The following is a 72,089-nucleotide window of genomic DNA, read 5'->3' on the forward strand; positions in this document are numbered from 1 at the left end:
CGGTACTATCTGGAAGATATATTCCTCAAACCGTCGTACAAGAGGTGATGCTTGTACTTCAAGAATCTCTCAAAACCTATCTGTTCATAAAGCCTATATATAAAGTCTTAATATAGTATTCCACAATATGTTGTGCTATTCTAATATTATTGTGTTTTTTATTGACATTGTTATTTGCCGTTATTTTAGGAAGATTACAGCCTTTAATCTCCTCAAAAGAAATGTGCATATAAACCATGAACAATTTAATTATAGCTGTATTTATAAAATGCTTACTAATGACTATTAATTTTAGGAGAAGGCTATATAAAGCAGCAACTGTTGATGTTGAGGCCTAAGATATTTCTTAAGCAGTAATGATGAAAAAACAACAACAACAACAACAACACAAAATTACTTATTTTTTTTTTCTGCTGGTGATTAAAGAGATGTTAACTCTGAGATGTTTCTCTCTCTCGCTCTCTCTCTCTCTCTCTCAATAATTTATTAGTGTTTTGTAATGATTTTATTGACCTATAATTCTGGTGATTAAAGAGATGATTCAGTCTCCCTCCCTATCTCTGTCTCTCTCTCTCTCTCTCTCTCTCTCTGACACGTAGCCCATCCCCTCTCCCACACATTCACACAAACTCAGCACACACAAACACACACACACACACACACACACACACACACATACTGGTTTCCATGTTTGATGGGGACCAACTTTTTAATCATCACATGTGGGGACCACCCTTTCTAAAGGGTTTTGAGGTTTGAAAAAAATTAGGGACACTAACCATAGCTCTCTTAGCCTATACACAACTTCAGACAACTGAATTAATGAAGTAATGTCTTGACCATGCTTAATGGGGACTTCTGAAATATCGGGTGAACATGACTTACAGGGACCAAATTAGCATATTTTATGCATATCATTTGCATAATACACACACATTCCCATGATTTGAGGGGACCTTGCGCACACACTAATACGCACATTCCCATGATTTGAGGGGACCTTGCGCACACACTAATACGCACATTCCCATGATTTGAGGGGACCTTGCGCACACACTAATACGCACATTCCCATGATTTGAGGGGACCTTGCGCACACACTAATACGCACATTCCCATGATTTGAGGGGACCTTGCGCACACACTAATACGCACATTCCCATGATTTGAGGGGACCTTGCGCTCACACTAATACGCACATTCCCATGATTTGAGGGGACCTTGCAACAACAAATATTACAAATGACAAATAAAAGGCATTTTACTGCATTTGATATTTTGTTCTTAAAATGGGTTTAATCCACAAAGTAAAATTTAAATGTTTATTAGTAGTACAAAAGTTAAAATTTTGAAATTTCACTTTATTTTATGTGGATCTATACTGTAGTGAGTCCTGCAAACGGTTCTAGTGATGCAAAGCTTCATTCTCGCACAAAAGCCCAGTTTCACAGACAGATTACCAGGAATAGGCCTTACTTAAATTAGGGTATAGACAGAGGTGGGTAGAGTACCCAAAAACTGTACTCAAGTAAAAGTCAAAGTACTAGTCTTGAATAGTTACTTGAGTAAGAGTATCGGATAAAAAATCTACTCAAGTGGTTAGTTACTAGTTACTTTGGGTCATATATACTGAGCCTATTTTTATTAAGATATATAGATAAAATGTATGTAATGTATGTGTGTCTGTGTATAAATGTATATATTTCATCAGCCTTTACTCCAATTTATGTAATTTATTATAAAACCCTGTCTGTTTACTTAAGTAACAGATATGTGTGTCATGGCATAACATATTTTTAATACGCCTGACTTTATATTAAATGTGAATTTAACATTAAAAGTTAATGTGATATAAATATTGCTACTAATCTTTCATTGTTCAGAAAGAGAGCAAATAACATTTACATTATTAAAGATCATTTTCACTGACAGTCTAGATTTCAATCACTCTCAGAAACTCCCATTAAAATCACTGAAACTGTTAACACGGTGAAATCAATATCTTAATTATAGATTCATACACACATCTGCACTTTGTTGTTTCTGATGAGAGAATTCTCCAGAAAGCGGTCTACAATCAGTGAGCGTGTGAAGGAAGCACCGACATTTCAGCGATGACTCATCTGAACACCTCTGATTGGCCATTGCATTCAAAAGCTCAACAGAATCGTGTGTGATTGGTTAATGTGCAGCGCTGTAAAAATGCGTCTATCTCTGGCTCAGCACCAGCAAGCGATCACAGATCTGAATTTAGCAGCTGATGATATGACTTGCTGAACGTACTCGCACCGGTGTGATTGTATTACAATGAATAAAATCTTAATCAGCTATTTTTTGTCTTTTGGAAGCTGCATTCAACTTGACTCCCCTCTGTCATAAGCCATACACGTACAACAAACTAATGTCACAGTGGTATCTTGTACTGTAATCGAATGTGGCCCAAGTTATTACCTGTTAAACAGTAGACAGCACACGCGGTGTTCATCTAATAAGGATCTCCATCGCAAGCAAATAATAGCTTTTGCAGATTTGCTTTCAATTCAGTGCAGTTCCATAGCCACGTTTTCAACGCTGCTGATCTTAAACGTTACAACTCTGAGTGAACTGCTTCAGACGCTCAGCGCGTGCGGCAGGGAACTGAACGACTCATTCAAACTGATTCATGAACCAATTCACTCGTTTGCCAACTGGTTTGAGCAAGCCTTTGAACAGAATTGACTCAAAAGAATGAATCATTCACGAATGGGCATCACTCATTTCCCAGAGAAAAGTAGACTGCGCGTTTGGAATAAACTGAAGCATTTACAACATTTATTGCATTAAGATAAAGTAACGAGAGGAGCGTCACCCACAGTAACAGAAGTAAAAGCACAGATTTTTCCCAAAAAAATTTACTCAAGCAAGAGTATAAAGTCTTTAAATATACTCCAAAAAGTATTAGTTACCCCCAAAAATTACTCAAGTAAATGTAACGAAGTAAATGTAACTCGTTACTACCCACCTCTGGGTATAGAAACAGCTTCTATTAAAATGCCTTAGAAAAAAACATTACTGGTTTGCATTTTGAGACAAAACAATGGCACTGACATGTTTTACAAATCCTTCAGTGCAAGTTATCTTCAGTTAGGACGACTCTAAGTTGCATTTTGCACATGTAAATACAAAGGATTTAGCATAGTGAATGATTGCCTGTATATGTTCCAACTCATATCATACCCACAAGTCAAACATTTAAACCTTTCCACTTCGAACTATTCTTTCTTTATATTATTTTAAAGTAGTGTTTAGCCCCAGCCAACCACCCCACATCAGCTACTACTCACTGGATACTTATCAATACAATAAACCTACTACTACTTGAACTTCAAGACAATAATTCAGATTAAAATGACTGAATTCAACTTTTATTTAGTTAAATTTCACATAACTCTAAGTCAAACCTCAAAACCTCAAAAGTCCTGTTATACTAAATGTAAAAAAAAATATATATATATAAACTCTCACCATGCTTCCTTTCACAAACATGGATTTCAACTTTTGTTAGACCAATGCTTTCAGCATGTGGCCTTGCACTGGTTTAACGGTTTAAGTTATTTTGTTTCTTTAAGTGCTGCTGTGGCTTTAACTTTAACAAAACTTGCCATGCCAGATAGTTGCATCTTTACAGTATTATCTGCACTGCAATTTCTTTTTGAAAGCTGTAATGCGATTATAAACATAAAATTTTACTGTCTTCCAATCGCGGTTCCTCAGAGCTTGTGGTTCAGCTTTCAAACATTTCTCACAGTCACTCTTTGCTGGTACAGTGCCAGATATGATGAATGACTTCAGGTGCCTTTCCACCGCCTGCACCTCTGCCTGCTGCCAGGGAGCTTTCGTCTGGCTACTTTTACCTTAAAGTGATCAGAAAATAAGAAATGATTAAGAGTGTATGCTGGAATTCAAAACTAAAGTTCTGAATCCTGAATTCATTCAAGGATTCGATCTCTCTCTAAACCCTCCTTTATCGAAGCTCGACTCTGTTCTGATTGGTCAGATGTCCCAGTCTGTTGTCGGTTCTAACGTTGTTTGAGAGTAGGTAAAATTACACATTCGCACACAGCCAATGAAAACCAGAGGCTGGGCTTTTGTTACAAACCTGTGTAGGTTCATGCAGGAAGCAAGTCTGGAATTACGCAGGACTCGTTTCTTCCTTTTGGGAGACTAATTTAATTTGTCCTGAACTTTGACCTTTTTACATTTGATCTTTTATATTACACACTACATAAAAAGGTCATACCTGAGTAAGCATAAAAGGGGTACTTTAACTAGAATTAGGTCAGAAATTTGTGATATAACCCGGTGTCTGTAGTCATTTTTTGAATTGTCGAGAGAGAGATTGATATTCTTGCCAGATACGGTGCATTTATGAATTTCAGAAGGATCTATGACCCTCTCTAGAGACAATATGCAATGCATTTTTTTTTTTTTATTTTTTTTTTTTTTACTTAAGTAGATTTACTTAATTTCCAAATGTGTTACATTTACTTGAAAAATGATTGTGCAAAAACTTGCCAAATAAAAATTAAGTAAATTTACCTCTTGTTTTTTTTCAGCGTAGGGTAACTGGTGGCTTTTAAATGACAGAGGCATGAATTTAGAATTTCTCAGGGATAAAATGACAAACAGATATAAGCTTAGTGATTAAAATGAGCATTCTTTTTTACCATGTGGCTGCTACTGCAACGTTTAGACAATTCTAGTTGAATTTAATCCTACAGAAAACAACAGACGTACCAAAGAGAAATGTGTAAAGAGTTCACCTTTGCAAGGTGGTCTCATAGCACTGGCTCCTGAAGACATCGGCACTTCTGATGATGGTTTGCCTCTCTTGTGTGACATATTCCTCTCGGTAGCAGGAAGTGCCACCTCGGCTGAAGCTTTGATGGAAAATAATCAAAGTTCAACATTTTCAGAAAGAGAAGTAATATATATATATATATATATATATATATATATATAAAATAAATAGTAGTAAATGTGCTATAAAATTCTGACAATGCACAAGTGATGGGTGTTATTGTCCAACTCATGATTTTAATCATGATTATACAGTAGATACCGTAAGTGAAATTAACGCTAAAGTGTGCAGTTGTTTTAATCATTGCAAGTATAGCTGAACTACAATCTACATCATGTCTTTTCAAGAAACATTTTAGAAAAAATAAGCTCAAACTCTTTAAACAGAGTACTTCGTTTTATTTTAGTCAAAAAGGAATCATGTCACAATTCGTTTTGTGCCTCGACCCACCCAACAGAAGAGAGTGGATCAGCTAGCTTTACATAATAAATGTAACTTTCTCTTATGAACCCTTAATTTTATAGTATTAAGTTCCTCAAAAACAAAAAGTTTACAATAAAACATGTTGATAATAAAATAGATAAATTTATATTCATACTTAATCATATGTAATAAAATGATAATGTTGAAGAATAGCTTTTGACAGTAGTTTTGACAAAAAATAAATACTTGTTTAGTGTACTGAATCATCTTCTGCGCTGGAACAATGTGTTTGCCCATCAGTTTTTCACAAGTCACTTGACTGATAACAATCAATAACTACAAAATGTAATGGTGTATTTTGACAGTAATACAAACCGTCAACAGTAGATGAACAGTGTCCCTCTTGTATGCTCCTGTCTTCCTCATCACAGTCATTAACTTGTTCTTCCTCATCACAGTCAACTACTTTTTCTGTGGAAGTACAAAATACAGCTTTACTATGGAGCCAGAAGAGTCTCAATAAAGATAAATGCACACAATACAGTCACATATGCACACATAGGATTCATACATGCACACACATAATTCATAAATACACACACAGGATACACAAATGCACACAAAATTCACAAATGCACACACAAAATTTAAAAAGCACAGAAGATTCACAAATGCATACAAAATTCAGAAATGCACACAAAATTCAGAAATACACACACAATTTAGAAATGCAAACAACATTTACAAATGCACTCAAGATTCACAAATGCACAGGACAAGATTCAGAAATGTATTTCTGATGCACACACACATATATCTTGATTTACAAACTGCTTGCGGTCTGTGAACTTCACTGCATTTTTTTAAACAGGGAATGATCTGCAACCAATCAGATATCTCCCTTGTTTTAGCCAATCACAAGAATGCACCCCACGTGGGGGATTGTTTACTTATAAGCCAATCAGCGAACGACTCACTTTCCTCACGCAGCGAACAACTCACTTACCTCACACAGCCGGCGACTCACTTTGCGCAGCCAGCGACCCACTTTGCGCAGCGAACGACTCACTATCCTCATGAGTCACGCAGCGAACGACTCACTTTCCTCACCCAGCGAGCGACTCACTTTCCTCAGCGAACGATTCACTTTCCTCACGAGTCACGCAGCGAACGACTCACTTTCCTCACCCAGCGAGCGACTCACTTTCCTCAGCGAACGATTCACTTTCCTCAAGCAGCGAAGTTGAGCGAACGATTCACTTTCCTCACGCGGCGATCAACTCACTTTCCTAAGCGAACGACAGCCGGAGACCCACTTTTCGCAGCCAGAGAGCCACTTTCCTCTCGCAGCGGACCACTGACTCTCTCTTCATGTAGGGACTGAATATTATAATTAAAGTGACTTCTATATTGCATCCAAAAGAATATTTAGATATATTTAAATATTCAAAAAGGTTTAAACATTTTTTTTTTTTTACTTTCATTAAAATATTTCAATAAAATGAAATAATTGCCTATTGCAAATTTATGAATCCATGGTTAACTTTTTTTCTGCAGTCACTGGGCTATATGTATTGAGACATTTTTAAATTTATATTTAGTAAAAAAATAATAAAAAATAAACCTGAATTGTAATCTAAACATCTGTATTTTCATACAATTTAATACAATTGCTGTGTGAACACGTTCATGTGATTGGCTTATAAGTAAACAATCCCCCACATTCTTGTGATTGGCTAAAAGAAGGGAGACATCTGATTGGTTGCTGATCATTCCCTGTTTAAAAAAAAGCATTTGTGTGTTGAGCCAAGTCAGGGGAGTCTCAAAATTCACACACAAATGCAGTGAAGTTCACAGACCGCAAGCAGTTTGTGAATCAAGATATATGTGTGTGTGCATCAGAAATACATTTCTGAATCTTGTCCTGTGCATTTGTGAATCTTGTCCTGTGCATTTGTGAATCTTGAGTGCATTTGTAAATGTTGTTTGCATTTCTGAATTGTGTGTGTATTTCTGATTTTTGTGTGCATTTCTGAATTTTGTATGCATTTGTGAATCTTCTGTGCTTTTTAAATTTTGTGTGTGCATTTGTGAATTTTGTGCGCATTTGTGCATCTTGTGTGTGTATTTATGAATCATGTGTGTGCATCTATGAATCCTGTGTGTGCATATGTGAATGTAGTGTGTGCATTTATCTTTATTGAGACTCTTCTGGCTCCATACTTTACAGTGGTATATAATGGTTTGCAAACTTGGTATAGGAATAGATGGTTAAAAAAAAATCTATTAAATTAACAAACCATCAGGATCTATCCCAATTTCATCCAAGTTCTTGCCATGGAACTCAGCTAATCTTCCTTGCTCAAGAGCCATTAAAACTTTGCTGATCTTGGCTAGTTGCAGGGTCTTCTCAGGGAGTCGATAGAACTCACGATGGATTCTGATGTCGTGCCCGAGAAAGTTTGCCAGCTGGTCCATCTCGGTGTCGGTCATGTTCAGCACTGTTGAAAGGGTCGCGGCATGCTTACGCAGCCTGGTAGATGTCAGTGCCTTGGGACACTTTGCACCACAAGCCTTTGCAAAGCCACGGAGGCAGTCTGACCCTCGGAAATGTGTCATGGCTTCTGGTCTAGCAAACATATAGGCATTGTCTTTTAAAACCCCACACGCCTCTCTCTGCTTAACAAGGAGTTCTAAGGAACACAGCATTTTTGGAGTCAGAAGGACTGGAACTGGCCGACCACGCTTTCCCCTGGTGATAACCCTTGTGAAGTGTCTGCAGAGTTTCTTCTCCACTTCGGAGAGAGCCCAGTCCACATCCTCATGTGGATCAGAAGTGTCTCTTGATAAAAACACAGACAAAGGCATGCTCGCCACCTCTCCTTCTCTCCGCCGATTAAAGAGAATCATCTGAGCTAGACACACCTTGGCCAGCTCCATCCAGGCTTTAGTAGATGGACTTTCAGAGAGCAGGTTGAACCACTCATCTTGCACTTGACTGAGAAAAGTATGCAGTTTTGTACATCTTCAGTAAAGGGCATGAGCGTGGGCACATTCCACTTTGCTTCCCTGATATTCCTCAATGCTGTAGCAGAAATCATCTCGTTCCACTTATTCGCATGGACTTCTTGAAACTCACTGGCATTCTTCACAAGCTGTTTGTCATTGGAGATTAAGCCCTGAGCTTTCAAGAGTTTGCATACTTTAACCAGGGAATTCCCAAGCTTGTTAGCAAGAGATGGAATCAAGAATTTGTCGGTTTCACTGTCATACCCACATGTATACTTAACAGCTTTGACGGTCTCCATGTACTTCTTTGGATTTACACAATCTTCCAGTGTTTTTAAGGAGGTGACTTTCCTGGCATTGTGAATCAATCTTCCCAGTTCTCGCATCTTCTCCCGCACACATTGTTTATTCTTATCTGATAGCCCACCTTTGTTCAACAAGTGCTGCCCAATATCAGTAATTACTCTGTCATTTTTTATTATATCTGTGATTGGGTCAGGATTCATGGCACTGATTACTCCCCACAGTTGTTTGGTCATGTTTGAAGGCACAGGCCCTGTGTAGGTACACATGGACTGAACACGGTTTTTTCCTGGTTTGGGAGGGTCTGATTGTGGTTGAAGTCTACAAGTACGCATGTGTCTCCACAGGACCTTTCTTGTAAAAAGTCCTTGACAGTATGCACAATGCATGCAATCTTCTCCCTGCACTTCTTTACGTGGTCGTTTAAATGGCACTAGTTCCCCCTTTCCTGACTCCATAACAGCTGCATTGTGAGCATAGTTTCCTCTGTTGCGAATATAATCAAGCTGGTTTTTCCTCTCCTTTGAACCCTTTGGAAAGCTTAGAGCTCTAGCCACATCAGACTTATTTTCATGTGAACTTTCTAGATGCCTTGCCATCTTAGCATAGGGTTTACTGCAGTACAAGCAGTAATGTCTCTTGTTGTACACTCTAGCACCATCTCTTTTTTGGTATGCACTAACAACTATTCCGTCTGTTGTGTTCTGACTTGAACTGGGTTCTTCTCCTGTTCCAGATGCTTCAGACGCAACATTGTGCATTTTGTCTGACGTTGTGGTGTCACAATCAGGGCAACTCACTGAGCCAGACTGATCAATATCCAGTTCATCAAGAAGCCGACGTTTTGCCTGGTTTAGTGTAAGGCTAACATCACTGTCACTTTCAGAAGTGGTATCTGGAACATAATCATCGGAACTCTCTGGTGTAGAATCAAAGAGCTCATCAGAATCTTCAAGATTTGTATCTTTCATCTAAAAATAAAATAAAGAAAGAAATGGGTAGAACTGCTGCAATTAATTGATCATTTGATTTTGACAATAGTAGCCAATTTAATGTGTCTCTGTTAATCTGTTGAGGGTTTTTTTTTTCCTCAATTTTGCAAGTCACATGTGATGATTTGCTGCTTCTTACCATGTTATAATAAAGTTCTCAGTGCAAAAGTTATGAACAGTTGTTCTGACAAAAAAAAAAAAAAAAAAAAAAACTGATCATTTTGGTCTTAAAGTAAAATAAAATTGAATAATTATCTGATACTTTGCAGTCAATATCACATGAGAATATATTAATATTACATAAATTACTGATGAGGAGAATGATCTTAGGAATGAGAAAAAAAAAAAAAAGACATCACGTCTCTTGTTGTGACTTAAACTTACTATGACACTTTTAGTCCGTCTCAGTTTTGGCACAAAAATCTCATTTTCACTGTGGTTCTGGGTTGCAATCTGTAAACAAAGTATAAACAATATTTGACATTTCTATTGCATTTGAAATATGAAAATAAAAAAGTTGACCAGAGATCAAGAGTGAAAAATATCCCTGTCCAACATCCTCTGTCTGCGCTCACACACACATATTGAATAAAACGGGCCTCATGGGGACCTTTCACACACAACGTTTATTGTTCCTCATGGGGACCAGATTCATCTAATCTCACACAACATCTCAACTCCCCAAATATTCCACTACCTCTAACCTACTGGACACATGTTGATAAAATGTTGAGGGAACTAGTTTACGGCAGATAAGCATCAAAATATGCCCCAAAAACATGGAAAAAACTGACAGTAGACATGACTTTCCATTGATAAATGTGACCGTACCTGTTGAGGAGACCTGGTTTGACCAAAAGCATCATCCATTGGAGTCTGTGACTGGAGAGAAGAATCATCCATTGGAGTCTGTGACTGGAGAGAAGCATCATCCACTGGAGTCTGTGACTGGAGAGAAGCATCATCCACTGGAGTCTGTGACTGGAGAGAAGCATCATCCACTGGAGTCTGTGACTGGAGAGAAGCATCAGAGTCACCTGCTGCTCTGCTATTAGCAGCAATGCTGCTCTCCTGCAAGAGACAACACCAATAATGAGAAGATTTCACAACATGGAAACATGGGGGTGGGGGGGTAACATTTTACCCATTAGGCCAGGCATACAACCCCCACATTTAACCACTAAATTGGTCTAAGAACATAAGACCCTATTATTCAATGTACTTAAAAAAATAAAATAAAAAAACACCGACCCTCAAGTCATAATGGTTACAAATTATTTTCATATTTCTAATAGATTCAAATTCTAATTTCTTCAACAGCCAAAAATTAGTTATTTCTGCAACTTACTTGGGTTCTCCATGGGCAGTCGTCTCCCCCATAATCATATGTGATTTCTTCTCCTTCTTTAATGTCTTTCAGCGCAAATAAACACAGGTGTGCCTTTCCATTCACATCGATTTTCTTCATCTTACAATTTGGATGTTGGTGGTCATCGTTAACTAACCGCCCAAACGATCCATCTTCCCTAGATGCATCAATGCTTAAATTTGAGAGAAAAAAAAGGGAAAAGGATAAAAACAAGTGTTATAATGCATCAACACAAATCAGTGTCTTAGGCTGCATTTACACTGCATGGTTCAATTGACCCAATTCCAGTTTTCTTCATCCCATGTGGCACAGATCAGATAAGAGTCACCAGCGTTTAAGAAGGAAAATGAAGAGCATGGATTCAGATATTATCAGATCAGTTTCAGGCCTAATTCAGGACTAATTACCCCTTAGCCAACTGTTAACTGGTCAAACTAGTTTCATAAGACAATGAATGTACTATTGAAATTGAAACTGTAACTGTTTTTTTTTTTTTAGATTGTCACCAAATGCCGTTTAAAATGCACACACTGGATAAGTGTCACTCTTAAAAAAAAAAAAATCTAAGCACGTTGTCAAAAAAAGGATACATTCACAAAATCAGAATTGGTCATGAAGACCTGTAGTGTAAATGTGGCCTTATTTTAGCAAAACGAATATAGCTTTGGTGCAATGTGACTTCTTACCACCATGTTTTCCCTCTCCACTTAAACTCGAACATAAAAACAGCACAGGATGGGTGGTAGAGTTTTCTTCTCCTCTCCAGCTCTGCATAATTGATCAACTCACCCCTGTACTCCACAATAAAATCTCCTTTGCAAAAGGAACCTTTTGCAAATAATCCACGTCCTGCAGATACAGCAAAAACATTTTCACCAAAAAAATTAATTAATAAATCTTGCAGAGAAAAAGGGTGATAATTGTGCACACAGAACACATTAATAGTAGCTTATTTGAAATATTCTGCAACCTGGTTCCTAATTAACATAGATTTTCTATTCCATACTCACAAGGTTATGGTTCCATATTTCGTAATTATTAAGTGATAAATCAGTCATACCAGACACCACCTTACCTTTCACCGCATTGATGTAGTTCACCTCTAATTTAGTTTTGTCAGACTTCGTGACAACATGATGCATGGCATCCTTAAGAGGGCTGATTCGTGGTGGCATTTCAATCTGGAAATATATATATATATATATATATATATATATATATATATATATATATATATATATATATATATATATATATATAAAAAAAAAAATATATAAGTATAAAAAAGTATTTTAAAAAATTACACCGATTATGGAGAGATATGCAGAATTAAACTAAGGTGTTTATTAAGCAGATTTTATCTTTATTGTCATGCAACACTGTATTGTACTTACGTAATGCAACAGTTCATTACAATGTTACAGTTATCAATGTGACAAATCAAAACTGAAGGTTACATAAATCTAGGACAATGTTAGCGTTTAGGGCCTCAACTCACTACATTAATTTAGGCCCTAATCTCTCACAAAATGACAATCTGTTCCTATATAATCCCAGGCCTTGAAAACTGCTGATTTGGACTACTCTTATGGACGACCTCTCCATACAAACCCTGGTTTAGTTTAACTACTGTCATTACTACATCGAAGATTAACCTTAATCATTTGTTCATTTAAAGCTAACGTTACATACCTTTTTTATTTTGCTTCATTTCTCTCACGAGCCCAGTTAATTATATGATTAATATATAATTATAATTATATATTAATAATATGACATAAAAAGAGGTTTTTGTTATACTAAAAACTTTTTTTTTTATGGAGTAACATCTAAACAGTTTTATTTTATTTTTATTTTTTTTGTAAAAAACCATAGTTAATTTTTGTAATGCTAAATAACCCCTCCAGAACGCGATTTTAGCCCGTGACCAAACAAGAAATGTAACATTTCTTTAATATAAAAAAAGTAATAATTCCCCTTCCAGAACTAAAGCAAAACAGACAGAAAGCAACTTAATATGCAAAGAATCGCTACATTAGCAATCAGGCAGGCTGAAGATTTGATAAAGATTTTCAGTCAAAAATGATTCTTAAATTGTATGATTATGCGATCGCTAATTGAAAAACAGAGAAATATCACAGGCCATACATAGGCCTCAACAGTTAATAAGCACCACTGCTAGCTAGCTAGCGACTTTAGATCTAATTAACCTAATTGGTTTTAAATGTGCTTACCTTTTATTTAACTTTTTGCTCTGCACAACTTCAGAATCTCCTGCAAACAATCTCCTCGAGTCGGTATCTCCTGTAAAGTCTTCTTATCGTCTGTCCGTGTGAAGTGTCCACTTAATACGCATATTTTCATATTGCTGCTGATATCGTTCCTAATGAGGACGAGGAAGTGGGCGGGGCCTACCATATATAGATAACGTGTGTGAAGAAGCGCGCGCAGTACCGCTGAGAAATGTTTGGGGGCGCAGCTGAGCACTCCCTTCACACTCACACATTCACGGATAAACGTGTGCTATGGGCCATCGCTGAAACTCCGCCCATCACCTTCAAAACAGCTCCTCTAATCATTTATATGGCTTTCCCTTATGGGGACCTGACTTTTGGTCCCCACAACGCAAGAGGTCCCCATGACGTGACTGTGTAGACTCATGTCCCCACAACGATGAATACCAGAACACACACACACACACATTACCCACAGTGACAGAGGGACAGAGTGACATCAGATGTATGATAGTTTTTTTTTAATTTTCTATCATCCATGTGTTGTATAGTCATGAAACTATGCATATTTCCTCAGAATGACTTGTCTTCTATGTGTACATTTTGTTGAAGTGTTTAGAAGCTGCACTTAAAAAAATAAAAGACATTTACTGGTTACTTTTTACTGTTATTTCAAAAAATCACCATGACAAAACCATTCAAGCTATCCAAAATTCATTCGCACCTGTACTGTAAGATCAATTCTTTAAACAGTGGTAAAAGAGGATGTGGTGCTGGACCTTCAAGAGTCACTCCAAACTTATCTGTCCATAAAGCCTATAAAGAATTATTCTTAATACACAGTATTTCTAATTATTCTAATTAAATGAGGGTCATTTTATCAGTAAAATTCATATTATTTTTCTTTGAAAGATTTCTATAAATGATTTAAATCATATTCGTTTCTACAATAATTATTTTAAAGTAATCCTACAGCTCCATCTGGTGGCCATTATTGTTACTAAGAGTTGCAAGCTTGATTTATATGTTATGATAGTTTTAATTTTATGGTGGCTCCTGGACATGATAAAGCTATGAAACTTACTGTGCTTCTTTCAAATGATGACTTCTACGTATGTAAAAAAAATTTCAATAGTTGGAATGAAGAATGTTAAAGATATAGTAAAATAACTATTGTATTTTTTAATGTTACTTTAATAAATCGGTATGGCCACACCATTTAAGATATCCTAAACACATTCGCAATTTAACATCTTCAGTATATTAGCATCATGTTGAAAAAGTTTGGTGTGAACTACTTGTGTCTTCTTGGAGGAGTATGATTCATTTACAGGCTGATTTGATCATAAATCCACAATCAAATTTCTGAGTTCTGTATCAATCTGTGTTGTTGTTTGTTTATTTTCTTTTTTTTATTTTTCATAGGAAGATAACTGACCCTTTACTCTCCTTTTTAATAAATGTGCTTATAAACCAAGATCAAGCTATTTATAGCTGTATTTATAAGCTGCTTATTAATGACTATTTAAGTTGGGACAAGGCTTTATAAAGCATGAACTGACTATTTACTAATGAGTGCAGTTATTATAAAGTGTTACCAATGCATTTACTAATGTTAACAAATTAGACATTATTTTACAGTGTTATAAAATCCTTTAATGACTTATAAGCATTTGTGAAAGTTCTGCTTGCATTACAGCTTAGTCTTCATCTGTGAGCTGAACAGTTTTACTGTTACATTTACAGATTATGTAAATTACGATAAATGTCATGTCACAGGATGGAATAGGTCAGTATCAAATGAGTTTGAAATTATTATTTGTAGCACAAATAAGTATTTTTAGAATTTTGTTTTTAATTCCTGAAACTGTCAGAAAAGGATAAGGCCTAAGAGATTTCTTAAGCTGTAATGAAAACAGCAATGTTAGCAACAGCAACAAAAAATAACAATTTAAAATACTTTTTTTTTTCTGGTGATTAAAGAGATATTTAAGTCTCTCTCTCTCTCTCTCTCTTTCTCTCTCTCATTGTGTCTGCCACTCAGCTCATGCCCATCCCCCACTCACAGACACACACACACACACACACACACACTCAGTCAGCACACATACATTCCTCAAACAGAGGGACAGAGTGAGTTGAGATGTCTGACAGTTTTTTAATTTTCTTTTAATCATACAGTGTTGTAAAGTCATGAAACTATGCATATGTCCTCAGAATGATTTGATCTCTGTATGATTTTTTTTTAAAGTGTTTGGAAGCTGCAATTTAAAAATACAAGACAATTAATGATTCCCTTTTTACTGTCATTTCAAAAAATCACCACGACAAAACCGTTCAAGCTAACCAAAATCCGTTCGCAATTTAAGTTCCTCAATGGTTTTTCAACATGTAGACAAAGTTTGGTGAGTATAGTGAACATTTCCTGTGAGGAGTATGCATTAAATCAGAGCTCAATTTAAATATTCAAATCAAAATAGCCGACTTCCTGTTGGTCGTAGCTGATGACTGTGAATTAGAAAGTTGTCCGTCTTGAAAAGAACAATTTATGGACCAAGTTTGGTGTCTGTAGCTAAAACTAACCCCCCCACTTTTGACAAAAGGTGGCGCTATAGAGTGCCTCCTTCACACCCTTTTAAAAGCTTTTGCCATTGTCTAGCTATCACTAATACTGATATGTGTTTTGAGTTTCATGTAAATCTGAGCTTGTTGTCTGCCTCAAATTCACCATAACAGAACATTCAAGTTTGACACGTTGCCATGGCAACACTATATCAGATATCAATATCCCCACAACAGATTTACATCGGCCGTGTTTTGTCATTATTCTGATGAAGTTTTAAGTAAATAGAGTAAAAATAAGATGCTGAATTCAAAGCATTTGGAAAATGACACACTTCCTGCTGCCAGTTGGTGGCGCTATAATGTTGACTCTTAATAGTCACATATATACGATCGGTATCATACAACGTATGTATGTGGATGTTATTAGACATTTCCTGTTTCTCATTTCTCGCCATAATTTCCATGCCTCGCCACGGGCAAACCGTTCGAGATATCAAAAATCCCCTCACAATTTTTCATCCCCAATGTCTTGAGATCATGTTCACCGAGTTTGGTGGCAATCAAGTAAAAAACCTATGACAAGTATATCAAATTCCAGAGCATGCTTTTGATAAACAGCCCTGAATAGCTGACTTCCTGTTGGGCGGAGCCTATGATATAGAGTGCGAAAGTTGTTCAGCTCAATGAGATCTATAAGTGTACTGAGTTTCATATAAATACATGAAAGTGTGTGTGAGCTATGGTTCAAGATTTCTGACTGTGTTCCAGGGGGCACTGTAGAGCCCCTGTGCCACGCCCGGGTCCCAGTCTCTGCGACGTCCTGATGGCCGCAGGTTCCAATGTGTGTGCCAATTTTCAAGAGTTTTTGAGCATGTTAAGGCCCCCAAAACACCCCGGAAGGTTTAATAAAAAATAAAAATAATAAATATAGCTGCAAGCAACGATGTCGGGCTCAAGCCATCAGTGCAACGCCACCCCGGTGGCATCGGGAAAACTGTGCCCAGCGGGCATAAGCATTTACAGTAACCCTCTGACAATCAAGTTTTAAGGAATGCGGCAGTTAAAGGGTTAATCCGACCAATCTAGACTTTGAAATCACATACACAGAACAATTTATATAACTTTAGTAACACATTATTTTTATATTTAAAAAAAATGTATAAGGTGTGCATTATAGCTGACACCTATATGAACACATTACAATTGTTTTGTGATTGCAAGTCTTTCTTCTCAAATGCTATTGAGCTTCAAATTTGCATTTGAGCCCATGTGAAAAAGTAGCAAATTTACATATGACTTACAGTTTGTTGTAATAAATATCAAACATTCAAATTAATTGTGCATTATAGCTGTCACCTAGATGAACAATTACAGTTGTTTTTGTAAGTAATTCTCTTCAAATGCTACTGACGTTAGAAAAGTGTATAACAATATCACATGTAACTTTAGAGACCGTCCCTAAATTTGAGACTCTTGAATGTCCACTGTCAAGACAGCTTTATGCCTTTTTTTTTTTTTTTTTTTTTAGTTTTCTTTTCTCTGTGTCGGATTGCTGATGTCCTATACCCAGGCATAGATGTCCATCCATCAATTACGAACATTCAGCCGCAAACATGAGGTGTGAGCGGTCGCGAGCGCGGATGGGAGAATGGCGCATGTTTTTTTTTTTTCTTTTTTTTTTTTTTTTTTTTAAAGCAACTGGGATAATGCCCCCTCTGGGAGTTGGTGCCCTACGGAGACTGCATACTCTGCATATAGGGAGTGGTGGTACTATCTGGAAGATATATTCCTCAAACCATCGTACAAGAGGAGGTGATGCTAATCCTTCAAGAATCGCTCAAAAGCTATTTAAGTGTACAGTTTCATTTTATTGCATCTTGAAATAAATATTTCTGAATTCTGAATCAAACTGGGTTGGGTTTATTTATTTATTTTATGAGACAACTGAGACTTTAATCTCCTTTGTAATATATGTGCTTTTAATTAAACCAAGAACAATTTATTTATAGATGTATTACTGCTTAATAATGACTATTATTAAGGGAAAAGGATTTATAATCATGAACTATTTACTAATGCTTAGCTAATGAGTGCAGTTATTATAAAGTGTTACCAATGCATTTACTAATGTTAACAAATTAGACATTATTTTACAGTGTTACCAAATCCTTAAATAATTTATTAGTGTTTTGTAATGATTTTAATTACCTATAAGCATTTGTGAAATAGTTTTGCTTGCATTGCAGCTTTATCTGTCAGTTGAAGAGTTTTACTGTTACATCCATGAGATTAATAAATGTCATGTCACAGAATGTCATAGGTCAGTATCAAATGAGTTTGAAATTATTATTTGCAGCACAAATAAGGATTATTAGGATGTTTTTAAATCCCTAAAACTGTCAGAAAAGGATAAGGCCTAAGAGATTTCTTAACCTGTAATGAAAGGAAAAAAACGCCACCATTAGCAACAACAAAAACAATAACAATTTAAAATACAGATTTTTTTTCCTGATTATTAAAGGGATGATTAGGTCTCTCTCTCTCTCTCTCTCTCTCTCTCTCTGCCAGACAGCCCCTCCCTACAGTCCACATACACTGTCAATCACCAAAAATTCACAGTCACCAACCCCCTCACACTCCCCCTCCCTCTCCCCCTCCCTTTCCTCACACAGACAGAGTGGCCAGAGTGAGATCATGTCAGTTGAGAAGTCTGACAGTTTTCACATTTTCTTTTATCCATACAGTGTTGTAAAGTCGTGAAACTATGCATATTTCCTCAGAATGATTTGATCTCTGTATGAACAAATGCTTTGAAGTGTTTGGAAGCTGCAATTTAAACATACAAGACAATTAATGTTTCCCTTTTTACTGTCATTTCAAAAAATCACCACGACAAAACAGTTCAAGCTAACCAAAATCTGTTCGCAATTTAAGTTCCTCAATGTTTTTTCTTCATGTAGAAAAAGTTTGGTGTGTATAGTGTACTTCCCCTGTGAGGAGCATTCATTAATTCACAAAATAATCTTCCCAAAAATCCATATTCAAATCAAAATAGTGGACTTCCTGTTGGTTGTAGCTTATGACTGTGAATTAGAAAGTTGTCCGTCTTGATAAGAACAATTTATGTACCAAGTTTGGTGTCTGTAGCTAAAACTAAATAAAATGCATTATTATTATTACTATTATTAGCTGTACACTTGATAAAAAATGTTCAATATAAACTTATGCAATTGTGTGTGTGTGTGTGTATATATATATATATATATATATATATATATATATATATATATATATATATATATATATATATATATATATAAAAATTCAAGTGTACAGTTTTCTTTTATTGCATCTTGAAATAAATATTTATGAGTTCTGTGTTTGTTTATTTTATTTATTTTATTTTTTATTTTACATTTTTTTAGGAAGATTACAGCCTTTAATCTCCTCAAAATAAATGTGCATATAAACCATGAACAATTAAATTATAGCTGTATTTATAAAATGCTTACTAAAATATTAATTTTGGGAGAAGGCTATATAAAGCATGAACTGACTATTTACTAATGCTTAGCTAAGAATTGCAGCTATTATGAAGTGTTACCAATGCATTTACTAATGTTAACAATTGAGCCGTTATTTTAAAGTGTTACCAAATCCTTAAATAATTTAAAAGTGTTTTGTTATGATTTCATTAACCTATAAGCATTTGTGAAATAGTTCTGCTTGCATTACAGCTTAGTCTTCATCTGTGAGCTGAACAGTTTTACTGATACATCCTTGAGATTATGTAAATTCAAATAAATGTCATGTCACAGGGTGTCAGAGGTCAGTATCAAATGAGTTTGAAATTATTATTTGCAGCACAAATAAGGTTTTTTAGGATTTTTTTTAATCCCTGAAACTGTCAGAAAAGGATAAGGCCTAAGATATTTCTTAAGCTGTTTTTTTTTTTTTCTGGTGATTAAAGAGATGTTTAAGTCTCTCTCTCTCTCTCTCTCTCTCTCTCTCTCTCTCTCTCTCTCTCTGTCTGTCTGCCACTCAGCTCACACCCCTCCCCCACTCACACTCACACACACACACAGTCAGCACTCATACATTCCTCAAACAGAGTGACAGAGTGAGATCAGATGTCTGACAGTTTTTTAATTTTCTTTTAATCATACAGCGCTGTAAAGTCATGAAACTATGCATATTTCCTCAGAATCACTGGTTTTCTAAATGAAAAATGTTTTTTAAAGGTTTGGAAGCTGCAATTTAAAAATAGAAGACGATTAATGTTTCACTTTTTACTGTCATTTCAAACAATCACCACGACAAAACCGTTCAAGCTAACCAAAATCTGTTCGCAATTTAAGTTCCTCGATGTTTTTTCTTCATGTAGACAAAGTTTTGTGTGTATAGTGTACTTCCCCTGTGAGGAGTATTCAATAATTTTACAACTGTTAAATCCCCAAAATTCACATTCAAATCAAAATAGCCGATTTCCTGTTGATCGTAGCTTATGACTGTGAATTAGAAAGTTGTCCGTCTTGATAAGAACAATTTATGTACCAAGTTTGGTGTCTGTAGCTAAAACTAACCCCCCCACTTTTGACAAAAGGTGGCGCTATAGAGTGCCTCTTCCACGCCCTTTTCAAAGCTTTTGCCATGGTTTAGCTTTCTTTAATACTGATATCTGTTTCGAGTTTCATGTAAATCTGAGCTTGTTGTCTGCCTAAAAATCATCAGAACAGAACATTCAAGTTTGACACGTTGCCATGGCAACACTATATTAGATATCAATATCCCCACAACAGATTTTCTTCGGCCGTGTTTTGTCATTATTCTGATGAAGTTTGAAGCAAATCGAGTAAAAATAAGATGCTGAATTCAAAGAGTTTTGAAAATGATTCACTTCCTGCTGCCAGTTGGTGGCGCTATAACTTTGACTCCTAATAGTCACATATATACGATCGGTATCATACAACGAACAAACAAATTAAGTTTGATCAAATTCAGGAAATGTATGTGGATGTTATTAGACATTTCCTGTTTCTCATTTCTCGCCATAATTTCAACGCCTCGCCACGGGCAAACCGTTCGAGATATCAAAAATCTCTTCGCAATTTAGCATCCCCAATGTCTTGAGATCGTGTTCACCGAGTTTTGTGGTGAACGGGTGGAGTTCCTCAGAGGAGTATATCAAATTCCAGAGCATGTGTTTTTCATAAAACCCTAAATAGCCAACTTCCTGTTGGGCGGAGCTTATGACATGCAGTGTGAAAGTTGTTTGGTTTGATGAGTTATATATATGTACCAAGTTTCATATGTATACGTGCAAGTATGCATGATATATGGCCCTCAGTACTACAGGGGGCGCTGTAGAGCCCCTGTGCCACGCCCGTGTATCAGACTCTGCCCGGCCCTAATGGCCGCAGGTTCCAAGGTGTGTGCCAATTTTCAAGAGTTTTTGAGTATGTTAAGGACCCCAAAAGCCCCCGAAACCTTGGAAAAAAATTAGAAGAATAAAGAAAAAATATAGCTGCAAGCAGCGATGGCGGGCTCAAGCCACCAATGCCATCGCCACCCCGGTGGCATCAGGTAAACTGTGCCCAGCGGGCACATGCATTCACAATATCCCTCTGGCAGTGAGGAAGAGAAAAACTCCTTATATTCATGTGTGCAGAATTATTAGGCATGTTTTCTTTTACAGATGAAATGCGCTAAAAAAGAGTTTTAACTCAAACTGTTTTAACTCAAAGTCGAAAATTATGAAATACCCATGAGAAATATCAAACACAAATGCAATACAGAAATGGATAAGTTAGGACTTGACCATTGTACAAAAATGCTGACTAGGTCATGAGGTCAGAAAAGAAGAAGAAAAAAAAACAGGTCAAGAAGAACTGACAAAAATAATTGCAAAATAATTAGGAATTAATGTGAAGATTAATTTTTAGTCAATTCTGCAAGACAGACTTTCAGGAAAGGAGGTGGAATAAAAATGAGCTCCTAAATCTTAATCCCGGATTCTGGAAGATATCTTCCTCAAACCATCGGACAAGAGGAGGTGGTGCTGGTCCTTCACAAGTCACTCTAATCTGTTCATAAAGCCTATATATAAAGTCTTAATATATAGTATTTCACAATACTTCATGGTATTCTAATTAAATCATTTTTTGGAATCTTAGATCTCTCAGAACCTGACACATTGTAATTCTGAGACTCCAGGAAAGTGGCAGTTCTGTAAAATGTTGGCGCTGGAGACTAAATGCTCCCTGATAGTTTCACACCTAATTCACTTAACACACACACACACACACATTACCCACAGTGACAGAGGGACAGAGTTACATCAGATGTTTGATAGTTTTTTAATTTTCTATCATCCATATAGTGTTGTATAGTCATGAAACTATGCATATTTCCTCAGAATGACTTGTCTTCTATGTGTACATTTTTTTGAAGTGTTTAGAAGCTGCACTTTAAAAAAATAAAAGACATTTACTGGTTACTTTTTTACTGTTATTTCAATAAATCACCACGACAAAACCATTCAAGCTATCCAAAATTCATTCGCACCTGTTCTGTAAGATAAATTCTTTAAACAGTGGTAAAAGAGGATGTGGTGCTGATCCTTCAAGAGTCACTCAAAACTTATCTGTCCATAAAGCCTATAAAGAATTATTCTTAATATACAGTTCACAATACTTCAGCTTGTTATTCTAATTAAGTGAGGGTCATTTTATCAGTAAATACATAAAATTCATATTATTTTTCTTTGAAAGATTTCTATAAATGATTTAAATCATACTCGTTTCTACAATAATTATTTAAAAGAAATCCTATAGCTCCATCTGGTGGCCATTATTGGTACTAAGAATTGCAAGCTTGATTTATAAGTTATGATAGTTTTAATTTTATGCTGGCTCTTGAAAATGATAAAGCTATGAAACTTACTGTGCTTCCTCCTTCAAATGATGACTTCTACATATATAAAAAATTATGAAGAGTTGAAATGAAAAATGTTAAAGATATCGTAAAATAACTATTGCATTTTTTTATGTTACTTTAATAAATCGCTATGGCCACACCATTTAAGGTATCCTAAACCCATTCGCAATTTAACATCTTCAGTATATTAGCATCATGTTGAAAAAGTTTGGTGTGAACTACTTATGTCTTCTCGGAGGAGTATGAATTCATTTTTACATGCTGATTTTATCATAAATCCACAATAAAATTTCTGAGTTCTGTATCAATCTGTGTTGTTTGTTTATTTTTATTTTTTTTATTTTTCATAGGAAGATAACTGACCCTTTACTCTCCTTTTTAATAAATGTGCTTATAAACCAAGAACAAGCTATTTATAGCTGTATTTATAAACTGCTTACTACTGACTATTAATATTGGGACAAGGCTTTATAAAGCATAAACTGACTATTTACTAATGAGTGCAGTTATTATAAAGTGTCACCAATGCATTTACTAATGTTAACAAATTAGACATTATTTTACAGTGTTATTAAATCCTTTAATGACTTATAAGCATTTGTGAAAGAAGCTTAGTCTTGATCTGTGAACTGAACAGTTTTACTGTTACATCCATGAGATTTTAAAAATGTAGATACATGTCATGTCACAGGATGGAATAGGTCAGTATCAAATGAGTTGAAATTATTATTTGCAGCACAAATAAGTATTTTTAGAATTTTGTTTTTAATTCCTGAAACTGTCAGAAAAGGATAAGGCCTAAGAGATTTCTTAAGCTGTAATGAAAACAGCAATGTTAGCAACAGCAACAAAAAATAACAATTTAAAATACATTTTTTTTCTGGTGATTAAAGAGATGATTAAGTCTCTCTCTCTCTCTTTCTCTCTCTCATTGTGTCTGCCACTCAGCTCATGCCCATCCCCCACTCACACACACACACTCACACACACACATGCACTCAGTCAGCACACATACATTGCTCAAACAGAGGGACAGAGTGAGTTAAGAAGTCTGACAGTTTTTTAATTTTCTTTTAATCATACAGTGTTGTAAAGTCATGAAACTATGCATATGTCCTCAGAATGATTTGATCTCTGTATGAATTTTTTTTAAAGTGTTTGGAAGCTGCAATTTAAAAATACAAGACAATTAATGATTCCCTTTTTACTGTCATTTCAAAAAATCACCACGACAAAACGGTTCAAGCTAACCAAAATCCGTTCGCAATTTAAGTTCCTCAATGTTTTTTCAACATGTAGACAAAGTTTGGTGAGTATAGTGAACATTTCCTCTGAGGAGAATGCATTAAATCAGAGCTCAATTTAAATATTCAAATCAAAATAGCCGACTTCCTGTTGGTCGTAGCTGATGACTGTGAATTAGAAAGTTGTCCGTCTTGATAAGAACAATTTATGTACCAAGTTTGGTGTCTGTAGCTAAAACTAACCCCCCCACTTTTGACAAAAGGTGGCGCTATAGAGTGCCTCTTCCACGCCCTCTTATGAACTTTTGCCAGTGTCTAGCTGTCACTAATACTGATATGTGTTTTGAGTTTCATGTAAATCTGAGGTTGTTGTCTGCCTCAAACTCATCATAACAGAACATTCAAGTTTGACACGTTGCCATGGCAACTCCATATTAGATATCAATATCCCCACAACAGATTTACATTGGCCGTGTTTTGTCATTATTCTGATGAAGTTTTAAGTAAATCGAGTAAAAATAAGATGCTGAATTCAAAACATTTTGTAAATGACTCACTTCCTGCTGCCATTTGGTGGCGCTATAACGTTGACTCTTAATAGTCACATATATACGATCGGTATCATACAACGAACAAACCAATGAAGTTTGATCAAATTCAGGAAATGTATGTGGATGTTATTAGACATTTCCTGTTTCTCATTTCTCGCCATAATTTACACGCCTCGCTACGGGCAAACCGTTCGAGATATCAAAAATCCCCTCGCAATTTTTCATCCCCAATGTCTTGAGATCATGTTCGCCGAGTTTCGTGGTGAACGGGTTGAAAACCTCAGAGGAGTATTTCAAATTCCAGAGCATGCTTTTTTTAAACAGCCCTGAATAGCTGACTTCCTGTTGGGCGGAGCCTATGACATAAAGTGTGAAAGTTGTTCGGCTCAATGAGATCTATAAGTGTACCGAGTTTCATATAAATACATGCAAGTCTGTGTGAGCTATGGTTCAAGATTTCTGAAGGTGTTCCAGGGGGCGCTGTAGAGCCCCTGTGCCACGCCCGGGTCCCAGTCTCTGTGGCGTCCTGATGGCCGCAGATTCCAATGTGTGTGCCCATTTTCAAGAGTTTTTGAGCATGTTAAGGCCCCTAAAAACCCCCGGAAGGTTTAATAAAAAATAAAAAAAATAATAAGAATAATCCTTAGAAGAACAATAGGGCTCTTCGCCCCTTCGGGCTTGAGCCCTAAATATAGCTGCAAGCAGCGATGTCGGGCTCAAGCCATCAGTGCAACGCCACCCCGGTGGCATCAGGATAACTGTGCCCAGCGGGCATAAGCATTTACAGTAACCCTCTGACAACAAGTTTTAAGGGATGCGGCAGTTAAAGGGTTAATCCGACCAATCTAGACTTTGAAATCACATACACAGAACAATATATATAACTTTAGTAACACTTTATTTTAATATTAATAAAAAATGTATAAGGTGTGCATTGTAGCTGACACCTATATGAACACATTACAATTGTTTTATGACTGCAAGTCTTTCTTCTCAAATGCTATTGAGCTTCAAATTTGCATTTGAGCCCATGTGAAAAAGTAGCATAATTTACATATGACTTACAGTTTGTTGTAATAAATATCAAACATTCAATTTAATTGTGCATTATAGCTGTCACCTAGATGAACAATTACAGTTGTTTTTATGACTGTAAGTCATTCTCTTCAAATGCTACTGACGTTAGAAAATTATTTAACAATAGCACATGTAACTTTAGAGACCGGCCCTAAATTTGAGACTCTAGAAACTCCAATGTCAAGACAACTTTATGCCTGTTTTATTTTCTTTAGTTTTCTTTTCTCTGTTCCGGATTGCTGATGTCCTATACCCAGGCATAGATGTCCATCCATCAATTACGAACATTCAGCCGCAAACATGAGGTGTGAGCGGTCGCGAGCGCGGATGGGAGAATGGCGCATGTTTTTTTTTTGTTTTTTTTGAGCAACTGGGATGGTGCCCCCTCTGGGAGTTGGTGCCCTAAGAAGACTGCATACTATGCATATAGGGAGCAGCGGTACAATCTCGAAGATATATTCCTCAAACCATCTTACAAGAGGAGGTGATGCTAATCCTTCAAGAATCGCATAAAAGCTATTCAAGTGTACAGTTTCCTTTTATTGCATCTTGAAATAAATATTTCTGAATTCTGAATCAAACTGGGTTGTGTTTATTTATTTATTTTATAAGACAACTGAGACTTTAATCTCCTTTGTAATATATGTGCTTTTAAACCAAGAACAATTTATTTATGGATGTATTACTGCTTAATAATGACTATTATTAAGGGAAAAGGCTTTATAATCATGAACTATTTACTAATGCTTAGCTAATGAGTGCAATTATTATAAAGTGTTACCATTGCATATACTAATGTTAACAAATTAGACATTATTTTACAGTGTTACCAAATCCTTAAATAATGTGTTAGTGTTTTGTAATGATTTTAATGACCTATAAGCATTTGTGAAATAGTTTTGCTTGCATTGCAGCTTTATCTGTCAGTTGAAGAGTTTTACTGTTACATCCATGAGATTAATAAATGTCATGTCACGTCACAGGTTGTCATAGGTCAGTATCAGTGGTGGACGAAGTACACAAATCAAGTACTTGAGTAAAAGTACAGATACATATGGTAAAATATTACTCCAGTAAAAGTAAAAGTACTCCTTTTTCAATTTTACTCAAGTGAAAGTACAAAAGTACTAAATTTTTTATGTACTTAAGTAAAAAAGTACTGCAAGATAGATGTTTGCAATTTTATATAGGCTACTTAATTTAATTTTATATTAGCACATTTTTTTTATAATCCTACTGCTCAAAATACCTTGGATTTTTTCCAAAATAACCACTATATGGAGTCGAGATATATTTTTGTTGTTGATATGGACTACGCTGATGAGAGTAATGCTCACTCTGAAGCTTACACTGTGATGTACCTGAGAGAAAACAGAGATGACCATCTGATTTTCACCAGTAAGAAAAAAGTATTTTAAAGTTAGTTGTTTTACAGAACATCAAAGTTACAGTACAGACCAAAAGTTTGGACACACCTTCTCATTCAAAGAGTTTTCTTTATTTTCATGACTATGATAATTGTAGAGTCACACTGAAGGCATCAAGGGCTATTTGAGCAAGAAGGAGACTGATGGGGTGCTGCGCCAGATGACCTGGCCTCCACAGTCACCGGACCTGAACACAATCGAGATGGTTTAGGGGTGAGCTGGACCCCAGACAGAAGGCAAAAGGGCCAACAAGTGCTAAGCATCTCTCGGGGAACTCCTTCAAGACTGTTGGAAGACCATTTCAGGTGACTACCTCTTGAAGCTCATCAAGAGAATGCCAAGAGTGTGCAAAGCAGTAATCAAAGCAAAAGGTGGCTACTTTGAAGAACCTACAATATGACATATTTTCAGTTGTTTCACACTTTTTTGTTATTTATATAATTCTGCATGTGTTAATTCATAGTTTTGATGCCTTCAGCGTGAATCTACTATTTTCATAGTCATGAAAATAAAGAAAACTCTGTGAATGAGAAGGTGTGTCCAAACTTTTGGTCTGTACTGTATATATGACATGATAATAAGGCCTGAAAAGTTAAGAAGAACATTTTAAGGAAAAAAATAATAAAACAAATTTCATAATGATTTTTTCCTTCTCAAATCTTGTCTGTGGTTTAAAAACACCCCTAGCCAAACGGGGTGCATCTCTTCCCACTGATAATTACTGTAGTTACCATGTTCTGAACATCACATCCTTTCTTTTCTAACCAGATGTAATCTATATATATATATATATATATATATATATATATATATATATATATATATATATATATATATATATATATATATATATATATATGTGTGTGTGTGTGTGTGTGTGTGGCTGAATAAAAATATTTGGACATTATAAAAATTACATCAATTTAGCACTAACAAGCTTGTTAGCTAGACAGTTAGCCTCAGCTAACAATATTTCCTTATTTTCAGTACGATGAACATTCATGTCTGTCTACTCGTCTAGTTAATCCAAACATATGTATAACGTTACTGTCGATAAACAATATAAAAACCGTCGTAACATAGGACATTTTAATAAAACTGTTAACATTAGGAAGCGGTGAATTTGAACGTGCATGAGTTATTGTATTTAATCTGTGTTATTTTATGGGGGTTTTTTTTGTTGTTGTTTTTTTTTTTACGTACAATTGATGTGTCTGCATCGTCTGCACTCGAGCATTTCAGTGGGCTCAAATAGATCACTCTTTACAACGGATTTAGTTCCCAAACAACTGACAGTTTTGACCTAAATATGATTTTCAGTTACAATAATTAATCCAAAATTTCGACATAACTTACTTTTAGCAACATCAGACGCACGCGCGCTCACAAGATCTCCCGGTTCTTACTTCTGGAGACTCGCACTAAACGGTTCATTTGAATCAGTGAGTGGTCGACTCCAGAACAGCTGCAATCGGATCATTCTAATTCGTAAACGAATCGTTTGGTGCGATTCGCGATCCGATTTAAAAGTTTATTTTGAAAAGACTCATGATGACGTTCATGATGAATCAGAAACCGCTTCTGCGTGTCGGAGCACGTGATATATTATAGGGAGTAACGATATGTTTTATGAAATGTAGTGAAGTAAAAAGTACGATTTTATGCTTTGGAATGTAGTGAAGTAAAAGTAAAAGTTGCTCAAAATAAAACTACTCCAGTAAAGTACAGATACTTGAAAAATTTACTTAAGTACAGTAACGAAGTAAAGCTACTCCGTTCCCAGATAGCACAGGTACGTCGCGGGGACGTCTGTGCGATGTATGCTTTTGCATCTGGGAGACGTCGTTTTTAGGGCGTTTGCTCATCTGGAAGACGTCGCATAGACGTCTTTTTCCGATGTTCCAGCGATCTCCGGTAGACGTATTACAGACGTTTAATATTTGAATGTTACGTCTATTAGACATCTGATTTACATAGCATAGACGTCGTTCTTAATTGTACGATTTTATACGTTCCTTCATATTTCCTTTTATTGATCACAGCTTTAGTTACACTGATTATGCATGCGTCTTCACATATGAGAAAAGTATAATAACTAACCCCAAGTATTTTCCACTCAGAATGAAAGAACACAACATGCTGTTGAATGATTTGTATCCTTTTATTAACAGTGAATGAAAATAAGCAGTCGTTTATGTTATTATTATTATTATTATTATTTTAATCCTGAACCAACCAAACAAACAACAAAAAATCAAGTTGACTAACAAGGCATTCTCCCTGGGGCCAAGCGGAGATAATCCTTAATGTGTTTTTCAGCCTCTGCTTCAGTTGGCGACGGAAGCACGGGATTCTTCATAGCTGCTCCTGCATGTTAAAAGGTAAAACTTAAATAAGTTTAACAAATAAAACTTTTTTCACTTATTGTTTAATTAAATCCTCAAAATATGTTTTTTTTTTTTTTTTTAAACTGGGCTCTTATGAATTTAGACAATGATAAGCAAACTATAAAAAATGATTGCAACATCCGTCCTTCCCTAAAGCTATAATGTCTGTATCAGTATCAATTAAATTATTCATTATTCTATTAGTCATGTAAGATAAATGCATGCCGATCCAAACAAATCCATTTAAGAATTATGCATTAACTGCGCAAAATAATGTAAAATAAGACATTTATTTAGTCTTATGTCTGTTTAATTGTTCATATGATCCCGATGCGAGTTACTAGCTGAGAATGATTAGCCTGCCTTAATATTATCTAATTAATATAGATAATTGATGTGCAATTAATGTTTGTCTACTGTTTTTAATGCCACTCAGCGTGATGTAGGCTAATATAACATACAAGTAGAACGTTTCATGTCTGTGCTTTCTATTTGATTGGTCACTGTTCATTTCCAGTGGTGCTGAAATTCTGCTTCAGTCATAAAAACTTTAAACTGGTACCGGTTTCAGGTTCTTTTAGAGTGACTCCCAGATTAGTGGAGACACAGCCTGAGTTGAATATTAATAATTTTATATCAAGTCTACTTCGAAAACTGGGCTGGTCAGATTCAAGGAATCGACTCTTTTGGAGTCGACTCCTCATCAGTACTGCGCATGTGCTTACAAATCATCACATCGACGCGCACGTGGAAGTGATCGCCGCGGGAAAACTGAGGTACGTATCTAGATTCATTGTCATTAATATGTGTGGTGTATGTTTGATTTTATATAAAGCAAATTAAACAGATAAGTATTAGCTTAATATTGACGAATAGTTGTTTCTGTGGTTTAGTCAAGTGGCGGTAACAGCTGATTTTGTGGTTCATCAACAGTTCTTCGTCACTTAGCCTAACTGTTAATCGTAAAACAAAAGTTAACATTTCTAAAACGCTCTTGTGAGTATGAAACCGCGTTTTACACTGTTAAAACGGCATGTATCTGCTGGTAGGAACATGCATAATATATATTATGTTTTGTAGGCCTAATAATCTGTATGAAAAGCTCACGAGGGGTAATCGTGCTTTAACGAACAACGTATGATTTTAATAATGCATTGATGCATGCATTGATTCATGCTGAAATTAACATTAAGATTAATAAATTATGTAGAAGTATTGTTAATTCTTAGTTCATGTTAACTAATGTTAACTAATGAACCTTAATTTAAAGTGTTCCCCGTACACTGTGCATTGGAAAACATTTTGGACGTAATTTACCTATTAGGAGTGCTCCTATGTTTGTTTTCCTGATCCCTCGCTTTTCTCCCCTACCACACCAGTTTAGTTGTTTGGCTACAGGACCAAACACCTTGGAGCATATTCTCCATATTGTTTTCTTCAGTGTGTGTCCTCCACTGATGGATAACCTGTTCACCTTAAAAATAAAAACACATTTCAAAACATTATAGACAATGCCCAAACATTATGGTCCTGTTTCACAGACCGAGCTGAGTAGTTACTCACAAATTGTAATCTGTTACTGATTCCAAATTACATTAGAAAATTGTAGTTAGCAATGAAATCCATTACATTACACGTTTTAAATAATGTAATCAGATGAGTTTGGTCAAAAGTAATCTAAAAGTAGTCTATCAAATTTAAATAGGATATTTAAAGTACCATATGACATAAAAATACAAAGAGTAAGTAAATATATTTTAATTGTTGTTATTTATAGCATGAAATGCATTAAATAATATATTATGTCAAGTTTTCTCAAACTGGTGTTTGTGAATGAACCTTAGGAGGCTTGTGAGTTCAATTAATGAGAAGCTAATAATTATTTAAATCACAAAAAGATTTTAAATTAAAATAAAGCATTTTAAAAAAAAAGTTTAATTTGTTTACCTGCATGTCATGTGAGCATAACCGGTGTCGCAGAACCAAAGAACATAGAAATGTGACAATTATTAAAAATATATATATTTTAAAATCTCATGAGTACTTTTAAATAAATATATTAGGTGATCAGACGACAATTTTTTTTTTGTAAAAATCAATGTGTTGATGCAGATGCTATGTTCTTAAACATTAATAATCGAATGTATAATAATCTATTACTATATTGTAAATATTTAATCATGTAATCCATAAAAAGTAACTGTAGTCTGATTATGAGTTTTATAAAATGTAATTTTATATAATTACAAGTTCTTTATTTACTAGAATCTGTTTACGTAATCCAGATTGCATGTAATCAGTTACTACTGAGCTCAGAACAGGGATTAGTTTAAATCAGGACTATAGGTCCTAGTTTTGCTTTTATAAAAATGCTGCATGTGTGCATCTTGAGATGAAACAATGGCACTGACATATTGTACGAAATGTTATTGCAAGTTATTTTGAGTTAAGACAGCTCACACATGCATTTTAGTCTGGGACTAGCCTTAAGCCTGGTCTGTGAAACCGGGTATATAATAGATATTATTTACTTCATTGCAACTGTTAAACCTTCAAATGTCAATGATTTTTACCATCTTTTGCATCATTGCTTTCTCTGATAATTTTCTTTCCAGTTTGTCTAGTTCCTCCATGGTTGTGAGAGGAAAGACCTCATCCTCGCTGTCCACCACTGGAGCACTGGAACGGTTGTTTGCTGCCAGGGACTGGACCACTGAAGTCAGATGGTTGATCTTCATGTCCAGTTCATTAAGTGCCTCCAGAATTGTCCTCTCAACAGCTGCAACACAGTAAGTTTATCTGGGAGAGTATTTTAATTGAACTATAAGATGTATAATTTTACAAATTTAGCACTTCAATTTAACGTACGTGTACATTGATTAGTGATGCAGCTCCATCGTCTCACACCAGAAGCACCTGCAAGCACATAAAGCTCTTAAATGTGATTAAACTAACACGTCATGAAAAATTGAGTTTCTGAAGATATGGCTACATGCTTAAAGCCTTAGGCTGATGATACACATACTTTTTGAGCAACGATGCTGTCAACAGGCAAAAAAAATAATAATTACAAATGACTTACTATTTGTTCTTGGCTGGTGAGTACTTGAGGATCTTTGTTCAGAGATTGTGTTCACTGATGGATTGTACAGAAAATGTTATGTTAATAAACCTAGTGTTATTAATTTGCAGTGTATGTGTTTACTGCATGTGTTTATGAATGTTCTTTTACCTTGAAAGTTAGATGGGTGTTCATCCCAAGCATCTTCTTGCTCATTTTCATTGGACAAGCTCACTGGAACAGCTGGAGTTAAGAAAGGTGAAGTTGGTAAGTTGTATTTGCTACATTGACAGTGCATGACACTGATACAATATGGGCTAGATTTACTAACAGCTTGCACCAGCACAAACCTTCTTTTGGTGTTAAAATAGTACTGTCAGGATTTACTAAAGAGGCGCAGTAAAGTATTAGTGCTGAAAAAGATGTGGACAGTTGTTTTTGCGTTTAACCTTGAATATGCATTTGTAGTAGTTTTCCTTTGAGACACAAAATTTATGGGAGGTGAGTATTAAGATGAATAACGCAATGATTTAATAACATTTGTGCTCTTCAAATTATTTGTATTTGCTATATTTGTAATGCCCAAAAAAGGCACTTCTTAAAGCAGGTGGTAATTTGCGCTGCACTTGGTAGATTGCACTAGTTATTGTGGGAATGATCTGGCTTCGTCTGTTCTGTAAAGTTTGCATTGTCAGTAAATCGCACGCATAATTTTCCCTCCCATCGGCAAATTTATGGAATTGTGCTCTAATGCTAATTTGGCCTGTTTAGTAAATCTGGCTCAAGGGCTCCTAAAGGGGTCATATAATGTGATTTCTATTTTTCCTTTTCTTCAGTGTGTTATGTAGGTATTTGTACATGTATAAGATCTACAGAGTTACAAAGCTTAAAGTCTCCCACTAAAGGATTTATTCTATCTAAAAGATAAGGCTGATCCAGACCGTGCTAAATGGCTCATTCAAACACGCCCCTACACATCTACGTCAAGATGTGGAAATATTTGCGTAATGCCGCCCAAATGTTCACTCAAAAAAAAAGGTGTGGTTTCAGGAACCGCAGTTAGTGTTAAAGCAGTCATGTCAGGGAGACGCTTTGTGTTTCTAAGCAAAAGCACTTTATGTGGCCTTCCGAAAGTATATGCAATGAGGAATCATTGTTAAGATTTATTTATAACAGAACAGCCCAGATGTTCAAATTTGTACAACACATTTAATGGATGACAGTTTTGTGAACCTAGGAGAGTACAAGGCTGGCTGTGCGCTATTTCAAAAAAAAAAAAAAAAAAGGTAAATTCCGACTTTGCTATGACAATCTTTGCAACGATTGTATAGTAAAATGCGCTACACAAATAAACTTGAATTGAATCTGGTGCTTCTTCTGAATCAGCTACTTTAAGTATGTTTTCTTAATAGTTTAAGTGTTTGCTATTGACTGTTCAAATGCAGAGTTTTGCGCAGCGTAGAGTAACATGTTGTGTGATTACGTGTGTGTGTGAGGGTAACATCACAGCAGAGTAAACAGACTGTCAGAAATCATAGCACATAAGCTGTCTTAACCGTGGCTTGTGTACTGCATCATCACTGTGTCTGTCACGTGACTCTGTTGCCCTTTCGGGCTTGAACTGATGGTAAAACGAAGGACATTATTAACAGTCTTGATATTTACTTTGAAAGATGAAGCTTGCAATTATGGAAAGGGGCGTTGCATTTCCGACGAGTGCTTGCGATGTTCGGCCAATAACAATGCATTGGGTCAGTTGGCCATTCAGAGCAGCCTGTGCTTGACGGAAGGAGGGACTTTGTTGAAAATGACGTTTTTGAGAGAGGCGGGACATAGAGGAACTACAATAATGTACAGTATTTGAAAAATGTTTTCATGTCAACATATTCTGTTACACCAAATATACAAAATAATGGTCTTTAAAATAGCATATGACCCCTTTTAGTGATACCCTAGTAATGACTGAAATTGACTTTTTTTTATTTTTTTTACTTTGCATTCTTCCTTGTTGTGTGGTTGATAGTCTTTGGTCTTGATAGAGTCTTAAGGCAGAGAATTTGTTCTCTAATTAGAAAAAGTGAAAAAAACTGTATTAGGTTGTGTTAGGCCATGACTCATTTGCAATTGTGTTTTTGATAGAGGTGCTCCGATCACGATCGGCCGATCGTTATGCGTATCTCGTCAGTAAAGCCGGTTTTCTAATCAGCGGTTAATTCCATCAGGTGCGTGATTTCACATAGAGCAGCTGTTACTACACAGAGCCGTTGTTAATAGAGAAGATGCACCAAAAAACGCTGAAAATGAAGTGGATTTGCGCATCTTCTCTATTAACAACGGCTCTGTGTAGTAACAGCTGCTCTATGTGAAATCACGCACCTGATGGAATTAACCGCTGATTAGAAAACCGGCTTTACTGACGAGATGCGCATTAACGATCGGCCGATCGTGATCGGAGCACCCCTAGTTTTTGATTTCCTCCATATACTAACTAATGTTTTTTACCTTGAGTGATAGATGGGTGTTCTTCCCAAGTTTCCAGCTGGCGGTCTGAATGAGAGAAGCTCATTAACGTTACAAAAGGTACTCATTCTGCTGCTTCAACTGAATTGTGCTCTCTATTTCTTTGTATTTTAGCTTATTTAGCTTTACATTTTTTGCTTTAAACAAGCACATTTTCTATAGTAAACCTAGATGAAATCCTACAGTATTTACCAAAAGTGAGTCATACAACTTACGCTGTGTTCTTTCTTGCTTGGAACTTGAAGGTCTCAGCAAAGAAAATGCATTCTCTGACAGATTGTACATAACATGCTGAATTACCTTATGTGTGTACAGTAATTGTCCTTTTTGTTTTCTTTTACCAAATACTAATTGTTTTTTTGTTTTTTTTACCTTGAATGTCAGGTGAGTGTCCACCCCAATGATCTTGTGGCTCATCTGCCTGGGAGAAGCTCACGGGAACATCTGGAGCTGACAATGATGGAACTGGTAAATTTAAATAATTTTACATGACATTCATTTTAATGGCTGGTTTTTATTCATTAAAGGAATAAAAATATGATCAGAAAATCAACTTGAATAATAAGTTTACAAACTGCATGTCATCTATTTATTCAGCAATCGGAAACTTGACCCACCCTGTTATGGAGTCAGGCTTTTGAGTTGTCATAAATGCTGTGAATTTACAGCTTTTACATTGTGTTTACAGTACTCATGTAGAGCCTGTTACCTTGACAGCTGGGGAAAGTCTCAAAACGGGCCTGCTCTGGCTTCTCCATGGCCCTTTGGTGGTGATTAACAAATGCTGTTGAAAGAATTGGTATGTAGATGTTATGTCTGCCTCACAAAACAAGATTTTGTACTACACAAAGCCTTACTAAAGCTTGAGATTGCTATCACTTCTAATTGGCAACCAAATGTTTATTATTAAATCATCATTAGTATGTAAATCCTCAAGTTATGAATGTAATGATAGTAGTTCTGTCCAAACTGTTAAAATGGCAACAGAATTGGGTGAAGCTGAAAAAGAAAAGTGATGTAAACCAACAAATCACGAGAGCCTGTGCTATACATAGATCTTACCATGGCTAAGGAACATTCTTGAGCATGGAACAAAACATCCACAAATATCAGTTTTCTCAATTTAAAACTCACAATTGCTGAAAGAGTTCACTGCTTTGCTTGTTGTAAGCAGAGGTCGTACAACAGGACCTGAAAAAGAATAGCACTCAGCAGTCACACACTATTATGCCTTAGTCATTTAACTGTTTTATTGTATTTTTACCTTTTGTCTTGATGTATTTTAGAGGTGCTGGAGGTTTTGGTGCAGGCGGGACTTTTGGTGCGGGCTGGATTTTTGGTGTAGGTGGATTTTTGTCTCTATTCATTTTAACTTTTTTGTTGGGGGTTTCATGAAGCTCATCATCTGATGAGAATGTTTTCTTTCTAAGAGCAAAATCAGGGAATTAGATTATTTTACAAAAATGGATTCTATAGGTAATAAACTAGCATGTTTGTCAATTTAAACAAATTTTAAGCAACAAATACAGTGTAATTTCCTTTTCCAATTCAAACTCCAAAAAGGGTGCATACTACTTTCTGTGGTCTATATACAGGTTTTCTGACACCGTACAATAACCCAGGAAGGTTAGGAAAAGGCCAAAATATATATAAAAAAGCTCTTCTTACGTGAATGTGGCAAAAAAATTGGCAAAATTGACCCTTTGCAGAAAGTTTGATTGACATGCAGGCTGACCAATCATATCGCAAAATCTGTGATTTTAGTCCGACAATTAAACCAGACCGGAGATAAATGACCGGATTAACGTTGGTGGACTAAAATAATTTTAGTATAGACTTTGTTAAATAGGGGTGCACGATATATATCAGCCGATGATTAATGCACATCTCTTCAGTAAAGCTGGTTCTCTAATCAGCGGTAAATTTCATCAGTAGTGTGATTTCACATAGAGCAGCTATTACTACACAGAGCCATGGTTCACAGACAAGCTGCGCAAATCCAAGTTCATTATATGCTAGGATTTGCACAGCATGTCTGTGATCAACGGCTCTGTGTAGTAACAGCTGCTCTATGTGAAATCACGCACCTGATGGAATTACAATATTTATGTTTGTTCGCATTTGTTTCTTTGTGTGTGCTGTTGCGCTTATAGTTTTGATTTCTCCATGAGTCAGACAGGCTGTACGAGCCTCAACTTATGTGACCTTAATCAGAGTTTACACTAAAAGTAATACAATCAGAGTCATTCTCGCCAAAGTTTCCGTGCTGCCCTATTTATTGTTTATTCAAATTTTAATGAGGTTAATTGTCCTGTCGGTCAAGTACAATTCTTTCACTTGCCCCTTCACAAAATCCACTTGTCCCGGACAAGCTGAAAAGCGTTAATGTCGAGCCTTGCATTAGAAACTGAACATGGCTGGTTACTAATTGTGAGTGAAAAGGTAGGGCTGAATTCAAGATTATAAGTAAATAACTTAAATTTATCTATGTTACTCACATAAACTTTCTATAGTTTCAGAAGACTGAATATTACTGTTTGTTGAAATTACTTTTCAATGTATCTTTTTAAAGTGAAATATGTATTTTTACAACTTACTTGTGAATTCTTTTTATAGAATTTTCAGATTCTGAGATGTCAGAAGTGTAGCATGCCCTTTTCCATTTTTTGGAAATGTTGTCAAATGATGCTGAAATGATCAAAGTATGTGAACTTAATTCATGAAAACATTAAGCTGTGGAATATCATGTATTAGTAATTTTGTCATCTGTTTTAATGTTTATTTAAAGTGTATTTTAACTTGCTTACCCGACTCATGTAGAATTCTGGCCTGATGCTTGGTCCAACCCTTATCTGGCTGTGGTGCCTCCATCAACCTGACGCTCTTTAGTAACCGGTCCAAGTCTTTGTATGGAGGCCACCATGAGTGGCCATCTGAGTACCAGGACTTTGCTACAGGACCGGTACTCCCTTCTCCGACGAACTCCACTATCAGGTACATGTTCTTTTTGTTGTTGTTTTATTTTAGCTGGAACAACCTAAAGCCCCATAAAGTGTAACGATTCTTATTACATTTCAGTTGTTCATATTCATGATTCAGTTACCCAAAATAAAAGTAGCAAGTCCAAAAAAAATAAAAAAATAAAAAATTAGTGTGTGTGTAAAAGAGGGACTGAAACAAAATTACGGTCATAAGGAACTAAGAAAGCTTTCGCCTCAATGTTCTCAAACTTGCAGAAATGTGTTGGTCCTGAGATGCCATGAACTAGATGAATACCAAGTTCTGAGGATGGAAGTGGATAATCAAAAAAAGGTTCATGATTGTTGAAGGTAGTGTAGGCCACGTAAATGTCATCCTTCGCTGAAATTATATTTTGCAGCTTTGCAACTTTCCCATCAATGTAAACATAACTGTTGGCCTGGTCCAGTTTAAGAGTGTAAGAGCAGGTTTTTATTTCTTTGTACTGTGAAGATCCATGAAAACATTCAGGTAGAGGGCCAGCTGTGTGTTGTTTTCTGAGCATTGGTGGGTTGTTTTTCTCCTTTTTTTTGCTGCAGCTTTGCATTTCTGAGAACCTTCTCACAATCTGACTCAGAGGACATGTAGGTTTCCGCAGGAGTCTTTTCAGCTTGTTAAGGTGATCCTCATACTGGAAAGCACTGAAGTTGTCGAGGACACCATGGTGTTTTGCATCTTCTGCAAGATGTACAAGACAGTGGACGTTGTAGGACAGGAATTTGGGGCCGTATAGCTGTCCAAAGTGTGCGACAAAAAGTCGCAGAATATCATTGGCATAGTCGATGTGATCACCAATTAGGCTGTTATTGCACAAGATGAAGATTCCCACAAAAAACAGCAGGAAGTTTTTGTATACATCCGTGCTGAGTAGGTCTTTCAACATAACAGGGCCTGTGTACAATAAAAACTGTCTAAACTCGGTCGCCTTCCAACGATCTATTTCCCTCACTGCCCTTGGTTTGCGCGCAAATTCCATAGGTACATTTTTTTTGGCACCAACCAACCTTTCTGTCAGCACAGTGGCTTGAAATCCTGACAGCCTGCAAGTTAGAGGACCCAGTCGAAGCCACAAGTGGAGAAGCCGCCTCATGACACCAAGGCACACAAGGTGCATGTAATCAAGGGGGAATCCAGAGACCATATCCAAGGATGTTTCTTCTAGTGGTGAGATGCCATGGTGGTGATCTGGATCAGTCTTATTTCTGAAGTTGTCATCATTTCTAAGAGGCATGTCATTTCTAGGGAATGTCATCCTGTTCTCCAGGTGCACACCATCCTGAATGCACTTTTCGCATCCATGGTAGCCTGCATGGCCCTTCACTTTTTTCAGAAAAGCACGTGCAGGTGCGTCGCAAATCATTGAGGTAAGCTGTAAAGTTAACTTGAGTCCTTCAAATTCAAAACCATGACTTAAGTCTTTTATTTCACAGATGAAGTCTTCAAGATACTCATTCAGTGAGCTTGGTTTACTATCACCACAAAACAAACCTATTGTCACAGGTTCCTCCTGCACCAAATGTTGCACAGTTACAAGAATGGGCCAGAATTGAGTTGATGAACTCTTGTAGAGAGGCAGACCATCGATGCTCACCTGGAGCTTCAAATTGCTCACATTCCGCAAAATGTCCATGTTGTTGTAGAGTACACCTGAAATGGATTCCAGTAGACCAAAATGATAGTACTGGCCACCAGCCTTGTTTTGGACTTCAGTTCTATTTGAACGCGCTGTTCCTAATAGTGTCCTGGCATCTTTTGGCAGATTCAGATCATGCTTGCGGAGGATATTAAGTAATGAATTTAGTGCCACATGTGTTATTTGTTGTTCTGTTGCCCAGGTTGCCAAGTCATCATTAAGGGAATTTGGATGCAGTTCAGAATCTGTGTCTGAGTCTGTGTCAGATTCACTGCTATGTGAAGCACTTGCCATGGTGACACATTCAGGCTCATCAATATGGGACAAACCGTCCATAAAGTCATTGTTGTCATCAGCGATGCTGCTTGTGTCACTGTTCATGCCACCATACTGTTCCATGTTCCATGATGATGGTAGTGATGCTTCCATTGACTGGAGTTGTTTGTCCACCTTAGCCTTGGCTTTTCTTCGCAATGTCCAGTAAGATGGTTTTTTGCAATCCATGGTACTGTGATATTAACACACACAGAAAATGCACTGCACTAACCTGATAAGCCAAATTGCAGTGGTTCTCAACTCAAGTTTTGGAAGACACTTGCATTGCACATTTTGGATGTCTTTCACATGTGGTTTAACTTATCATATAATAGAATCCCCTTAACCCAACAGAGCATGCTAGATGAGACGGACATCCAGAATGTGTAGTGTTATAGGTAGGGGTGCTCCGATCACGATCGGGCGATCGTTATGCGCATCTCGTCAGTAAAGCCGGTTCTCTAATCAGCGGTTAATTCCATCAGGTGCGTGATTTCACATAGAGCAGCTGTTACTACACAGAGCCGTTGTTAATAGAGAAGATGCGCAAATCCACTTCATTTTCAGCGTTTTTTGGTGCATCTTCTCTATTAACAACGGCTCTGTGTAGTAACAGCTGCTCTATGTGAAATCACGCACCTGATGGAATTAACAGCTGATTAGAGAACCGGCTTTACTGACGAGATGCGCATTAATGATCGGCCGATCGTGATCGGAGCACCCCTAGTTATAGGTCCCCAAGATTGGAATTCAGAACCAATGTCTAATATGCGTGACAATGCGTAATGTCTAATAATTCTGTCACAATAAATACACATACCTTGGTTTTGATCAAGTGTGAACTGTGGATAACGTTGTTGAGTGAGTGTGGTTGACTGTAGAGAACTTTCTGTAATTGGGGAAGCAATATAACAGGTAATGTCAGTTTTGTCGTTGTGTTTAAAGTATTGGATCTAAATGTTTGCCTGGAAATAGCATCCAAAAGGTTAATAAATATGTGTGGTCACTTATTTTAGATAGTTTATCCATTTAATTCAACTAGTTGGAATTTCTCTAATTCCAACCAGATGATAATTGTTGGATGAGGAACTAAACTCATAAGAATGGCTAAAATGTCAAAATGAATGTAAAAATATAAATTTCATCTGACCTAAATTTAATGACATGAGTAGGGATATACCAGTATCAGATTTTCATGTTGCGATTTAATTACTAATGCTTTATCACAGTATACGGTATTATCACAATATTGAAATTTAGTATAAAAAAATGGTTATAATGAAGTATAACAGGTTTAATAACTTTTTTCATAAAAAGAAAAAAAAAAACGGAATATTTAAATAAAAATACAATAAAGCAATACAGAAAAATATATAAAGTTAAGGTTTTACACAAAAGAACTATAAAGACCAATAGGTATTCCGGTTACACTTTATTTTACAGTACGTGTACTAACACGTACTTATAGTGTACTTAAATTGTATTTATCTAAGAAAGTTAGTAATTAGTAAAGCTGGTAATACAAGGTAACTACATGGGGTAGGGTTAGGTTTAGGGGTAGGTTCAGGATTAGTACCTAGTTATTACATAGTTATTGTAATTACTATAATAAGTACATAGTATGTACATGAGGAACAGGACTGTAAAATAAAGTGCTACTGGTATTACTTTACAATAAGACCTCATTAGTTAACCTTAGTTACTGCATTAACATTCACAATAAGCAATAGCTACATTTGCTACAGAAGTTATTAATCTTTGTTAAAAAAGTACAAGTCTTAGTTCATGTTAGCTCATTAAATGACACAGTTGCAACTTTAGATTTTAACACTGTGTTATTAAATATTGGAATACCTAAGATCAATGAATGTTCAGAAGAAATTTTAATTGTTTGTTACCTAATGAAGCCCTAATGTAAAGTGTAAACAAACAACAAAGAATCAAAACACTTTGAAACAATAGCTAGGGCATGTTGCAGTCCAGATTAAAATGTAAAAAAAAAAGTTTTAAAATGAATGGCCTATTAAGTCTAAATATTTAAGTATTTGGTGCTGTGTTGAGCACCACAGCGAATATACAAATATAAATAGTTATTGAAATCTACTTAAATACGTTTTTTGAAAGTAGTGCAGCTGCTTTATTTTGGGGGTTTCCAGGGTAAGGGCTGCATTTTCTGCAGTTTAGCGCCATCTGCTGTCAGCATGAATGTGCTTTCAATCGAGTGTTCCTCATGTGCTTCTCATGTGTGCTTGTTTACATCAGAGCACACACATACAGTGGTGTTGTGCATTTTGACCAGTTGATGGGAAAAGTATTCTTAAAATGCATCCCAAATTCTGAATAATTTGTAATATAATTATTCACAGTATTTAGAAGTGCCCATGATAACAATATTGTGCATATTAATTACCGTGATATATTGCATTACCGAATACTGGCACATGTCTGGTCATGAGACAGTGAGTGTCATCCGAACTAATTTTTAAAGATATTTTTTAAGATTGACCCAGAATAATAGTAAATAATCTTTTATAGTTATGTATATACAAAATTGTTTCTGCTACCAAGATATGATGGTTTAAGTGGTGGAGTTTGAATCCAGTGGTGCCTTGTTCATTTGTTTTTCTTTAATCATCCAAAGGACTTATAACAATAAATAGAAACAGGATAAAAACTACTTTAAAACAATTAACAAATATTTGTAAAAAAAAAAAAAAAAATCTAGCCATAATATAATTGTTTTATTGACTAAAAAAATAAATGAGGGGCCGTTTCTGTCCATGAATGTTCTTTCTCCATCTTTTGCCTAAATTGACTCTAAAAAGAAGATTATGGGAAAAGCAGATCTCCTTAATATTCATTAACTCATTAGCATACCTCTTCTTAGTTAAAATATTATTTAGAATACCAGTAATTCTATTTTCACTAGTTGCATGGGCAATTCCTGATATCAACTTCAATGCAACTGTAATGTTCCCAGGTCCAGAAACGTAGTAAGGACATCAATAAAACAGACCATGTGACATCAGTGGCTCAACTTCAGTTTTATGAAGGTACGAGAATACTTTTTGAGCACAAAGATAACAGAAATAACAATTCATTTCAACTGCTATTCTTCCTGAGTTACGTCTTCTGCCATTTTGGAGAGTTTCATCGAAAAATCTTAATTTGTGTTTCGAAAATAGAAATGACGTGGAGGTTGAGTAATTAATGACAGATTTAACATTTTTGGGTGAACTATCCCTTTAAAAATGTGAATTCCTGGTATCAAAAATCAATTGTTATGATGAAACTGGCAAATCAGAGATCAGAGTCTAGCAGGATGCTAGTATTTATGTATGTAAGAATCTCTTTAATGTCTTCATTAAGACATTACTAACATGCTGCATGATGTTGTAATTGATCTAAACCCAAATACTGAGTGGTCATTTAAAATATATACTTACAAAGTCAAAGATGTTCTCAAGATGTGGCTCTTAAAAGAGCCGTTGTGGTGTATGTAGCTGCTGTAGACAAAAAAGAAGAACGCATACGAGTGAGATATGTCTGTACACTTTAAAATGTTTTCACTTTCATCAGTGGTTATTGATTAATTAGTATGTTATGATGAATCTGGCAAATCAGATGCACAATGCTAGTTTTGTTTCCATTTCATTCATACATGCATTTAATAATTTTTTTATTTTTATTCCTTTATGTATTCCTTTAATGTCTTCATTAAGACATTACTAACATGCTGTATGATGTTGTTGTAATTGATCTAAACCCAAATACTGAGTGGTCATTTAAAATATATACTTACAAAGTCAAAGACGTTCTCAAGATGTGGCTCTTAAAAGAGCCGTTGTGGTGTATGTAGCTACTGTAGACAAACAAGAAAACAGAGAAAAAGAACAACGCATATGAGTGAGATATATCTGTACACATTATGTTTTCACTTTCATCAGTGATTATTGATTAAACATGTTGTGATAAATCTGGCAAATAAGAAATGGCGTTGACTCCACTTACAACAATAAGACGGCAATCGACACTGAAAAAGAGAGAGAAGATAATTAATTTCACTGTAGTCTATTAAATCCCAAAGTTTATAGTCTCTGATGGATATGTATAATATTATTTAATAAAGCATGATAAGAAGAAGAATGCAGAGCAATGTTTCTGATGAGACCTTACAGCCCACTAACAAATAAGCCAAAGTAAAAATGCATTTTCATTCTTGAGAATCACCGATTTCTATAAAGGTGTCAAGGATTATGAGTTTTATCTCTCTCTCTCTCTGTCTGTCTCTCTCTCGCTCTCTCTCTAAGTGCACGCGCCAGCGTGTGTTAGAGAAAGGGTTTACGCGCTCGCGGTTAAACCTGACAACGCACTACTTTCCATACAATTGTGAATAATGAAGATATTATTAAGAATAATTGTATGATTGGTCTCTTTTAAAGTAATGTTAACATGACATAACTCTAAAATGAAAGAGCGTCTCTCAAACGGAGCGGATTGGCTCTATCAGCAATGACGTCACACGGATGTAACGGCATTTCGGTGTTTAACGGCGCTGATGAGCGGCCTGTAAATATATATTAAACGACGGAAAATCGTCTTCGTGAAATGTGATACAATTAACGGAAAAGAAAAATTTCTATAAGTCCAATTTTTACTACAATTTAACTGGTTTCATGAGTGAAAACGTCTGCTATTTATTTTAGTAGTATAACCCTCAGAAAAACGAACTGTTCCCTCAGACGGATTGTTATTATAATTACAATTTATTACTTTCTTTCTTCATAGTTTTAAATGTCATTTACTTTTGTTGTCGGTCCATACTTTTACAAAGTCATTTAACTAAATAGGTTAAGTAAAAAGTAATTTACCTCAGGAAAACGCACTGCTGGGGATGTCACTCAAAGTTGAGTCAGGCTGTGCGCGCGGTGGGCACAGACCCCTGCTTATATAGGCCCGCTGCCCGGTTTCGCGGGCTTGGCACGCGAGTAAGAATTTAAGTTTTAAGAAAAATAATTATTTTAATTTTTTTATATATTTTTTTTATGTACAATGATATAATGACACACAGCGTTAACTTTGCATTAAACATAATAATAATAATAATAATAGTGTTTTCCTATTATATTCAAAGCAATGGTGTTACCAAAAATATAAGCCATATATTTTTTTGTTTTGTTTTACTTCTTTATTTTCCTCCCAGACTGAGAGTTCCTTTTTTTATTATTATAAATTGGGCAACCCCATAGGTGGCGATGTACGCGCGCGAGTCGCCAATGAGCCAAGGGATGAAGAAGTCCTCAGGGCAAGATGTGGTGGAGTTATGGTTGAGAGGTAAAGTATGAAAGGTGGAAATGTATAGATTTATGATAGTATGTTTGTCATTGGTGAGATTGTTGAAAGGTTTTTAATAGTGAACTAATTTTAAACCGTTTTAACCGACCATATGTTGAAGCAACGCGTTTTGGAACCAACCGCGGTGCATGTTCAGTTAGCAACAAACAAATTTGATCCCAAATCAACTGCGATACACGTCACGTTAAACGCATGGCAAAATAAAAAAAACAAAGAATATTATTTTATGTTCTATAATTGTTAGAAATGTAAATGTATGCAATACTATAAATCCATAAAATTCCAAACCTTGTGACCTAAAGACATGCATGTGCACATTATGCAGAAAGTTTTTCGCTCAGCCTTGTGCAATATAGAGAATAATCATAATAATAATTATATTTATTGCCTTTTGCTATAAAAGTGACATTTTCTTGAACATTTCTTAATGAAGACATTGAAGGGGTAATTTAAAAATAAAAACTAGCATCCTGCATCTCTGATTGCCAGATTTCTCATATAGTTAGTTCAAAATTGCTTTGATTTATAGGGATTTAATTTAGTGACTTTACCATTTGTTTTAATGATGTTTATTTACAGTGCAATCTATTCTGCTTACCCGACTCATGCAGACTTCTGTCCTGATGTTTGGCTGTAGTCCTTCCATCATCCAGTCTTCTGCAGCCGGTCTATTTATGGAGACCACCATGATCTAATCTATACAGATCTAGTTGTCTCTTCTCCCACAAACTCCTCTTTCAGGTATATATTTTTTGTTGTTGTTGTTTGTTGTTGTTTCAACAATGTTGACTGTATTTTTGTATACCAAAACAACTTGGGGGTGTCAACAAACTTCCATTGAGTACCATTAGACCACTCAAGAAGAATTACCTCATATAACCAAGATTTAATGTTGTAAAGCAGATTTTGAGCGGATCTCCTTCATTCTGCAGCCAGCTCACCAGAACCTCTGGGTGCACCAGCTGTGGATATTACAGGCCAAACTTTGGGTGAGGATCTTTCTCCCACTGTTCACCACCAAACCTCTTCCTATATGTAAACAGTTGTTTAGCACACTGTTGTCTATATTTGAATGGGTAATTTTTAGGCTGCAACCAATTATCTTAATTAAATAATGTTCTAGATTAATTTGATAAAATGCCACATTTTATTTTCTTTATTTTTATTTTCCGCATCTACTTACAGATGTGAGTCTCAATGTTCTCTGCACACAACTGCTTACAATAGTGTTTCGATTGCTGTCTGTGTGAAAAAGTAACTATATGAACAAGTAACTAAAGTCAAGCAGTATTTAAATTCATTAACTCAGCTGGTGGGCATGGGGACTGGAACTGAGAACCACTGCTCTAATTAAAGGAAAGTAGTATAGTAAAGTATTATCAAAGATGGCGACATCCATACAAATAAAAGTCTTCTGTTTAATCTGAACCAGCAGCATCTTTTATAACTTGGAGTAGATAGGATTATTTGGGTCACATACAGAGTACAAAACTTGAAAGTAGCGGAGAAAATGCTTCAGTAAAGAAATATTATTTGCAGTTTGCTCTGACAGATGCTTTGACAGATGTGTGTGGACCTGAGTCATGTTTCTCCAGAGCACAACTTACATTTGATGGTAGAGTCCTTGTCTAATTTTGGAAATAATTGAAGAGAATAGGAGTGCAATGATTCTGACTACAATTTACGTTGTACTAAAATATTTATTTTAAATGTAGGTTTAATATTCTATGTTATATTTATGAGAGCATTAAATGTAAAGGAGTATACATGTAACTACTACAGTTACTACACGTAAAACAATTGCTATGTTAAATTTACTATTTTCAGAATATACGGGTATATTAACGTGAATACATGTTCCCCATAACAGTTAACATTTAATGGGTGTTTTGTTTTTAGGATTTTTTATATGTTTTATGCTTTAAAATGGCAAGCAAAATGGTTTTACAATGTCATGTTTGTATTTTAACCCTTTTTTTGGCTAATGTGTAGCACAACTTACATAAATACATTCACTATATTTGTTTTCTTTGACTTCAGTTTTCACATTGTTTGGAGGACAAAATCGGGAAGGATGTAGGGGCACACAGTTTGGGCACACATACACAGTTCATCTTTGGGTTTGTTGCTCTGTGCTGTTTGATTGTATGGTAGTCAGAACTTTGTTCAGTTTTATTCATTACTGTCAGCTTTCACAGCAATACTGCTTAATGAGCAATTATCTCTATCAAACATGGACCTTAAAGGGATGGTTCACCCAAAAACATTATTCAAATAAATATTGTGACAATCATGTTCATGAATCTGATTTCAGTGGCACAGCTGTGTAGTATCTAGTACAGAGGTCGTTGACAGTATTGTGTGCATTTTACATGATGTTCACTGTCCAGTATTGTATTATTGTTTACACAGTAAGTTTTCAGTAACATTATTTCCTTATAAAATGCTCTAACATTTTTTTCTTCTTCTTTTCTCCACCAGACACCCTAGGACAACATCCTTAGCACAGATCTACCTATAGCCCTCCATCATTCCCACATCCATCTTGCAACAGTTTCATTAACTGCAGTCCATAACCAGTTCACAGTCTACACCTTGTCCATTGCAAATGTTATGGATTATTCTAATAGAGATCTTTCTATTATTTTTTTTGAGACAGTTATTATGTACTCTGTTATGTTGTGAATAAAGTCAGCCCCCCCCCCCCCCCACCTCGATGCTTTCAGCAGTTAATAGATTAAAGTGTGTCCTTAATGTTTTATTATTTAAAGATTGTTTTAAAGTTTATTACAGGCTCAGTTTATTTTTTTTAGTATTAACTGTCATAATCAAGTATGAGACTTTTGTCAGTATCATTAATTCTATGAGGCAATATGAATCAAATTAACATTTGTATAGGGTTTTCATCCGAAGGCTTCTTCCTCATTCAGTTAAACATCAAAGGTTTTCTATGCCTTTGTCACTTTTTACTTTCTCATTGGAAATTATGAGCATCATTATTTGGAAGAAAATAAGAATATGAAAATGGCTTTGATTTCAATGTATTGAATGGAATCAAAGAACCACACAAACCTTTGACCTTCACACAGACATTGTATAAATTAAAGTGTTACTCAAATTATCAAGCTTGTAATGTTTGTGTTTAATGTGTGTTTATAGTTATGGTTGTATTTGTATTTTATTATAAATGTATGTGTCTAGTTGGACGCGAGCGGAGCGATGCAACGCAATAAGATAATCACTGATATCGCCTACACACACTGGAAGCGGGCGAATTGACAAATCCCCGTCAGAAAAAAATATTCCTCTTTATATTTCTGGCATAGCTCTTTGCAACAGTGGTCGCGTCTGTGTGACATTGTAGTGCTTTAAAAACTAGTTTTCCTCATTTATCTGCTTGCTCCGATCGGCGCTGCGTGGCAGCACGTAATTTGAAATGTTGAAGATTCGTCGTATAGACGTCGTATAGAGGTAAAGGAGACGGCTCATTAACAGCTAAAAACATTCGATCGAATGCGATGTTCACCAGATGCTACGATCTTTCATAGACGTCTCCGCGACGTACCTGTGCTATCTGGGTTACTGTCCACCACTGGTCAGTATCAAATGAGTTTGAAATTATTATTTGCAGCACAAATTAGGGTTCTTAGGATGTTTTTAAATCCCTAAAACTGTCAGAAAAGGATAAGGCCTAAGAGATTTCTTAACCTGTAATGAAAGGAAAAAACACCACCATTAGCAACAACAAAAACAATAACAATTTAAAATATAGATTTTTTTTTCCTGATTATTAAAGGGATGATTAGGTCTCTCTCTCTCTCTCTCTGCCAGACAGCCCCTCCCTACAGTCCACACACACTGTCACAGTCACCAACCCCCTCACACTCCCCCTCCCTCTCCCCCTCCCTTCCCTCACACAGACAGGGTGGCCAGAGTGAGATCATGTCAGTTGAGAAGTCTGACAGTTTTTTAATTTTCTTTTATCCATACAGTGTTGTAAAGTCGTGAAACTATGCATATTTCCTCAGAATGATTTGATCTTTGTATGAAAAAATGCTTTGAAGTGTTTGGAAGCTGCAATTTAAACATACAAGACAATTAATGTTTCCCTTTTTACTGTCATTTCAAAAATTCACCACGACAAAACCGTCCAAGCTAACCAAAATCCGTTCGCAATTTAAGTTCCTCAATGGTTTTTCTTAATGTAGACAAAGTTTGGTGTGTATAGTGTACTTCCCCTGGGAGGAGTATGCATTAATTCACAAAAGAAAATTCCCAAAAATCCATATTCAAGTCAAAATAGCCAACTTCCTGTTGGTCGTAGCTTATGACTGCGAATTAGAAAGTTGTCCGTCTTGAGAAGAACAATTTATGTACCAAGTTTGGTGTCTGTAGCTAAAACTAACCCCCCCACTTTTGACAAAAGGTGGCGCTATAGAGTGCCTCCTTCACGCCCTTTTAAAAGCTTTTGCCATTGTCTAGCTATCACTAATACTGATATGTGTTTTGAGTTTCATGTAAATCTGAGCTTGTTGTCTGCCTCAAACTCACCATAACAGAACATTCAAGTTTGACACGTTGCCATGGCAACACTATATCAGATATCAATATCCCCACAACAGATTTACATCGGCCGTGTTTTGTCATTATTCTGATGAAGTTTTAAGTAAATAGAGTAAAAATAAGATGCTGAATTCAAAGCATTTGGAAAATGACACACTTCCTGCTGCCAGTTGGTGGCGCTATAATGTTGACTCTTAATAGTCACATATATACGATCAGTATCATACAACGAACAAACCAATGAAGTTTGATCAAATTCAGGAAATGTATGTGGATGTTATTAGACATTTCCTGTTTCTTATTTCTCGCCATAATTTCAAAGCCTCGCCACGAGCAAACCGTTCGAGATATCAAAAATCCCCTCGCAATTTTTCATCCCCAATGTCTTGAGATCATGTTCACCGAGTTTCGTGGCGAACGGGTTGAAAACCTCAGAGGAGTATTTCAAATTCCAGAGCATGCTTTTTTTAAACAGCCCTGAATAGCTGACTTCCTGTTGGGCGGAGCCTATGACATAGAGCGCGAAAGTTGTTCAGCTCAATGAGATCTATAAGTGTACTGAGTTTCATATAAATACATGCAAGTGTGTGTGAGCTATGGTTCAAGGTGTCTGACTGTGTTCCAGGGGGCGCTGTAGAGCCCCTGTGCCACGCCCGGGTCCCAGTCTCTGTGGCGTCCTGATGGCCGCAGATTCCAATGAGTGTGCCAATTTTCAAGAGTTTTTGAGCATGTTAAGGCCCCCAAAAATGCCCGGAAGGTTTAAAAAAAAATAAAAAAAATAATAATAATAATAATAATAAGAATAATCCTTAGGGGAACAATAGGGCTCTTCGCCCCTTCGGGCTTGAGCCCTAAATATAGCTGCAAGCAGCGATGTCGGGCTCAAGCCATCAGTGCAACGCCACCCCGGTGGCATCAGGATAACTGTGCCCAGCGGGCATAAGCATTTACAGTAACCCTCTGACAATCAGTTTTAAGGGATGCGGCAGTTAAAGGGTTAATCCGACCAATCTAGACTTTGAAATCACATACACAGAACAATATATATAACTTTAGTAACACTTTATTTTAATATTTATAAAAAATGTATAAGGTGTGCATTGTAGCTGACACCTATATGAACACATTACAATTGTTTTGTGACTGCAAGTCTTTCTTCTCAAATGCTATTGAGCTTCAAATTTGCATTTGAGCCCATGTGAAAAAGTAGCATAATTTACATATGACTTACAGTTTGTTGTAATAAATATCAAACATTCAATTTAATTGTGCATTATAGCTGTCACCTAGATGAACAATTACAGTTGTTTTTATGACTGTAAGTCATTCTCTTCAAATGCTACTGACGTTAGAAAAGTGTATAACAATATCACATGTAACTTTAGAGACCGGCCCTAAATTTGAGACTCTAGAAAGTCCAATGTCAAGACAACTTTATGCCTGTTTTATTTTCTTTAGTTTTCTTTTCTCTGTGCCGGATTGCTGATGTCCTATACCCAGGCATAGATGTCCATCCATCAATTACGAACATTCAGCCGCAAACATGAGGTGTGAGCGGTCGCGAGTGCGGATGGGAGAATGGCGCATGTTTTTTTTTTTTGTTGTTTTTTTGAGCAACTGGGATGGTGCCCCCTCTGGGAGTTGGTGCCCTACGAAGACTGCATACTATGTTATACTGCATAATGTTAACAAATTAGACATTATTTTACAGTGTTACCAAATCCTTAAATAATGTATTAGTGTTTTGTAATGATTTTAATGACCTATAAGCATTTGTGAAATAGTTTTGCTTGCATTGCAGCTTTATCTGTCAGTTGAAGAGTTTTACTGTTACATCCATGAGATTAATAAATGTCATGTCACGTCACAGGTTGTCATAGGTCAGTATCAAATGAGTTTGAAATTATTTTTTGCAGCACAAATTAGGGTTCTTTGGATGTTGTTAAATCCTTAAAACTGACAGAAAAGGATAAGGCCTAAGAGATTTCTTAACCTGTAATGTAAGGAAAAAACACCACCATTAGCAACAACAAAAACAATAACAATTTAAAATACAATTTTTTTTTCTCCTGATTATTAAAGGGATGATTAGGTCTCCCTCTCTCTCTCTCTGCCAGACAGCCCCTCCCTACAGTCCACACACACTGTCACAGTCACCAACCCCCTCACACTCCCCCTCCCTCTCCCCCTCCCTTCCCTCACACAGACAGGGTGGCCAGAGTGAGATCATGTCAGTTGAGAAGTCTGACAGTTTTTTAATTTTCTTTTATCCATACAGTGTTGTAAAGTCGTGAAACTATGCATATTTCCTCAGAATGATTTGATCTTTGTATAAAAAAAATGCTTTGAAGTGTTTGGAAGCTGCAATTTAAACATACAAGACAATTAATGTTTCCCTTTTTACTGTCATTTCAAAAATTCACCACGACAAAACCGTTCAAGCTAACCAAAATCCGTTCGCAATTTAAGTTCCTCAATGGTTTTTCTTCATGTAGACAAAGTTTGGTGTGTATAGTGTACTTCCCGTGTGAGGAGTATGCATTAATTCACAACTGTAAAATCTCAAAAATACACATTCAAATCAAAATAGCCGACTTCCTGTTGATCGTAGCTTATGACTGTGAATTAGAAAGTTGTCCGTCTTGATTAGAACAATTTATGTACCAAGTTTTGTGTCTGTAGCTAAAACTAACCCCCCCACTTTTGACAAAAGGTGGCGCTATAGCGTGCCTCCTTCACGCCCTTTTAAAAGCTTTTGCCATTGTCTAGCTATCAATAATACCGATATGTATTTTGAGTTTCATGTAAGTCTGAGCTTGTTGTCTGCCTCAAACTCACCATAACAGAACATTCAAGTTTGTCACGTTGCCATGGCAACGCCATATTAGATATCAATATCCCCACAACAGATTTACATCGGCCGTGTTTTGTCATTATTCTGATGAAGTTTTAAGGAAATCGAGTAAAAATAAGATGCTAAATTCAAAACATTTTGAAAATGACTCACTTCCTGCTGCCAGTTGGTGGCGCTATAACGTTGACTCTTAATAGTCACATATATACGATCTGTATCATACAACGAACAAACCAATGAAGTTTGATCAAATTCAGGAAATGTATGTGGACGTTATTAGACATTTCCTGTTTCTCATTTCTCGCCATAATTTCAACGCCTCACCACTTGCAAACCGTTCGAGATATCAAAAATCCCCTCGCAATTTTTCATCCCCAATGTCTTGAGATCATGTTCACCGAGTTTCGTGACGAACGGGTTGAAAACCTCAGAGGAGTATTTCAAATTCCAGAGCATGCTTTTTTTAAACAGCCCTGAATAGTTGACTTCCTGTTGGGCGGAGCCTAAGACATAAAGTGTGAAAGTTGTTCGGCTTAATGAGATCTATAAGTGTACCGAGTCTCATATAAATACATGCAAGTGTGTGTGAGCTATGGTTCAAGATTTCTGAAGGTGTTCCAGGGGGCGCTGTAGAGTCCCTGTGCCACGCCCGGGTCCCAGCCTCTGCAGCGTCCTGATGGCCGCAGATTCCAATGTGTGTGCCAATTTTCAAGAGTTTTTGAGCATGTTAAGGCCCCTAAAACCCCCCGGAAGGTTTAATAAAAAATAAAAAAAATAATAATAAGAATAATCCTTAGAAGAACAATAGGGCTCTTCGCCCCTTCGGGCTTGAGCCCTAAATATAGCTGCAAGCAGCGATGGCGGGCTCAAGCCACCAATGCCATTGCCACCCCGGTGGCATCAGGTAAACTGTGCCCAGCGGGCACATGCAAGTAGTTATTATACTGCACTACCTGTCATGATGATTTATGACTTTGACCTTTGACCTTTTGACAGGTTGAACTTCCGGTAACCTTATGATGGATGGGCGGGACAAATGAGATCAAGGGTTAACCTATGACCTTCCCACGCATCGATCATGTGGTTTTGACAGAAAGTTTTACCCTATTGACCTGTTAGTTCTAAATCATGGTTTTGACGGCTAGTTTTATCGGTACATGAAAGACTCCTCACGCATCGATCATGCGGTTTTGACAGAAAGTTTTACCCTATTGACCTGTTAGTTCTAAGTTAAAACGGTATATGAAAGACTCCCCAATCATCGATCATGTGGTTTTGACAGAAAGTTTTACCCTATTGACCGTTAGTTTGTTTGAAGTGTGTGCCAGTTGTTTGAACTCTGTGTCAGTTAGTTTGTTTCAAGTTTATCACAGTTATAAGGTTATGTGTGTGTGTGTGTGTGTGTGTGGTTATAAGGCTCTCCCCCCTCCCATTACATTTATGAGCGGTGTATAAATGGGGTCGGTGTGTTCTACATTTTATATATATATATATATATATATATATATATATATATATATATATATATAAAACATCCTATAATTTATATATATAAAACAATTAAAGGTTGAAAAACATTTCAGTCATATAATTTATATAATCTAAAACACATTTTAATTATTTCACATTTATATATATAAAACATTATATAATTTATATAATCTAAAACACATTTTAGTTATTTCACATTTATATATAAAACATTTTATAATTTATATAATCTAAAACACATTTTAGTTATTTCACATTTATATATAAAACATTCTATAATTTATATAATGTAAAGCGATTTAACCAAGGTTGAAAAAACATTCTGTTCTTTTAAAAAAGGTTATAAATTAAACTGTATAAAAAATATACTGAAACCGACTGTTTCAGATAAACAAGATCCAATGGTTTTTTTTTTTAGAGAGCAGAAAGGAGGTATTTTCACACACCTTTGATCCAGCGTCTGTGTTTGCACGCCACAGTGCACACTCGTCGGAATTTACTACAAAATAATAATATCTTAAAAGCCATTTTTTAATTAAAACCAAACATATCTCACGCGGGAGTACCATGTTTTTGACAGTTTTCTGACGGTTCACCTATGAATTACGGTTGGTGCGTGTCTAGCATCTCTTGTACCCCTCTCTCTCTCCCTCTCTCTCCCTCTAATGCCTATGTACACACATTCGTCTCCAAGTCTTATTTTCTTCTTTTAATGAATATAAACACATTATACATTCACAAACAATATAAAACAAAACATTTACATTAGTTTTGTTCATCACTAAAAATATACATTTTACCAGGATCGGGGAAAAAATATATAATTGAACAGAATGAAGAATATGGTCTATTGAGGAACCCGGACGTGTCATTGACACAATTCAGTTAAATTCATTTCACATTATTTGTTGCAAGACATTTTCTATATTATATTTAAAACCTTTTATATCCATCTTTATATCATATCTTTTTCAAAAAGCTGTTTAATTATTTCTTTTAACCGTACACCTACAGTACCACCATACAATAAAATGCTGCTGGCACGTACACTTTTAAGCGATCTGAACTATGACTAGCCTATAAATTTCATCATAAGCCACACGTACCTTGTTATATCACTATAATATCCACGGCGCTGTACAGATTTGTATTCTGATAAACCATATAAACAAGCGGACATACGCGTGGACATATCAAGTTAAAAAGAGACTTATCTCTATTTTAAACAATATTAAATTATATATGACGGCATGTTACTAAACCGGAACATACATTTTAAACAAGTATTCATCGTTTTTATAAAACACATCGCAGTAACAGACATGTTACTAAACCAAAACAAATAATTTTATCATACATTTTTTTTAATCATATATTCAATCAATACTTATACAACATATACAAACACATTTTAAACATATTTTAAACAAAAACTAATCATAAACGCAGCCTTCTCAAAATTACAGACATGTACAATCATGCTGATCACATATTATGGATATTCAGACTTTTAGCCATTAATACGTTTTAGGATAATGAAAAACACCAACGTCTGAGGGGTGTCAAAATATCTCCAGTCCCCCCAAAACCCACTCAGACTCCAGGGGTTAAAGAATATGGAAATAAATAATTATATAATGACATCATCATCCTAAAGCAATTCATTAAACAAAAAAAGTATTCAACATTTAGGTTAATCAAACTTATAAAACACACCATACTCCTCTTTTTTAAAAAAGATAACTTATTTTAAATGTGATAGCATAGTATATACAATAAACATTTCTGATGATACATATAAAAAATTACCCCTTACATTTTTAGACCGGTGAGAGATGTCCAAACATGAATGAAATATCCCCAAAATAAAATGTATGACTTAAAAAATAAAATAAAAATGATTAAATCATAAACAGAATCTCACAGGTCCTCGTAGTGAAATGTATGTGAGACCTGAGGGGCTGCTTCACACACACCCCGCGCAGGCGAGGGTGGAGTTCCAGACCGCATGATCTAAGTCAATGGTGTACATTATTTCAAAGCTAACATTAATGTAATGTTTTTTTTTTTTTAATAATCAGTATCCCCAGTACATCTGATGTCCGTTGATTCTTAATTCAACAAAATGATGATATATATTACCTTAAATATTTTATATTTTTATATAATATTATATAATAAAAAATTATATCATATTATATCATTTCGTATATATGATTATATTAGATGCGTCATGCATTAATCACTTTAGATTCTTTAAAGTTCTTATTTTTAGCACCATCTTCAAAGTTTTCATACCATCTCTCTCTCTCTCTCTCTCTCTCTCTCTCTCTCTCTCACACCCACACACACACACACACACACACACACACTCTCTCCCTCTCTCTCCCTCTCACACACACACTCTATCTCTCTCTCTCTCTCTCTCTCTCTCTCTCTCTCTCTCTCTCCCCCCCCCCCCCCCCTCTCTCTCTCTCTCTCTCTCTCTCTCTCCCCCTCTCTCTCTCTCTCTCTCTCTCTCACACACACACACACACACACACACACACACACACAATATGAAACATGATGCCAAAGTCTTTCTGTATGTTTTAAAAAGAAAAACTAAAAAATATTGATTTAGCTTTAAATCTATGCTGAGGAGCTCGTTTGTCACAGTATAGACTGTGAAGTTTAGATGAAGTTGTTTTATCTTTTAGAAGAAAGACCCTCGATCGTATTCAACCATTAAAGATGGTTCAGGAAAGACCCACGCGTCCTAGAGATGTAATTTATGTGCGTTGCTACGGTCGTAAACCTTTCACATATCCACGGTACTTTCAGACACAGAGCAGGAAAGACATTTGCAGGCCCTCTGCTTAGCCGTCCCAAAATACCTCCATTTAAAAGCAAAAATATTAAAATGACCGCCTGTACATCTAACAGGCTGTAGTTCTATTTTATATGTTTTGTATTAAAAGTACTTACTTTGTATTTAAATCCTTATTTAAAACAATATATTTAACCAACAGTATCCCCCCAACGTGTGTTTTCCATCAGTTGTTTGCCCTTCAGCCTTATTACGTAGTGCTTTTCATTTAGCCTACTGTAAGATCCCTTTACAATAGTGTAATGAAAGTTAACTTTTCTTAAAGTTTATAGTTGTATGTTACTGTATCCCCATCCTTCTATCCTGTAGTTTAAACACATTGTGTGTTACTAAAGCAAGGCTTATTTTTTTTAAATAACCCGATGACCGGCATCGTCTCTTCATATAATTTATGCACCCGAGTGCTTTTCTCTCCAGAGAGGAAAACCTTTTCTCTTTGGATATGTTTGGCAGAAACATAATTTCTACATCAGAAATTTTTTTAAATGTACGACTGAACTTTTCTCATTCGACAGAAATACTATTTTCAAATTATTTACCCGGCCTATAACACTCGGTGTAAATGTTCTTACCTAGAACAGAAAACATACGCTTTGACTATTTTGTAGGCATCGTGTAATGTTAAATGGTTTACAAAAAAAAAAAAAAAACCTGTAATCACCGGCAGCTGTGATTTTCAAAATGAAAGAAATGTACGAGCTAAGGATGTTTCAACTATTATCATCATATCCCTTTGATCCGGATAAAGCGGTAATTAATTTTCTATGCCAGTGAAACAATATACAGTTCTCATACTATTTGTGTAAATAGCTGTGCTAAAACATTTATGACTATTTTAGCGCAGGCCAACAGATCATGTCAAGGGTGTTTCACATCTAAGAATCACAATGTTTTGTAAATGACATTTTTCTTACACCTCGAGATTTAGCCGTATCAAGATTTTGGACGGCCTTTCGTGTATTCGAGCGACCAAATCACTAAGAAAGAGAGTATAGCGAGAAAACTAACGTTTACAACGCATATAGAATTCAGAATACAATTGTTAAAGTATTTTTTTTTGTTAAATGTTGATTTGTAAATGATATTTTTATTACTTCCGTTAGATTAGGTCATCGTGTTCGGATAGCCGATGACGCAAATCACATTTTGTTTTAAGACTCCTGTAAGTCCATGCCAACTCTCGCGCGGGAAAGAGAGTGGGGTGAGCGCATTCTATTCATTTAAGAAAAATTATTAAACATTTGACCTAACTTTTTTATTATTTTGACAAAACACGACACGACGACATTAAAGAATGTTATCAGTTCCTACGGCCATCTTCTTCGATTCAAATAAAGCAACATCTCTTGTGTACGTGTGTATGTGCTAAACATCTTTGCTTCTCCACTTCTCCAGATTCGTTAGATGGGCTACCGTTGTAATACAAACACATTTGAGAACTACGACGTTCTCACTTTTGTAACGGTTATAGAAAAATGGCGTACACACTTTTGCATTTCATAATTCAGTGATTTTAGCTGTAATGGTCACATAAGACAAAAATTGTCAACGTGTGACTCGTAAACATGTATAATTTTATTAATTTATTTATTTTTACCAGAGATAGTCGACCGATCTGTTGACACGTTGTTTTGCAGTTTTCTGATGAAGAGTTTTCCCTGACTGCGGTCAAACATACACTGCCTGTTCATAGGAATTTTACAGCATGACAATATCGCCCCTACATCTAGAGCTCTTGTTCATATAGCCGATGACCGTATTCAGATTGTTTCAGCATTTGCCGCTTGACATTAAAGAGCAGGCCTACGCGTACTCCCCTTCGGTCGTAAGCATTATCATCTACCGTGCGCTGAGATTTTTCTGCTTTGTCCACTTTTGACGGATTTGCTAGAGGGACTATGTCGCCTTGTTGTAACGTGATTACGTTTAAGATCCATAAGATTGCACTACATTCAGCTGAAAAGGTTATAGATATAGTCTTTTATACAGGAAATGTGTATCAGAATAACAATTACCTAATAGTGAAATCCACTCTTCTAAACTATTGTGAAAACTTTTAATGTTGATCCGGCCCAACAGCCGTGTATCTTTTTCATTGTTTTTTAGATAAAGACTATTCTCAGAGTTTGGCCAACAGACAAAAACATGAACAAAATAGAGTACAAGATGATAAAATGATTGTCAAGAGAGTGTTTAAACTGAGATTGTGATGCACTTTAGAGCTTTTTTCTGGTCTACCTGTGTCACAAAGACACATAATAGCCACTACCTCGACTTTTAAAATGAGTCTTACCATATTCTGTTATGACTGTTACACTTAATACAAACCCATCTACTACACTAAAGTTAGACTTTAAAAATCATGGATGTCATGGATGTGGTATTTTCATCGTATGCATCTCTAAACAGTACTTCAATAAATAAACCGCTGTTGATAAGTCGTTCATTTAAGTGAGAGGCGGGATGATTTTGACCGTTTTAGTCATTGATCGCGCTTAAGGTCAGATCCGGAAAACGCGCTACGACTGTAACTGCGCTGTCACGTCTACATAACCCGTTCTTCTTTAAGAAAACCGCGAGGCGAGCAGTTTCTGACATCTATTAATTCACTTCATTTTTTTCACCACCGCAAATGTTTTGTTTAGCATACATGTTAGTTTTAGTCAGTTACATAGGCGTCACGCATGAAGTTTATAGTTATTTTAAATAATTATGATGGAGTTACAGGTTTAGGTTAGTGGGGTGCCTGTAAGCGGTGACAACTTCGAGCATCGGAGACGACGGTGCTACTCAAACAGCCCATATCTTTTAACAAAAACTATTATATTCCATGTTACTAAGACAAAATCTGTAACAGCGTTCATCAATATGTTGAAATGAAAATAAACATACAAAACTTTATAATGACCGTGAGTTCAATATAGCCTAACCAACAAATGTTTGTTCTAACGCTTTCGCCCTAAAATTGCAAGATTTCTTGACTTCGCCGTGTTTAACGGACGCTAGATCTCATCACGCCGCAGCGAAGTGTAAACCACACACTTTCTCATCGCATTACGCCAAGAAACTGCACATGGTTAAAGCTATTACACCATAAACTGTCTAAAGTCGTTAATGTACAAGCACAGTAAACTATTTCTACAAAAAATATCATTGCACTACTGTTTTTGCATATAATACATCGTTCAACAATACTTTTGCACACTCATTCGACTTTATTTATTACCGCCGTTCTCACGTTCCTGCTGTTCATAATGTATATATAATCCTTCATTGCTCGGTTCATAATGTACATACGATCCCTACGTTGCATTCATATTTATATTCTGTATATACTCTGATCAATATCGTATATAGCAACTACACTCTATATTCTGTATAGCTTTACTTACTCTGCACTTTTATGTATATAAAACACTATATTCTTGCACTTCTGGTTAGATGCAAACTGCATTTTATTAGCTCTGTACTTGTACTCTGCATAATGACAATAAAGTTGAATCTAAACAAGTACAATCGTACGCTTCCAGGACTTTGCTCATTCTTTGTTTAAATTTGTTTAAACGGACTTTCGCATTCTTATCTTATTTTCACCAACTAAGCGTTATTCCTAGGCCTCGCGGATTGTTTTCTAGTTTTGGCCCTCAACCTCTTTGTTCATACGGAGTGATATCTCTGTGAATTTGCTCGATTTCATAAAATATATTTTACGTCATATCATTATACTATCCTAGTTTATATCAGATACAAGTTTGTTTCTTCATATTTCTCGCAAGTCAAACCCTAACCAGGGCCCTTCACCCTCCTCCGCTTTTTGAGCGCAACACCCACAACCTATTTTTTGGTAGAATGTACAGAAGATCGACCGCTACTTCCTCATGACTATAGCTAGTCTTTATCCCCTGTGAGCGGCTGACCTCATAAACTCTGCAGTTATCGCAGGTTTTCTTATGATCTGCGAACAAGGGTTTTACAGCGCGGTCGATGGAGTATCTGTCACTATCTACGTGGACTGACAGAAACGGCTTTGTCTGAAACTGACGCACTCTCAAATTTTTCAAATAATAAGGCTTCGACGGATCTGAACGCTTTGAAAAAAAAACAACAACACTGGATCGTCGTGGAATTGATCATCGTGGATTTAAAAAAACCGCTCGGTTTACGTCTTGGAACAAATTCTGAAAAGGATGTCCGCCACTACCAGCGCTACTGCGGATGAGCGAGTGGAGTGCGGCTGTGCCGAGGGAAAGATGTGTCCTGTAAAAGCCAACATAGACTCTATGTTTAAACAATGTTACAGAGAGCAAATGGTTGATCTGATGCGTAAAATCATAGACGATGCATCTGATCCAAATCATGATTTTGCAACGGATTCCAAGCGCGTAACAAATCTCAAGAAAGAAATGGACGTTGTAAGAAGCCTGAAAAATAACCAGTGGCCCGATTTGACGAGCTTGTATACGACCAGCAAGGCGCCGATTTGTGTAACGACCAGAAAAATTCTGTATGTGACGGCCGAATGTAGCGGCGAGATGTACATTAACGAGACTCTCTGTCTGTGTACGTGCATAACGGATTTGTGTGTGATGTTAGTCGCTAAACATTATGGTTTCGCCATACATGAAATTATTGAAACCGTCGTCAATTTCATAGTAGAACAAAACTTGAGGGCCTGCGGAGATTTTCTTTTCTGGCTAGATAACTTGTGATGCCATGTCATCCCTATTGTTTGTAATAACAATTTGATCACTTTCTTCATTACTTCATTGTAAATTCAACGCTGTTTTGTTGAAATAAAAGTTTGAATCCTTTCACCGGATATTCTTTCTCAGAGTTAATTTTTGGATTTTAATGATTTAGCACATTACAATGAGTATACTGTCGCGGATACTCAAACGGGGGTAGAATGGACGGGAGTAGATGTAAGAGAAATATGAAGAAACAAACTTGTATCTGATATAAACTAGGATAGTATAATGATATGACGTAAAAGATATTTTATGAAATCGAGCAAATTCACAGAGATATCACTCCGTATGAACAAAGAGGTTGAGGGCCAAAACTAGAAAACAATCCGCGAGGCCTAGGAATAACGCTTAGTTGGTGAAAATAAGATAAGAATGCGAAAGTCCGTTTAAACAAATTTAAACAAAGAATGAGCAAAGTCCTGGAAGCGTACGATTGTACTTGTTTAGATTCAACTTTATTGTCATTATGCAGAGTACAAGTACAGAGCTAATAAAATGCAGTTTGCATCTAACCAGAAGTGCAAGAATATAGTGTTTTATATACATAAAAGTGCAGAGTAAGTAAAGCTATACAGAATATAGAGTGTAGTTGCTATATACGATATTGATCAGAGTATATACAGAATATAAATATGAATGCAACGTAGGGATCGTATGTACATTATGAACCGAGCAATGAAGGATTATATATACATTATGAACAGCAGGAACGTGAGAACGGCGGTAATAAATAAAGTCGAATGAGTGTGCAAAAGTATTGTTGAACGATGTATTATATGCAAAAACAGTAGTGCAATGATATTTTTTGTAGAAATAGTTTACTGTGCTTGTACATTAACGACTTTAGACAGTTTATGGTGTAATAGCTTTAACCATGTGCAGTTTCTTGGCGTAATGCGATGAGAAAGTGTGTGGTTTACACTTCGCTGCGGCGTGATGAGATCTAGCGTCCGTTAAACACGGCGAAGTCAAGAAATCTTGCAATTTTAGGGCGAAAGCGTTAGAACAAACATTTGTTGGTTAGGCTATATTGAACTCACGGTCATTATAAAGTTTTGTATGTTTATTTTCATTTCAACATATTGATGAACGCTGTTACAGATTTTGTCTTAGTAACATGGAATATAATAGTTTTTGTTAAAAGATATGGGCTGTTTGAGTAGCACCGTCGTCTCCGATGCTCGAAGTTGTCACCGCTTACAGGCACCCCACTAACCTAAACCTGTAACTCCATCATAATTATTTAAAATAACTATAAACTTCATGCGTGACGCCTATGTAACTGACTAAAACTAACATGTATGCTAAACAAAACATTTGCGGTGGTGAAAAAAATGAAGTGAATTAATAGATGTCAGAAACTGCTCGCCTCGCGGTTTTCTTAAAGAAGAACGGGTTATGTAGACGTGACAGCGCAGTTACAGTCGTAGCGCGTTTTCCGGATCTGACCTTAAGCGCGATCAATGACTAAAGCGGTCAAAATCATCCCGCCTCTCACTTAAATGAACGACTTATCAACAGCGGTTTATTTATTGAAGTACTGTTTAGAGATGCATACGATGAAAATACCACATCCATGACATCCATGATTTTTAAAGTCTAACTTTAGTGTAGTAGATGGGTTTGTATTAAGTGTAACAGTCATAACAGAATATGGTAAGACTCATTTTAAAAGTCGAGGTAGTGGCTATTATGTGTCTTTGTGACACAGGTAGACCAGAAAAAAGCTCTAAAGTGCATCACAATCTCAGTTTAAACACTCTCTTGACAATCATTTTATCATCTTGTACTCTATTTTGTTCATGTTTTTGTCTGTTGGCCAAACTCTGAGAATAGTCTTTATCTAAAAAACAATGAAAAAGATACACGGCTGTTGGGCCGGATCAACATTAAAAGTTTTCACAATAGTTTAGAAGAGTGGATTTCACTATTAGGTAATTGTTATTCTGATACACATTTCCTGTATAAAAGACTATATCTATAACCTTTTCAGCTGAATGTAGTGCAATCTTATGGATCTTAAACGTAATCACGTTACAACAAGGCGACATAGTCCCTCTAGCAAATCCGTCAAAAGTGGACAAAGCAGAAAAATCTCAGCGCACGGTAGATGATAATGCTTACGACCGAAGGGGAGTACGCGTAGGCCTGCTCTTTAATGTCAAGCGGCAAATGCTGAAACAATCTGAATACGGTCATCGGCTATATGAACAAGAGCTCTAGATGTAGGGGCGATATTGTCATGCTGTAAAATTCCTATGAACAGGCAGTGTATGTTTGACCGCAGTCAGGGAAAACTCTTCATCAGAAAACTGCAAAACAACGTGTCAACAGATCGGTCGACTATCTCTGGTAAAAATAAATAAATTAATAAAATTATACATGTTTACGAGTCACACGTTGACAATTTTTGTCTTATGTGACCATTACAGCTAAAATCACTGAATTATGAAATGCAAAAGTGTGTACGCCATTTTTCTATAACCGTTACAAAAGTGAGAACGTCGTAGTTCTCAAATGTGTTTGTATTACAACGGTAGCCCATCTAACGAATCTGGAGAAGTGGAGAAGCAAAGATGTTTAGCACATACACACGTACACAAGAGATGTTGCTTTATTTGAATCGAAGAAGATGGCCGTAGGAACTGATAACATTCTTTAATGTCGTCGTGTCGTGTTTTGTCAAAATAATAAAAAAGTTAGGTCAAATGTTTAATAATTTTTCTTAAATGAATAGAATGCGCTCACCCCACTCTCTTTCCCGCGCGAGAGTTGGCATGGACTTACAGGAGTCTTAAAACAAAATGTGATTTGCGTCATCGGCTATCCGAACACGATGACCTAATCTAACGGAAGTAATAAAAATATCATTTACAAATCAACATTTAACAAAAAAAAATACTTTAACAATTGTATTCTGAATTCTATATGCGTTGTAAACGTTAGTTTTCTCGCTATACTCTCTTTCTTAGTGATTTGGTCGCTCGAATACACGAAAGGCCGTCCAAAATCTTGATACGGCTAAATCTCGAGGTGTAAGAAAAATGTCATTTACAAAACATTGTGATTCTTAGATGTGAAACACCCTTGACATGATCTGTTGGCCTGCGCTAAAATAGTCATAAATGTTTTAGCACAGCTATTTACACAAATAGTATGAGAACTGTATATTGTTTCACTGGCATAGAAAATTAATTACCGCTTTATCCGGATCAAAGGGATATGATGATAATAGTTGAAACATCCTTAGCTCGTACATTTCTTTCATTTTGAAAATCACAGCTGCCGGTGATTACAGGTTTTTTTTTTTTTTTGTAAACCATTTAACATTACACGATGCCTACAAAATAGTCAAAGCGTATGTTTTCTGTTCTAGGTAAGAACATTTACACCGAGTGTTATAGGCCGGGTAAATAATTTGAAAATAGTATTTCTGTCGAATGAGAAAAGTTCAGTCGTACATTTAAAAAAATTTCTGATGTAGAAATTATGTTTCTGCCAAACATATCCAAAGAGAAAAGGTTTTCCTCTCTGGAGAGAAAAGCACTCGGGTGCATAAATTATATGAAGAGACGATGCCGGTCATCGGGTTATTTAAAAAAAATAAGCCTTGCTTTAGTAACACACAATGTGTTTAAACTACAGGATAGAAGGATGGGGATACAGTAACATACAACTATAAACTTTAAGAAAAGTTAACTTTCATTACACTATTGTAAAGGGATCTTACAGTAGGCTAAATGAAAAGCACTACGTAATAAGGCTGAAGGGCAAACAACTGATGGAAAACACACGTTGGGGGGATACTGTTGGTTAAATATATTGTTTTAAATAAGGATTTAAATACAAAGTAAGTACTTTTAATACAAAACATATAAAATAGAACTACAGCCTGTTAGATGTACAGGCGGTCATTTTAATATTTTTGCTTTTAAATGGAGGTATTTTGGGACGGCTAAGCAGAGGGCCTGCAAATGTCTTTCCTGCTCTGTGTCTGAAAGTACCGTGGATATGTGAAAGGTTTACGACCGTAGCAACGCACATAAATTACATCTCTAGGACGCGTGGGTCTTTCCTGAACCATCTTTAATGGTTGAATACGATCGAGGGTCTTTCTTCTAAAAGATAAAACAACTTCATCTAAACTTCACAGTCTATACTGTGACAAACAAACGAGCTCCTCAGCATAGATTTAAAGCTAAATCAATATTTTTTAGTTTTTCTTTTTAAAACATACAGAAAGACTTTGGCATCATGTTTCATATTGTGTGTGTGTGTGTGTGTGTGTGTGTGTGTGTGTGAGAGAGAGAGAGAGAGAGAGAGAGGGGGGGGGGGGGGGGAGAGAGAGAGAGAGAGAGAGAGAGAGAGAGAGAGAGATAGAGTGTGTGTGTGAGAGGGAGAGAGAGGGAGAGAGTGTGTGTGTGTGTGTGTGTGTGTGTGTGGGTGTGAGAGAGAGAGAGAGAGAGAGAGAGAGAGAGAGAGATGGTATGAAAACTTTGAAGATGGTGCTAAAAATAAGAACTTTAAAGAATCTAAAGTGATTAATGCATGACGCATCTAATATAATCATATATACGAAATGATATAATATGATATAATTTTTTATTATATAATATTATATAAAAATATAAAATATTTAAGGTAATATATATCATCATTTTGTTGAATTAAGAATCAACGGACATCAGATGTACTGGGGATACTGATTATTAAAAAAAAAAAAACATTACATTAATGTTAGCTTTGAAATAATGTACACCATTGACTTAGATCATGCGGTCTGGAACTCCACCCTCGCCTGCGCGGGGTGTGTGTGAAGCAGCCCCTCAGGTCTCACATACATTTCACTACGAGGACCTGTGAGATTCTGTTTATGATTTAATCATTTTTATTTTATTTTTTAAGTCATACATTTTATTTTGGGGATATTTCATTCATGTTTGGACATCTCTCACCGGTCTAAAAATGTAAGGGGTAATTTTTTATATGTATCATCAGAAATGTTTATTGTATATACTATGCTATCACATTTAAAATAAGTTATCTTTTTTAAAAAAGAGGAGTATGGTGTGTTTTATAAGTTTGATTAACCTAAATGTTGAATACTTTTTTTGTTTAATGAATTGCTTTAGGATGATGATGTCATTATATAATTATTTATTTCCATATTCTTTAACCCCTGGAGTCTGAGTGGGTTTTGGGGGGACTGGAGATATTTTGACACCCCTCAGACGTTGGTGTTTTTCATTATCCTAAAACGTATTAATGGCTAAAAGTCTGAATATCCATAATATGTGATCAGCATGATTGTACATGTCTGTAATTTTGAGAAGGCTGCGTTTATGATTAGTTTTTGTTTAAAATATGTTTAAAATGTGTTTGTATATGTTGTATAAGTATTGATTGAATATATGATTAAAAAAAATGTATGATAAAATTATTTGTTTTGGTTTAGTAACATGTCTGTTACTGCGATGTGTTTTATAAAAACGATGAATACTTGTTTAAAATGTATGTTCCGGTTTAGTAACATGCCGTCATATATAATTTAATATTGTTTAAAATAGAGATAAGTCTCTTTTTAACTTGATATGTCCACGCGTATGTCCGCTTGTTTATATGGTTTATCAGAATACAAATCTGTACAGCGCCGTGGATATTATAGTGATATAACAAGGTACGTGTGGCTTATGATGAAATTTATAGGCTAGTCATAGTTCAGATCGCTTAAAAGTGTACGTGCCAGCAGCATTTTATTGTATGGTGGTACTGTAGGTGTACGGTTAAAAGAAATAATTAAACAGCTTTTTGAAAAAGATATGATATAAAGATGGATATAAAAGGTTTTAAATATAATATAGAAAATGTCTTGCAACAAATAATGTGAAATGAATTTAACTGAATTGTGTCAATGACACGTCCGGGTTCCTCAATAGACCATATTCTTCATTCTGTTCAATTATATATTTTTTCCCCGATCCTGGTAAAATGTATATTTTTAGTGATGAACAAAACTAATGTAAATGTTTTGTTTTATATTGTTTGTGAATGTATAATGTGTTTATATTCATTAAAAGAAGAAAATAAGACTTGGAGACGAATGTGTGTACATAGGCATTAGAGGGAGAGAGAGGGAGAGAGAGAGGGGTACAAGAGATGCTAGACACGCACCAACCGTAATTCATAGGTGAACCGTCAGAAAACTGTCAAAAACATGGTACTCCCGCGTGAGATATGTTTGGTTTTAATTAAAAAATGGCTTTTAAGATATTATTATTTTGTAGTAAATTCCGACGAGTGTGCACTGTGGCGTGCAAACACAGACGCTGGATCAAAGGTGTGTGAAAATACCTCCTTTCTGCTCTCTAAAAAAAAAAACCATTGGATCTTGTTTATCTGAAACAGTCGGTTTCAGTATATTTTTTATACAGTTTAATTTATAACCTTTTTTAAAAGAACAGAATGTTTTTTCAACCTTGGTTAAATCGCTTTACATTATATAAATTATAGAATGTTTTATATATAAATGTGAAATAACTAAAATGTGTTTTAGATTATATAAATTATAAAATGTTTTATATATAAATGTGAAATAACTAAAATGTGTTTTAGATTATATAAATTATATAATGTTTTATATATATAAATGTGAAATAATTAAAATGTGTTTTAGATTATATAAATTATATGACTGAAATGTTTTTCAACCTTTAATTGTTTTATATATATAAATTATAGGATGTTTTATATATATATATATATATATATATATATATATATATATATATATATATATATATATATATATATATAAAATGTAGAACACACCGACCCCATTTATACACCGCTCATAAATGTAATGGGAGGGGGGAGAGCCTTATAACCACACACACACACACACACACACATAACCTTATAACTGTGATAAACTTGAAACAAACTAACTGACACAGAGTTCAAACAACTGGCACACACTTCAAACAAACTAACGGTCAATAGGGTAAAACTTTCTGTCAAAACCACATGATCGATGATTGGGGAGTCTTTCATATACCGTTTTAACTTAGAACTAACAGGTCAATAGGGTAAAACTTTCTGTCAAAACCGCATGATCGATGCGTGAGGAGTCTTTCATGTACCGATTAAACTAGCCGTCAAAACCATGATTTAGAACTAACAGGTCAATAGGGTAAAACTTTCTGTCAAAACCACATGATCGATGCGTGGGAAGGTCATAGGTTAACCCTTGATCTCATTTGTCCCGCCCATCCATCATAAGGTTACCGGAAGTTCAACCTGTCAAAAGGTCAAAGGTCAAAGTCATAAATCATCATGACAGGTAGTGCAGTATAATAACTACTCATGCATTCACAATATCCCTCTGGCAGTGAGGTTTTAAATGATATGGCAGTTAAAGGGTTAATCCGAATCATCTAGACTTTAAAATCACATTCACAGAACAATATATATATATATATATATATATATATATATATATATATATATATAACTTTAGTAACACTTTACAATAAGATTTCATTTATAAACATTATGTTAACATGAACAATATTTATATAGCATTCATTCATGTCAGTTAATATTCCAAATTAAACATTAAAACATTGTTTTATTGTGATTTTTTTCCAAGCACATTTTACCAATTCCAAACCATATCAATCTTAATAACTACCATTATTTTTTATTTAATCATTTATGAGTGCTATACAATAGTCCAGGAAAGCTGGAAGAGAAAAACAGGTCAAGAAGAACTGACAAAAGAATTGCAAAAGAATTAGGAATTAATGTGAAGATTAATTTTTAGTCAATTCTGCAAGACAGACTTTCAGGAAAGGAGGTGGAATAAAAATGAGCTCCTAAATCTTAATCCCAGATTCTGGAAGATATATTCCTCAAACCATCAAACAAGAGGAGGTGGTGCTGGTCCTTCACGAGTCACTCTAATCTGTTCATTAAGCCTATATATAAAGTCTTAATATATAGTATTTCACAATACTTCATAGTATTCTAATTAAATAATTTTTTGGAATCTTAGATCTCTCAGAACCTGGCACATTGTAATTCTGAGACTCCAGGAAAGTGGCAGTTCTGTAAAATGTTGGCGCTGGAGACTAAATGCTCCCTGATAGTTTCACACCTAATTCACTTAACACACACACAAACACACACACACACACACACACACATTAACCACAGTGACAGAGGGACAGAGTGACATCAGATGTATGATAGTTTTTTAATTTTCTATCATCCATATAATGTTGTATAGTCATGAAACTATGCATATTTCCTCAGAATGACTTGTCTGCTATGTGTACATTTTTTTGAAGTGTTTAGAAGCTGCACTTTAAAAAAATAAAAGACATTTACTGGTTACTTTTTTACTGTTATTTCAAAAAATCACCACGCAAAATCATTCAAGCTATCCAAAATTCATTCACACCTGTTCTGTAAGATAAATTCTTTAAACAGTGGTAAAAGAGGATGTGGTGCTGAACCTTCAAGAGTCACTCAAAACGTATCTGTCCATAAAGCTTATAAAGAATTATTCTTAATATACAGTTCACAATACTTCAGCTTGTTATTCTAATTAAGTGAGGGTCATTTTATCAATAAAATACATAAAATACATATTATTTTTCTTTGAAAGATTTCTATAAATGATTTAAATCATACTTGTTTTACAATAATTATTTAAAAGTAATCCTATAGCTCCATCTGGTGGTCATTATTGGAACTAAGAATTGCAAGCTTGATTTATAAGTTATGATAGTTTTAATTTTATGCTGGCTCTTGAAAATGATAAAGCTATGAAACTTACTGTGCTTCCTTCAAATGATGACTTCTACGTATATAAAAAATTATGAAGAGTTGGAATGAAAAATTTTAAAGATATAGTAAAATAACGATTGTATTTTTTTATGTTACTTTAATAAATCGCTATGGCCACACCATTTAAGCTATCCTAAACCCATTCGCAATTTAACATCTTCAGTATATTAGCTTCATGTTAAAACAGTTTGGTGTGAACTACTTGTGTCTTCTTGGAGGAGTATGAATTCATTTACAGGCTGAGTTTATCATAAATCCACAATAAAATTTCTGAGTTCTGTATCAATCTGTGTTGTTGTTTGTTTTTTTTAATTTTTTTATTTTTCATAGTAAGATAACTGACCCTTTACTCTCCTTTTTAATAAATGTGCTTATAAACCAAGAACAAGCTTTTTATAGCTGTATTTATAAACTGCTTACTACTGACTATTAATATTGGGACAAGGCTTTATAAAGCATGAACTGAATATTTACTGTTTGAGTTTGAAATTATTATTTGCAGCACAAATAAGGTTTTTTAGGATTTTTAAAAATCCCTAAAACTGTCAGAAAAGGATAAGGCCTATAAGATTTTATGTGAGTGGCTAAATTTATTTGTTTTTATAACTATAATGCATAAACTATGAAATTATACAAAATGTATAAAAATGTACAACAGTTATTCTTTTCCAATGTTTTTTATTTATTTATTTATTTAATTTTATTTTATTTTATTTACATTTCAAAAAATTTGCCTACTGCAATCATTCTAAACAGCTTGAATAAAACCTGTCAATATTTATTATAGACCACTGTAACTGTGTATAATCTAACAAACAAGTTTATTATGAAAATAAAAGTGTACACCAGATAAATTGGACGATAAAGAAATTGCTAACAATAGTATAATAGAGCATGTTTTAGGTTTTTAGGCGTTTAGATGCAGAAATGGACAAATCAAATGTAAAATAAAATGTAATTGATTTAATTAAATATAGATTAATTCTTGTTAGAGCAAAATAATAAATAAATAAATAAATAAATAAATAAATAAATAAATAAATACGTACACACATTAAAAAAAGCAGCCAAGATGAATGAGTTTCATTTTTTATATAGATCAAAATTGAAGACAGAAGCAGCTGGTATGTGCGGTCACTTAATATTAAAATCCAGTAGATCCATTTCAGATATATTTCTCAACAGTTAATGTTCACGTGGCTGTTGTCGTTTATGGTCGCCAAGCTATTATGTATTTTGAAATAATCTTGTCCGTGATGTGTTCGTTCGTACGACGAAAGCCAGAATCCTGCAGCTCGAGAGATATGTTATTCTGCCAGTTGCGCTTTCAAATAGTCTTGCACACTTAAACGGGTCACAAACACCTGCATTTAGCTCTTGTAGTGTTACAATGGGTTTATTGTGTGCATTTGTGGTAATATTTTATTTAAAAAAGCTCTTAAACAAGAATACATT

General features: G+C 35.5%; 3 protein-coding genes and 1 long non-coding RNA gene across 27 annotated transcripts; 1 reads left to right on the forward strand and 3 right to left on the reverse strand.

Moving 5' to 3' along the window:
* Positions 1-4,273: 4,273 nt before the first annotated feature.
* LOC127957642 (uncharacterized) lies at positions 4,274-8,176 on the reverse strand. The gene is made up of 4 exons (XM_052556265.1): positions 7,564-8,176; positions 5,639-5,734; positions 4,777-4,919; positions 4,274-4,279 (listed from the first exon to the last, which is right to left on the reverse strand). The coding sequence occupies exons 1-4, from the start codon at positions 8,171-8,173 to the stop codon at positions 4,274-4,276; spliced, it is 855 nt and encodes a 284-aa protein (XP_052412225.1). The 5' UTR covers positions 8,174-8,176.
* Positions 7,564-12,113, reverse strand: LOC127957962 (histone-lysine N-methyltransferase SETD5-like). Its single transcript, XM_052556705.1, has 6 exons — positions 12,012-12,113; positions 11,623-11,785; positions 10,916-11,108; positions 10,399-10,638; positions 9,952-10,020; positions 7,564-9,546 (listed from the first exon to the last, which is right to left on the reverse strand). Exons 1-6 carry the CDS (start codon positions 12,109-12,111, stop codon positions 8,179-8,181), a joined length of 2,133 nt encoding a protein of 710 aa, XP_052412665.1. The 5' UTR covers positions 12,112-12,113; the 3' UTR covers positions 7,564-8,178.
* Positions 12,114-28,752: 16,639 nt separating this feature from the next.
* LOC127957967 (uncharacterized) lies at positions 28,753-48,380 on the forward strand. Of its 18 annotated transcripts, none has more exons than XR_008153904.1 (17): positions 28,753-29,123; positions 29,290-29,351; positions 31,973-32,146; positions 32,598-32,685; positions 34,933-34,998; positions 35,323-35,406; positions 35,627-35,737; positions 36,225-36,279; positions 37,555-37,640; positions 37,759-37,932; positions 38,175-39,120; positions 39,199-39,320; positions 42,885-42,957; positions 45,154-45,238; positions 45,839-46,000; positions 46,163-46,248; positions 47,741-48,380. It is a non-coding gene; the product is annotated as an uncharacterized LOC127957967 (long non-coding RNA). The 18 variants fall into 18 exon arrangements; XR_008153918.1 differs by lacking the exons at positions 28,753-29,123; positions 29,290-29,351 and adding exons at positions 29,432-30,133; positions 47,300-47,379; XR_008153916.1 differs by lacking the exons at positions 28,753-29,123; positions 29,290-29,351 and adding an exon at positions 29,430-30,133 and having other exon boundaries at positions 45,871-46,000.
* Positions 29,113-45,085, reverse strand: LOC127957965 (uncharacterized). 7 transcript variants are annotated; one of them, XM_052556707.1, is made up of 19 exons: positions 43,916-45,085; positions 43,707-43,766; positions 43,351-43,410; positions 40,725-40,793; positions 37,746-37,975; positions 37,536-37,626; positions 36,203-36,363; positions 36,073-36,129; positions 35,648-35,722; positions 35,311-35,403; positions 35,154-35,207; positions 34,921-34,965; positions 34,411-34,482; positions 32,590-32,661; positions 32,440-32,493; positions 32,226-32,273; positions 31,931-32,136; positions 30,675-30,831; positions 29,113-29,337 (listed from the first exon to the last, which is right to left on the reverse strand). In XM_052556707.1, the coding sequence occupies exons 5-19, from the start codon at positions 37,936-37,938 to the stop codon at positions 29,234-29,236; spliced, it is 1,482 nt and encodes a 493-aa protein (XP_052412667.1). In that variant the 5' UTR covers positions 37,939-37,975; positions 40,725-40,793; positions 43,351-43,410; positions 43,707-43,766; positions 43,916-45,085; the 3' UTR covers positions 29,113-29,233. The 7 variants fall into 7 exon arrangements, with proteins under 7 accessions (XP_052412667.1, XP_052412668.1, XP_052412669.1 ...); XM_052556708.1 differs by having other exon boundaries at positions 35,311-35,388; positions 43,916-45,082; XM_052556709.1 differs by lacking the exon at positions 35,154-35,207.
* Positions 48,381-72,089: the final 23,709 nt, after the last annotated feature.

The sequence above is a fragment of the Carassius gibelio genome, chromosome B5 (genome assembly GCF_023724105.1).
Source record: "Carassius gibelio isolate Cgi1373 ecotype wild population from Czech Republic chromosome B5, carGib1.2-hapl.c, whole genome shotgun sequence".
NCBI lineage: Eukaryota > Metazoa > Chordata > Actinopteri > Cypriniformes > Cyprinidae > Carassius > Carassius gibelio.

Excerpts from the sequence above, each read along its gene's own strand:
- LOC127957642 (XM_052556265.1), bottom strand. The coding sequence starts at position 8,173 with ATGATTCTCTTTAATCGGCGGAGAGAAGGAGAGGTGGCGAGCATGCCT. Across the intron at positions 5,735-7,563 it reads AATTGGGATAGATCCTGATG|AAAAAGTAGTTGACTGTGAT; the intron begins GTTTGTTAATTT and ends GTACTTCCACAG. Across the intron at positions 4,920-5,638 it reads CTGTTCATCTACTGTTGACG|CTTCAGCCGAGGTGGCACTT; the intron begins GTTTGTATTACT and ends TTTCCATCAAAG.
- LOC127957962 (XM_052556705.1), bottom strand. The coding sequence starts at position 12,111 with ATGCCACCACGAATCAGCCCTCTTAAGGATGCCATGCATCATGTTGTC. Across the intron at positions 11,786-12,011 it reads CTACATCAATGCGGTGAAAG|GACGTGGATTATTTGCAAAA; the intron begins GTAAGGTGGTGT and ends CTGTATCTGCAG. Across the intron at positions 10,639-10,915 it reads ACTGCCCATGGAGAACCCAA|GAGAGCAGCATTGCTGCTAA; the intron begins GTAAGTTGCAGA and ends TGTCTCTTGCAG.
- LOC127957965 (XM_052556707.1), bottom strand. The coding sequence starts at position 37,938 with ATGTACCTGATAGTGGAGTTCGTCGGAGAAGGGAGTACCGGTCCTGTA. Across the intron at positions 35,723-36,072 it reads AGTGAACTCTTTCAGCAATT|CATTTGTTAATCACCACCAA; the intron begins GTGAGTTTTAAA and ends TTCTTTCAACAG. Across the intron at positions 32,137-32,225 it reads CATCACTAATCAATGTACAC|CTGTTGAGAGGACAATTCTG; the intron begins GTACGTTAAATT and ends ACTGTGTTGCAG.